This window comes from Rhinopithecus roxellana, chromosome 4, assembly GCF_007565055.1.
Source record: "Rhinopithecus roxellana isolate Shanxi Qingling chromosome 4, ASM756505v1, whole genome shotgun sequence".
NCBI classification, from domain to species: Eukaryota; Metazoa; Chordata; class Mammalia; order Primates; family Cercopithecidae; genus Rhinopithecus; species Rhinopithecus roxellana.
The window spans coordinates 91511145-91583233 of NC_044552.1; the positions used below are offsets into that span (position 1 = coordinate 91511145).

The window sequence follows — 72089 nt, forward strand, 5'->3', positions numbered from 1 at the left end:
GTTAAAAGGAGGATAGATCATGGCTAAGTAAGACCTATATCAGTAATTGAAGGAGGGTTTGCAATAAAAAAAAAAATCTGTTAATGCATTTTGGAAGAAAAATCCCTATTACATCCATTCCTCATTTGAAACCACAGCAGTAGCAACAAAACTAAAACATTATTACTAAGCTATGGCTAGAAAGACCATTCCTCAACTTAAGTATATGCATTGGAGACTACATATATATACACACACCATATTTAATACGAACCACTATGATCATTCTTGCTTAAATAAGAAGACTTGGATGCTCTCTATACATAAACACACACACACACACACACACACACACACACACACACACACACACACTGCTGTTGGTTCTGTTCCTTTGTAGAACCTTGATAAATACTGTATTAGTCCATTTTCATACTGCTGTAAAAAACTGCCCAAGACTGGATAATTTACAAAGGAAATAAGCTTAATTGACTCACAGTTCAGCATGGCTGGGGAGGCTTCAGGAAACTTAAAATCATGGCGGAAGGTGAAGGAGAAAGCAAGGCACCTCTTTCACAAGAAGGAGAAGTGCTGAGCGAAGTAGGAAGATTCCCTTACAAAACCACCACATCTCGTGAGAACTCACTCCCGATCACAAGAACAGCATGGGGAAAACCATCCCCAAGATTCAGTTACCTCCACCTGGTCTCTCCCTTGACAGGTGGGGATTATGAGGATTATGGGAATTATAATTCAACATGAGATTCAGGTGGGGACACAAAGCCTGACCATATTAAATACTTTGAAATTTAGTCAATATCTGTGGAACACAATATTTCTGAAGGGACTGGACTATTACCCAACCGAAGTCTAGACTCATTAGCACCAGGCTCAAAACAACTGAGTCCAACCAATATCAGAAAGTGTTTTGTTGTATCGCTACATTTTAGTAGATACATACACACAAAAACATTGCCCACAATCTTAAACGATTTTAAACAATCACCGTTAACATCTCAGTGTAATTTATTTATGCCTTTTTTCTATACACTTTTTTAACATGTTGAGGGCACATTATTCATACGATTTTGTAACTAGCTTTCGAATGACTTTTGTTACTTTTATATATTCTTTTTTATAAATGATTTGTTACTTTATTTTTTTTTGTAAATAACTTTAACTTTTAGATTCAGAGGGTACATGAATATATTGCATGATGCTGAGGTTTGGGGTACAAATGATCCCATCAGCCAGGTAATGAGCATGGTATTCAATAGGTAGTTTTTCAACTCTTTCCCTCCCAACTTCCTACCTCTATCAGTCCCCAGTGTCTGTTGTTGCCATCTGTATGTCCATGAGTAACCAGTGTTTAGCTCCCACGTATAAGTGAGAACATGTGGTATCTGGTTTTCTGTTCCTATGCTAATTCACTTAGGATAATAGCCTCCAGCTGCAGCCATGTTGCTGCAAAAGACATCCTTTCATTCTTTTTAGCAGCTGCATAGTATCCCATGGTATATATTACCACATTTTCTTTTTCCAATCTAACGTTCAAGCTGAGAGTCAAATCAAGAACTCAGTCCTCTTTATAATAACCAAGAAATATATAAAATACCTAGGAATACATCTAACTAAGGAGGTGAAAGATCTCTACAAAGAGAATTACAAAACACTGCTGAAAAAAGTAATAGATGACACAAATAGAAAAACATTTCCTGCTCGTGGACTGGAAGAATCAATACCACTAAAAATGGCCAGAATGCCCAAAGCTATCTATAGATTCAATACTCTTCCAATCAAATTACTAGCATCATTTTTTTTACAGAAATTAGAAAAAAACTGTAAAATTCATATGGAACTAAAAAAAAAAAAAAAAAAAAAAAAAAAAAAAAAAAAAAACCTGCAATAGCCAGGGCAATCCTAAACAAAAAGTTTTATATATTCTTTACTAAAAAATCAGAAAACAAAGAAAAGGAAAAGGAACTTTAAAACCCATCATAATTCCACTGTCTAGAAGAACCATTATTTACGCTTTCAGGTGTAAAGCTCCAGATTTTTTTTTTTCTTTTTTCAATTGAAACTTTAAAACATCTCTAGTTGTCATAAAATTTAAAAAAAAATACTTAAGCATATTTTACGCATTTTAAATCCCACATTCCTCCTCTCAGACAAACTGTGTGATAATGGTAAAAGAGGGTCTAGCTGGCTCTCCCAACCTTCTCTGGGTGTCTGCATGGTGTCCACACTGAGTTGAGAAGCACTGGGCCCCTCATGGAGACTGCTGGGGAGAAATGAGGTTTTAGCATGGACCTCTAGGCTGGAGGCCATGTGCAAGATGGAATAAAGACTTAGAGTGGTCTACAGAGCCACTGAGAATCCGGCGAGGAAGTAATTAGGTCATTATAATCCTACCCTGTTCTCTATAAACATAAGAGAAGTGAAAAGAAGTAGGAGGGAAACTGAGAGATTGAGTGGAAAAGACTGGGTTAAACCTGAGTTTATATTACTGAATAAGACTAAATTTTAATCTGGTTTGGGTAAATTAGATTGCTCACCACTCCATCCCTAACGAGTAGGTGGGATCTCTTGTAAAGGAGATCAGAGAAATTTTAACAAATAGTTAACTACATTTCTATGGACATCTGAGTTGAAGAAATTTTTCCAGTGACTATACATTTATAATAAAATTTTTACTGTTAAAGGAAAAACTTTAAAAGGGGTGTAATTATGAATGGGTGGCAAAATTTTATTTAACTCATTAATGAGGGAATCAATAAAATGTTACAAATCATTTCAAAGGAGTATTCAAAGAGAAAACAAATGCATAGACATGCTAAGACTTGAAAAATGAATACAAACTGGCAAATTAGGTCAATATCTATAGGGCAATAATAAATTGTATTCTCCTAGACAATATTTGCATTTCTATAAACAAAGTCATTTGCATTATTATCAGTTTTCTAGTTTTCTACAATTTACAGAATTGCAAAGTAGCTCAAAGCCCACAAAAGGCTGAAAAACCCTGAAAAGTGCACTGGACAGGACACCCAGTATATTTTTGTCTGCGTACGCTAAACTACAACGCTATGCCACCCACCAAACCCCACCTTCCAAGAGTACATTGGAATTGGAAAGTTTAAAGGTAGAAGTTTGGGGATGCCTGAAATGATCTACACTGTAAAGCTGGGAGGCATTTAAAGTTAGGAGCAGGGGTGAGATTAGTAGGCATAATATTGGTCCCCTAATGATGTCCATGTGCTAATTCCCAGAACCTATGAATGTGTTACCTTATGTGGCAAAGGGGAATTTAAGATAGTAGATGAAACTAAAGTTGCTAACCAGTTGACCTTAAAATAGGCAGATTGGTTTGGACTCTTGGGATGGACCCAAGAGTTCGTAAATGTAGAAGAAGGAGTCAAAAGAGAAAGTCAACAATGTGATGTGAGAACTCTACCCCCTGTTGCTAGCTTTGAAGATGGAGGCCAAGGGCCAAGGAATGGGGGCAGCCTCTAGAAGCTGGAAGGGGCAAGGAAATGGATCCTCCCCTAGAGAATCCTCCAGAAAGGAATGCAGCCCCGCCAACTTCTTGATTTTATCCCAGTGAAACCCATTTCAGATTTCTGAACTACAGAACTTTAAGATAATAAATCTGTGTTGTTTTAAGCCTCTGATCCTTCTTGCTCTTTCATGTATAAGGACCCTACATAAGGCACCCTACTTACGTAAGCCGTTACATTGGGCCTATGCAAGTAATCCAAGGATAATCTCCCCATATCAAGATCCCTAATTTACTCACAGGTGCAAAGTCACTTTTGCTATGTAAGGTAACATAAACAGGTTCTAGGGATTAGGATGCGGGATGTGGTACATCGTTGAGGAATCTTTATTCTGCCTATCACAGAACTTCTGATTCTATTTCAATATTTTTTCCATACTTTTATGCTGTTGTCTTCACATCATATCTTGAGAGAATTCCTTAGTCTTTCAATTCACTAACTTGATATTTTATGTTCATTCTGTTAGATAATCCGTTTTTAATTTCAGTAATCATATTTTAATCAAGAACTCCAATCTGTGTAGTATGTGTGAACACATCCCCTTGTATCTCTGAAAATAGGAATTAGACTTGTTAGGCTACTTTATTCTATTTTATATATTAACTCTGTTTTCTTGGGAGTTAAATCTCTTTGTTGGAATTTGTTTTCTTTGCTCTAGGTTTCTCTCAAATATTTTTTGACTCTGCATTTCCAGACTATACTTTTAGATGAATGTTTAAATAACATAGTGTTCATCTTTAGAGTATATTTCATTTCTTCAAAGTGAAGCTTTTCATTTCTGTGGTTAGAATAAAGGTTCTGCTTTTAGGAGCACTGGTGACTGTAAGAAGTGTGTGAGAAAAGCTTCAGTCTCAGGAGGTGATCGTTAAGGCTGTGCAATAGAACATAGCAATTAAGGGGGGCTCTAATACCACATCAACTGGGGTCAAGTTCTGGTTGGGCCATACATAGCATATACAGGAAAAGTTACCGAATCACTTTGTGCTCCAGTTTCCCTGTCTTTACGGTTGTGATGAGTAGTACTTACCCGCATTTATTATGAGAAGTAAATGAATCAGTACATATAAAGCTATGAGAACAGGACCTGGCAGATAGTAAGATTTCAATACATGTTAGCTATGTTTTTAAATGTTCAATTCGTGAACATGTGTGCTGATTTTATTTTTCAGCAAACACTAGAATCAGCAGGTCCTAGCCCTTTTTTTCTGCCAACCACCTGTTGGCTGCTGTTTCTCTTAGTTCACACTCTCTCTGCTCCTGAAATTATGTTCCCTCACCTCTGACTTTCTCCCATTTCTACTCTCCAAAAGAAATTAACAGTTTTTGATTTCCAGCCTACCGTAATGTTTCTATTTATATACAAGTATATATAATGCATAATATATAGTGACCTATAAAATTCTCTCCCCTTTTTTCAAACACAAACTAATTTATCTGCAACTTCTTTTTTTAGTCATTATATTTTAGACATGTTTTCATATAAACATGTATATATGAGTTTTCTTAAAGAGAAAAAGAGAGGAAATGATTAATAATTTTATAAATGTTACTAGGATAATAGGTTACATATTTGGAAAAAAATCAAGCTAATTAAAGAATTAGATACAAAATGCCAAATATTATCCAAAGAAAAATATAAGTAAATATCAAAGAAAAAACTTGTTTTGGGAGATAATTGATTTGATTATGTAACATAAAAGAGTTCTTCCACAAAGTAGACTATATCCCCATTTTAGAGCTCTCCCCTTCTTCCCAGATCCCATTGAAATGACAGTATAAATTTTAAAAATAAAACACATAGCAACTCTGGAAATCCAGGAGGACCCCACTTGCAGGCCAGGACAGTGAGGGTTTCTGGAACACAGAAAGCAGAGGCAAACAGATCAGTGATAACATGACAGAGCTGAGGGACTCATACAGAAGCAAAAGCAATTCCTCCAAAAGTGAATTTCCCCAGGAGAACTGCAAAAGAATTTTACACCAGAGACTTAAATCAAGGTGGTAGCTTTCACTTCAGGTTCCCTAGGTTCACAGAAGCATCAAAAAGGCTATGTTCAATATATTCACAACTAGAGATTTCCACTGTGTATTTGATAAAATCAAGTAATATTTTAGGAGTTCGAGGGGATGCTAGCAAGAGAGTCTCCTGTGGACACGTGACCAGAGCTGAGTCAGAGGCGGCCACTCAAGCTTTTATTCCTGAGTAAAAGCAAATATGCAATCCGGTAAACTGAGAATTCTGACAAGGGAGACTCAGATACCTTAGGTGACTAACCGCTGCTTCAGGGGATGGGGATGATATAAGAAGTCTTTATAATAACAATATCATTGAAAATAATAGCCAATATGTATTTAATTAATAATATGCTTTTGTTACTGTCACACTGATTTAACTTTTTTTTTTCAAGCCAAACTGCATCCAGCTTTATTAAAGATACTTTCCGTAAACTATCATGGTATTTCAGGCAGGACATGGGTAGGCAATCTCTAACAGTATACAACAACTTTCAAACTCCTTTCTTCGATGGACTACCAAAAATCAGAAAGCCACTATAAAATCCAAAGAAGCCTTCATCTGATGCTCTGAACAGGGAAAGTTTAGAGCGAGGGTTGACATTTCACATTCAGCATGTTGTTTAACAACTTTTCATGAGCCGACCCTGACTTTCAGGAAGTGAAATGAAAATGGCAGAATTTATCTGAAGCTCTACAATCTAGAAATAGAACCACTAATCTTTTGAGGGGTGCCATTTCAGTGGCATCACTGGAAAGTCCAGATTGCCTGACACACCGATAACCAACTACTGGGGGTCAGGTCCCAGCAGATGTCTGGGTTTAAGGGAGTTAAGTCTATGCTGAAAGGTGGAAAAGGAGGAGAGGACATAAAAACGAATTTGTTTTTCCATACCACAAGGTTTTTGTGCCAAGGTGGCCATGTGTGTCAAAGTCAGGGAATCCTTCCTCCTGGAAGCCAAGAGGAAGTCTCTCAAAACTAGAAGGCAAAAGTGTTTTCCCCACATCAATCCAGCTTCAAAGACACTCTATTAGTGACTTATGCCCCTTCCCTGCAAAACAACAATGAAGTGTTCTGTGTGCTAACAACATAGCTTTAAAAAACAAAATTCTGCATTTTTATAAAACTTGATGAAAATAGTATTTCAAACTGTACAGTCACCAGAAGTACCCAGTTATCAAAAATGCATACACTTCCCCTGGCATCTCCAGCACCTTCGGCTTTCTGTGCCTGGTCTGTTTGGTATCTCCATTTTCTGCAGGGTTATTCCCATCCTTGCCAGCATTAGCTTTTCCCTTTTTCCCATGGGGTACCTTCTCTACCTTCTTTTCAGGGGCTTTCTTAGGCTTGGGCTCTGGCTTTGGAGGAGCAGGTTTAGCAGACAACCTCGCAGATCTTCCCTGTCGTTCGTCCCTCACCTTGACTTTATCTCCTTTAGCATCCCCTTCAGCCTTTCTCTTGGGCATGGTGGGGGTGATGGCGGCAGGGCATAGTTGCCGGACGCAGGCTTTGGTCGATCCTGGTCGTCCTCGCCTCTTCACACTACTCCTGATTTAACGTTACAACATGTTTTAATAGTTCGTAGAGTTAGTCTCCCCCTCACTTCTCATTTTTAAAACATTCTTACAGATTTTTGCTGTCTTTTTGATATCCTATTTAAAAGTTTACTTATCCCCAAGTTTTAAAAATAATGTGTAAAACAAACTCCAACTTGGTTTTTTAAAGGTAGAAAAATAAAAGATAATATTGCTGCTGGATTCATTTTCTAAAAAGCAGAATATTGCAAAATTTTGCATTTTTTTCCAGAAAAAACAAAATAGTGGGAAAAAAAATCGTATTTCAGTGAAACATGAACTCTTACATCATTTAAGTTAATTGAATTAGAAGACAAGTTCATATGTGAGACATTTATCCTTCTGAAATAGTTAAATCCTGAATATGCCTCCTTAATTATTCACATTCCTTCAAAGTTTAAATCAAGGTGGTAGCTTTCAGTTTAGGTTCCATTAGGTTCACAGAAGCATTGAAAGGGCTATTTTCAGTATATTCACAACTAGAGATTTCCACTGTGTATTTGATAAAATCAAGCAATATTTTAGGAGTTCAAGGTGATCCTGTAAGTCCCAGAACCATAAAGCCTTGCCCTGGGTAGTGGATAACACTAGTTTGTATCAGGTACGTTTCTAAATAAATATTTTATTTATTTTGAGGGAAATATAATTAAGCAGAATTTTAATGGTACAAGGTGTGGTGTGAGAGAGAGAGAGAAAAAAAAACAAAGAGAATGAGATGAGGCTATTTAAAGTTTGCAAAATATATGTACATCTATCTAGAAAAATATATTATGGAAGCTGCCTTTTTTTGTTCTGGAAAAAAATTTAATGGCCCATTTCAATTATATGAATGAAATGGGCATCACTTTTTTTGTGAAGGAAAGGTGTTAAAGTATCATTTTCCCTCTTAGGCTTGTAAGACATGGAACTTTAGCTCTGAAGGCAGGTGGTGCCTGGCTTTCTGCCTTAAAAATATTCCACTTGGAGGTTTCTGGTGATGAATAAGTTGCTCAAATTTGCATAAAGGCCAAGGAGACTTTGGGGAGAAATGGGAAGGAGACCCTGAAGCTCTGAGTTTCAATGTCACTACAATGCCTGGTTGCTGAGGTGTCCTAGTTTGAGACCAGTTGGCAGTAAGAACGACAGAAGACTCTTAGGGGAACCCTTCTGGAAGAGAAAAAGCTGGAACTGGTGCCTAGCACTCATATCAGAGCCTGGGGTGATGTGGGAAACACTGCATCAGATCACAGCTCATGTGCAATAATTTAAGCATCTTAGGTGAGGACCATGCATACTTCCTGCATTTGTCCATGATTAAACTCCACTGCTGTCACTGAAGAGTTGTACCTGAGAATCCCAGGTCTACCATCTTATGGCACAACCATAAACTGGACAGAGAGGCAGGAGACTGCTTCTTCCTTCCCCAGGATGGAGGAGCTGCTCTCAGAGCAGCAGTGAGAGGGTGGGAAAGGGCCAATTCAGGTGTTGTTGGATCTGAATTTATAACATATTGGGTTCCTTCTTTAAAAATAAAAGAATACAAAATTCAGAATATGAAGTTGCTAGGGCCCATTCCAGGGACATGGCAGGGGCCCTTGAAGGTGAGGGGCCCTGAAGCTTCAACTTAGTTTGTTGCAGATAGGCAGGCCTCTGAAGGGCTTCTCTCTCCATGTGGAGGCCTGCCCAGGGTGCATAACTGTTAATGCCTTCCAGAGTAGTGTGGTGTGGCAAAGAAGGGGGCTTCAGGTAGATTAATGAAGTGCTTTTATTTTTCTCTCAGTGAAGGTTAGCAAGAAGGACAGATCCCTAGAACTCAGTAGTGAGGAGGGAAAATAGACCTTCTTGTCATAAGGAGGATGGGAAGGTGCTCAGTCATACTATTCTGAATGTTAGAAGTTTCCTGTGCTCTAAGCTGGTAAAGCAGGACATACCTATCCATTATATCTTAATGCCTCTCAAGTTAATTATGTACTTAATGAATAATGGAAATCAATTGAATTACTGTAACAGCAATCCGTCTATTAGTATAAATGTGTTTCCACAAATTTTTAAAAGTGTTACTTCTTCTAATATATTATGGACACTCTTTTTATTTCAACTGTTGCCTTCATGTGGATGATATGATTTGCAACTGAGTTCAGGTCAGCTCCATTGAGTATGCTCATCTTCTCAAGGCATTATCTCCTTCTCTTTTCTTCCATTTCCTGATTAATGTCGTCAACACCCCTCCCACCATCTATCCAAGGCACTGTAAAATAATGAGCTCTCTTCCTAGCTTCATGCTATTCCCTTTTACTTTCTTTAGCCCAGGAGTTACTGAGTTCAATTGAATTTATCTCCTAATGTCTTTTCTCTTCGTTATCTCCTTGTAATTCAATGTCACTTTTGGATTCTCGACTCTTCTCTCATTTCTAGAATACTGCAGTGTCTTACAACTCTTTATTCTGATTTTTCCCTTCCAATAATTTTTCTATAATGTGCCAGAAGGGGCCCTTCTAAATCACAAATAGACCATGTCACCATGTGCATAAAAACCTTCGTTCGTTCCTTATTCCCTAAAACAAGCTCTGGTCCATCAAAGGACTGTGGAAACGCAGCCATTATTGTTGGCAGAGTTTTACTTTTGTTTAATACATCCTGAATGCCTACAGGAGAAATGTCTGAATTGTAGGTGGAATTCCAAGACCATTTATTTTATTTCTTTCTCTTCTTGCATGTACTCTACATGCAAACACCATTAATCATTTCTTAATTCATTGCTTTCCTTTCTGTCTCTCAACTCTATTCTGTTTTTATTGTTTTTCCAGGAGTCTTACCTCTCATTCTAATAGTATTTAGCTTCTAAGTACTCTTCTCAGGTTTTGTTTTTCATTTTTAAAAAAACTCTAGTTCTTTATGTTAGCCACCTTCTCATTCCATTTATTTTTGAATGACCTTTCTGTTCCAGAGAGCCATTGGCAATCTGAGTCCCATGAAAATAAGAAATGGTTTTTGACAGGGGGTAGACACTGCTTGCAACTGTCTTCAAAATTGAAAGAAGCGGTGACCTATTTTCTGAGTTGTAAGTGATTTTTAAATTGCTCATGAAAATAGAAGAGTCTTGGCAGAAAAACCTGATTACTTCGAGTGCGTAATGGTGAGAAAGCTTTTGTCTCATGGGATAGTTATCATATGAGATTATAATTCAGCTGTAGTTACTAGTGATCTGTGTAGTGAAATGTAGGTTGATAACTTCAGTTCATTTTCCAATAGAGAAATGTCCGAATTTAAGCAGGCCCCAAAGGGCTACGAGAAGCTGTGTCTTCTAAAAGAAAGTGGGTTGAATGGGCATAACGGCTTGGTCCTGGTTACCAACAGAATCACTTTCTTGAAGCCTGGTGTGACTTTTCATTTCCTCAATGTACATGCTATATGTGTAGCTTATAGAATACTGACCAAGACTCAAGTGAACAAACAAAGGAGGCAGGAAAAAGAAGAGATGTTCTGACCTAGTAGATAAATAAATACATATTTTAAAACCTGCCCTATTTAGATGTTGCCATAATTAATTTTAACGGTCTAATGAATACTTTCTTAATTTTTGTTTTAGGGATATATTGGTTGTATACAAATGAAAAAGTGAAATTATTCAAAATCTTCTTTCCCTCTCTTAATTGCTTTACAGGACATAAAAATTCAGAGAATTGGCAGCATTTTAATTCAACCCACACAATCCAGTTTTAATTTTAATTAAGCCCCAAAATATTTTTGAAAGCCTACTATATGCAAAGTATTATATGCAGTGCTGAAAGAAAATGCAAAGCTATTACAAGGCTCATGTGAGGAAAAAAGAAAAAATGAGAAAATGTATGTAGGCATTGTTTGTAAACTTTATAATATTTAAATGTCAGTTGTAATAATTATTATCATTATTATTAAACAGACATCCCGTCTCCTGGAACTCGCAATCTTTTAGGGGATATAGATATCCAAATAATTAATACTGGGAAGGCTGAAATGAGCATACAACCAAATTTTATGAGAATCAGAAAGGAGAACAAAGTTAATTCTATTTGGAAAAATCTGGAAGGTCTTCTTAGATGAGGTAGTGTATAGAGTACAGTTGAGCCTGGAACAACGTGGGGTTAGGAGCGCCAACACCACACCCTGTGCAGTCAAAAATTCACATATAACTTTTGACTTCCCAAAAACTTTAATAGCCTGCTATTGACTACAAGCCTTACCAATAACATAAATAGTTGGATTAAGACATATTTTGTGTGCTATATGTATTATACACTGTATTCTTACAATAAAGTAAGCTAGAGAAAAGAGAATGTTATTAAGAAAATCATAAAAAGAAAGAAAATCGTAAGGAAAAAAAAAATATTTACATTTATTGAGTGGATATGGATCATCATAAAGGCCTTCATCCTTGTCATCATGTTGACTAGGCTGAAAAGGAGAAAGAGAAGGAGAGGTTGATCTCACTGTCTCAGTAGTGGTGGAGGCGGAAGACATGAAAGAGGTGAAAGAGGAGGCAAGACAGGCAGGTCACATTCAGTGTAACTTTACAGAAATCCTTTGTAATTTCTGTCTAACTTGTTTGCTTTTTCATTTCTCTAAAAATGTTTCCATCTGGTACCAATCCTTCTTCAACCATTTATTTTAGTCTCAGTGCCTCTATCATAAGAAGGGTCTAGGCTGTAAAAGAAGTCAAAAACAGTCTTGAATAATCGGAACCCTTCTGCCAGATTGTCTAATGTCAATTTATTTCCTGGCATTGCTCCTTCTCTATCTTCTTCCTCATAATCTGTCACAGGTTTGGAAGCACTCATCTCCATCAAATCATCTTTTAATTCCTCTAGTGTGATATCTATTAGCTCTTGATTTTCTTCAAGATCTATATCTTGAAACCCTTCCCCCCAACCTTTTTTTGTCGTGTCCACAATCGCTTTCATGATTTCCTTGATTGGCTCTGTGATAAATCCTGTGAAGTCATGTACAACATCTGGATGCAGTTTTCTTCACCAGGAATTTATTGTTTCAGGTTTGATGGCTTTTATGTTTTTTCTATAATAACAATGGCATCCTCAATGGTGTAATCTTTCCAAACTTTCACGATGTTCTCCATGTCAGGGTTCTCTTCCACAGTGTTGATAATCCTTTCCCCATAGAGTACTGTGTGTAATGAGCCTTAAAGGTCCTTATGACCCCCTGGATTTAGAGATGTTGTGTTTGGGGGGTGAGTAGACCACTTTGATGCCTTTGGCATTGAACTCATGGGGTTCTGGGTGACCAGGGGCATTGTTCAATTTGTCCCCTATCAAAGAACTTTAAAAGGTAATCTCCTACTGGCAAGGTGCTTCTTGACTTCAGGAAAAAACATCAATGGAACCAATCCAGAAAAAGGTTCTCAGTGTGAAGGCCTTATTGTTATACAAACAAAAGACTAGCAGTTGATGTTCATCTTTTCCCTTCAAATCTTGGGGGTTAGCAGCTTTATAGGTAAAGGCAGTCCTGATCATGAACCTGACTGTATTTGCATAAAACAGTAGAGTTAGCCTATCCATTCCTGCCTTCAATCCTGGTGCTCACTTGTCTTCCTTACTAATTAATGTCCTTCATGGCATTTTTTTCAAAATAGGGCACTTTAGTCTGCATTAAAAATGGGTTCAAGCAAATACCTTTTCTCCTTAATGATTTTCTTAATGTTTCTAGGAACTCATCTGCAGCCTCTTGGTCAGCAGAAGTTGCTTCTCCTGTTATCTTCATATTTTAAAACCTTTTTTTTTTTTTTAATTATCAAACCATCCCTTGCTGACATTAAACTCTCTAGATTTAGATCCTTCACTTTATTTTCCATTTTTCTCATATAATGACCTTACTTTGTCTTGAATCATATTTGAGCCGATAGGTATGCCTTTCTTATAACAACGCTGCACCCACATAAAAGCTGCATTTTCAAAACGAGATAAAAAATACTTCACAAAAAGTGCAAAGTTGTTATGCTGTTGGCATAGCTGCAGTGACAGTTTCACAAGTGTCTCCTCCTCCTCCTCCTCCTCCTCCTCCTCCTCCTCCTCCTCCTCCTCCTCCTCCTCCTCCTCCTCCTTCTTCTTCTTCTTCTTCTTCTTCTTCTTCTTCTTCTTCTTCTTCTTCTTCTTCTTCTTCTTCTTCTTCTCCTCCTCCTCCTCCTCCTCCTCCTCCTCCTCTTCTTCTTCTTTTTCTTACAGTGGTTCTTTTGCTGGATTTATCTTGAATTGGCTGGCAACCAAAAGGGCAGACCTTAATCTATGGTATCTATATCAAGCAATTCAACATTTTCTTATAATGCCACTTTTCTCTGCTTCCTGGGAGCACTACCAGCATCACTAGTGGCACTTTATATTAGTCCCACGGCATTATTCAAGGTTTATGGTATTACACTAACCACAATTTAAAAATATGCAAAAACTGTGAGGGATCACTTTTTATTGGGATATGCAGTTTACTGGAAAGATGAACCGCTCATGTGGAGATGATTAGCATCACATGGTGTTTTAAGCAGATACAACCCTTGAGCTCACCACAGTGGCAAGAGGAGATGGCTATGAAGTTATTACAGTAGTAGAGTATATACTACAGCTAATTTATGTAATTATGATTTAATGCTGCATCTTTACATTTGTTTACATTTCTCTCAACTGCAAAAGGCACCCTGTGAGGCTGTATGTGCATAAGTTTTGATAAATCTGACTTTTTAATATAAGATCTGTGTATGTTTTAGGGTAGTAAGTGACTAGTAGAATAATATTTACTAACATTTTATGCATTCACGACATATCTAACTTTTTCTTAATTTTTTCAATATTTGTGGCTGCAAGACTCCTCTGTTTTTTTCCAAATTGTCACAAATCTCCAAAAATTTTTGCAATAGATTTATTGAAAAAACTCTGCATATAAGTGGACCCAGGCACTTCAATACTGTGTTGCCTGAGTCAACCGTATCTATTTTATAGAAAATAGAAGTATGCTGATTGTCTCAAAATTTTACTCATTTACTTGTTTTCATATTTCATCAACATCAGTTTTAAAATGTACACAATTGAGACACAAAGAATTATTTTTCTGAGTACTTTTTATAAAACTGCCAAGTTGTTTACCTTCATAATGCTCCTTCTCACAAATTGAAGCCAGAAGAGTTTTAAGGATGTGTATTTGTGTTCATTCTGAAGATATTTTGAACCAGTGGGTATACCTCTACTTGTAGAAAGACTACAATCATGTTTCTTTCCATGGGCTTAAAAATGAAAAGAAAGGTTGACAAGAAACACTTTCTGGCCCTGCACTCATTTTCCTGTTCTGTACTTGTGTTCTGTTGCCTTCATTAAAGAGAAAAACTCACCAGTCACAACCTCCTCCTCATCATCATTGGAGGCAGATCAAATTTGCTCCCTACCTTGGTTCACAGGAAATGGCTGTAGAGGACTGTAGAGCACAGAGGTTAAGAGTGAGGGTCTGGACAAATCAGCTACTTCTTCTTTAAGGCCAACTAACAAAAAGCCAACCTGGCTTTCAATGGAGTTGAAACAGCCTTCTGTTGGAAGAATATACCATCTAGGACTGTCATTATCAGAAAGGAGAAGTCAGTGCTTGACTTAAAAGCTTCAAAGGATAGGCTACCTCTCTTGTTGGGAGTTAATGCAACTGGTGACTTTAAAGGGAAGCCAGTGCTCATTTGCCATTCCAAAAATGCTAAAGTCCTTAAGGATTATGTTAAATCAATTCTGCCTGGGTTCTATCAATGGAACAACAAAGCCTGGATGACAGCAAATCTGTTTACAGGATGGTTTATCAAATACTTTAAGCCCACTGTTGAGACCTACTGCTCAGAAAACAAGACTCCTTTCAAAATATTATTGCTTACCTGGTCACCAAAGAGCTCTGATGAAGATATACAAAGAGGTGAATGTTGTTTTCATGCCTGCTAACACAACATCCATTCTGCAGCCCACGAATCAAGTAGTAGTTTTGACTTTCAAGTCTTATTATTTAAGAAATACATTTCATAAGACTATAACTGCCATACCTGTTGGATTTGGACAAAGTACATTGAAAACCTCTTGGAAGAGGTTCACCATTCTAGATGCCATTAAGAACATTTGTGACTCATGGGAGGAGGTAAAAATATCAACATTTGCAGGAGTTTGGAAGAAGTTGATTCCAATCCTCATTGATGATTTTGAGGGGTTCAAGACTTCAGTGGAAGAAGTAACTGAAGATTTGATGGAAATAGCAAAGTCATTAGAATTAAAAGTGGAGCCTAAAGATGTGACTTAATTGCTGCATTCTCATAAGAAATCATGAATGGATAAGGAGTTGCTTCTTATGGATGGGCAAGTGGTTTCTTGAGATGGAATCTACTCCTAATGAAGATGCTGTGACCATTGTTGAAATGGCAACAGAATTTAGAATATCACATGAACTTATAATCAAACAGTGGTAGGGTTTGAGAGGATTGACTTCAGTTTTGAAAGTTCTGTTGTGAATAAATGCTATAAAACAGCATCACATGCTACAGATAAATTTTTTGTGAAACAAGTCAATCAATGCAGCCAACTTCACTGATGTCTTATTTTAAGAAATTGCCACAGCAACCTCCTCCATGAACAGTCAGCAGTTATGAGCATCAAGGCAAGAATCTCCACCAGCAAAAAAATTTACAATTTGTTGAAGGCTCAGATGACGGTTAGAATTTTTTAGAAATAAAGTATTTTTAAATTACTGTATGCAAATTATTTTTAGACATAATGCTATTGCACAGTTAATAGACTACAGTATATTATAAACATTTATTTTATGTGCACTAGGGAACCAAAAAAATTGTGTAACTCCCTTTATTGCAATTTATTGAGGTGGTCTAGAACCAAACCTGCAGTATCTCCAAGGTATGCTTGTATTTCTGACATAAGTTACATTCCTTAGCCCAGAGAGTACTTCCCTATGTGCATGATTTGGAATAAACTTTCAGTCAGTCTTTAATTTCTGAAGACATACAATTCGCAGAGTCATAGCTTCAGGTGTGAAAGAAAAAGATAAAGATATACCTTAAACTTTGAGGTCTGTTTCATAGCTTAAGAAATAAAGTGCTGTGTCTTCTTTATTACAAGACAGAAATTCATTAAATTTTGTTTTTCAATTCTCTTACAAGCAAGTTCTTTATGTGCTAAGTATACATTTAATTATATATTTTACAAGCTTTAGCTATAGCATTTGAGATCCCTTGTAGTTGTTTAGTGTTACTATTGATAGGAGTAAAGCTACAATATTTCATTTAAAATAAGACGTCATCAGTTTTAAGACAATCCTGAATTCTGCCATGTGAAATATTTTAAAAACTAAATCTTAGAATCAGTGACATGATAATTCATCAGCATTTTAATGATACTTACTAGTATAAAATATAATCTATAGTCTGTAAAGCCCAGAGATAGAGGAATTTGTAAAACTAGATGGATTAGCATCTGGAATTAAAGATATTAAAGACTTTCAGTTCTAAAAGCATAAAAAACATTTTATGTTTTATGCACATGGCTATGTGCATCAAATAATTATTACACAGACCCACAAATCTTTATCCTTATACTTGTCAGAGACTTTAAGATGTTAATAGCTGAAAGTAAAAATAAGCATTCTTAAAGGAATTGAGTTAATCAACAGCTAATTAATTGCCCTTACCAAGCCCCCAGAACCACCAAAGGGAAGGAAATCAAGTGTCTGTCTTCTTCTGTTCTTGAACTTCCCAGGTTCACCCTTTAATTTATCATAGAAGGGGCAAATTTACCAATGTCCAATACAGTGTTAGGTATAGGCAATGTGGGTCTCTATAACTTTTGAAGATTACTGTATTTTGATTTAATTTTAGTATCTCACCACAATTCATGCTGCTTTCAAAATTTAGTCACCTCCCCAAATCCTGTGGACTCTCTTTATCACTTATTCATTCACCAAGAATGATGGAACATTGATTCTGTGCCAGAGAGTCACCTAGGAAGTGGGGATAAAATAATAAGAAATTTTCTCTTACCCTCAAGTGAGCAGTTTTACAGAGGAGACAATTTCAGTCACACTATAATTGCACTTCTATAGTTTGTCTATTTCAGAGTAATATGAAATAATGGCCCAAAGGAGGAGATAATGATCTCTGCTTTCAGAGTCAATAGGAGGAGCTACAGCAGCTGAGTCTTGAGAATGAAAAGGAAGGAATTTAGCAGGGCTGTAAGGGGAAGGGATGATGGTAGCACTTCAGGCAAAGTCAACAGCATGGGCACATTTTGTTTTCATGTTTATCTCATCTACCAGACCTTCTAGAGTGAAGACTTCAAACTTTAGTAATGCCCACCACCCAAGCCAGTGAAAGACAATGTTTAGCAAGTATGTTTTTTTGTTTGTTTGTTTGTTTTGTTTTGTTTCCAGTAAAAATAAGATGAGAGATCGAGTATAGAGAATATTGAGAATAGTCAGAAAATAGGTCAGTGGTCTCAAACTTTGGTAAGCATGAGAATCACTCAGGGTGCTTGTTCCTAAGCACCACTCTCAGAGTTTTTGCTTCAGTAGGTCTGGAGTGGAGGCAAAAAAATTGCATTTTTAATATGCCCTACCCTTAGTCCTATGACCCTGACACAGGCAGTCCACAGAGCACAGAGGTATATAGGGGAAAAGGAATTTATGGATACTATGTCCTGGTTCTTACCAACCACCTGCAGCTCAGCAAATATACCTTGAGGTGCACTCCACATCAGCCATCAAAAGCTTTGTAATCAAAGTTAACCTGTGTGGCTCAGACCTATAAGTTAATTTTCTAGCTAATATGCTGAGAGAAAAATAAATCTGCCTCCTAAGACTTAACAGGTCTTCTAGATTTTAAAATATTAGCATGTTTTTCAAGTGTGGTGAAGCTGAAAGTACTTAAAAAGCTCCAGGATTAGTCACTTCTCTTTAAAAAAAAAAAAGTTTGCAATGGTACAATACTTACCTTGCAAGATGAAAATTTCCACCTGAGACTTTTTTTTCTATATTTTATAATCATTGATGAGAATTGATGCTAACTCTACCTTTTTTAGACATTGACTGAAACATTTTAAAGCTGAGTTGAAAATAATCCTGGGCATGCCTTTAACACCCACTTGCTCTAATTTAACTCCATTTGTCTTTCCCTTACTTACTCTTTATTTTCTTGAGCATTCCAGCTGTTAGCATTAAATCTAATTTTTGTATGTCAGCCCATGTCAAAGCAAGCCTTAATCCTTTTAATGTTAACCTATCACCAGCTCAAAGCTGCTTTATATAATCAGATATAACCACATTTCCAACCCTAAGGGCATGGAGTGTGATTATGTACACATGCGTGCTAGACCTTCCCCGTAATGCTACTTGGTGTAGACTGGAATTCTATATGGGGTGGGTCAGGATTTAATCCCAACCAATGTACTTGGTTTACAGAAATAGAAAAAGGCTTTGTTATAAGGTGGGAGCACTAGCAGAAGTATTGGAAAGAGGATTGACTATCATATTGTCCTGTATATGTTTTAGTCTAAGAGAGATTAAAATGTTATGGACCAAGGTATACAGTTAATGACAGAAGTGTTGAAATGGGAACCAAACAGGAAATCTTAAGACCTATAGCCTAACCCGTGCTTTCTCCCTGTGTCAATGGAGTTATACTATGTCATTTACTTTTTTTCTCCCTTGAGTGATTAACTCAAGCATTTCAAAGCAAAACAAAACAAAACAAAACAAAACCACCCTACTGTTTGTATTCCTTTCATTTAGACAATTATTTGGGGGGTAAGGGGAGGTTGTAAAAGAGTCAACTGTGTTGTGAAAGTTTGGAATAATTATATTTTTTCTCTCCACTGGTTTCTGACAAGATATACCTCAAATTTAGAAAACTACTCATTGAAACAGGGTATTGTCATTGGCAGTCCTTCATGGAAACAACTTGCAGTCAGGTACAGGTGACTTTTAAAAAATTCTGCTAAGGCATTTAACTTTGTTATAGTAATACACTGATAAAGAAATTCTGTCTGTTTATATGGAAGATAAACATCATCACCAAATGCAGATAGATGTTATTGCCATTTTATTTTATATAAAATATATATTTGGTGTAATAGAATTAGAATTTTAGAAAGAGCTAGTATCTTAATTAAGTAAAAGAAATGATAAATATCTTGTAAATAAGTGTGAAGAGACATTATCATAAACAAGTTTGAATGTCTAGTTAAATGTCCACCTTAAAAAGGCAATACATAGTGGAAAAGAACAAAAAAGAAAATTCTCTTTTATTCGTATTACGGATCTCAGCCCTGGGGTTAAAAGAATAAGTCATATTTTTTTTTCCTAGAGTAGCTCAAGTCCTAAGGGGGAGGAATAACACAGAAAAATGTTAACTGCAATGCTACAAGACAAGTAACTTCAAAGTCCTATGAGACCTTAAGGGGAGAGTAATTAATTGTGTTTTGGAAATTGGGAAAGGCTTCAAGGGGGATATAACGTTGAAACAAGAGCAGGTTCAATTTTTAAAAAGCCAAGCAGATGATTTTTTTAAGGTATAAATACAGCAGCATGACATTTCTTTTCTGAACATTAAAAAATATCTTTTTAAGGCTTGTTTAAAATAATATTTCTACACAATAAACTTCTCACTTCCCATTTTCTCCAATTGAGATAACAAAGTCTCCCTTCTATTTTTATTCACTGCTTTGTTAGTTTTTCTATTAAGCTTGTTACATATACTTCATGATGATTTTTCCTGTATCACTTATTTGGGCAGAAGCTTCTTGAAGAAATCTATGTCTACATTTCCCTCTAAAAGAATCACTTTATATTCTTGTATATAATTCTCATTCTTGTCTCTTTTTTCTTGTTTCTCCTTTCACTTTTATTTTATTCTCTTTTTCATAGCATTTCAGTACTAACCATAGAAAACTGGGAACAATAGTACACACTGATACCTTTATATATTTTTCTTTCTATACACGCTTCCCCTGCATAAAGACACTGATTACAAATACTATAATTTTTATTTACAAAGGGGAGAAAAGCTGGGCTTAAGGTATTTTCCAAGGATACAGGGGCACCTGTGATGAATATAGAAACAAAATCTCCTTGGTCAGTGGTCATTAGATCAATTGTTCAACATTTTAAATGTTGTCCTAGATTTGATGCCAGTCCCTCGACGATAGGTTTTGAAAAGAGGGTTCATGATCTGAGATCCCAAAAAGGAAAGAGTTAAAAGGAAGAGAACCTTAGAGGATTAGATTGATCTCTAGGGATTTGGAAACTAGGCAGAAGATCTGAAGATGAAAGGAAAGATTTGATTCTGTGCTAAATTACAAGTTTTGAAGGAAATTAGAGTGTAATTTTGTTCAGCTATAGATAAGAATCCACAGCCTAAATTAGTAAAGTTCTTACAACTATTATCTTTTAAATCATAATTAAAAAGTATTTCTAAAACTATGTCAGTTGTGAACAATCACCTTGAGGTACATGTGTAATATGAAAAACCTGAGAAAGCACAGCAGTAGCAACCAGTGCATATTAAACATCAGTTGCAAAAGGGGAAGTCCAAAAGGCATGTCATTACATTACTGTATATCTTTTCTTCTCAGTCATGAGAAGAGGGAAAGGCATAAATCACTGCTGTCATGCTTTGTTTATTTTGGCCTCACAAAACCATCAAAGTTCTGCTTAATGGGGGATCTGGTAGGGCGCCTTAGATTCTTCTCACCCTACTCCTGAGAGGAAGTCTACATTTAAACAGGCCCCAAAGAGCAACATTTTGGTATCCCCTCTGGAACCATTTGTTATACTTGACCCTGACTCAGTCACTGGTAATACCCTCAACCCAGGTTAAATAAAGGTGGCATATAGGCTAAGCCAATTAGTGTGTTGCTGTCCACCGGTTAGAATTTCTAGGAACAATCAACCCTGCTGGGAAAAAAAGAGCATGGTTTTTCTTCCATTACCAAATACATACTTGATTAACCTGATTTCCAAGTGAATACCTGATTTCTCTCAGAGATATGCTTGTAGAAAATTAGAGTGGGCTGGTGGTAAAAATGGAGAATTAAACACACATACTCAACTCCACATTCTCCCAGAAACTCTCAAAAAACTGTCAAGGGATTGAAGGGAAGAAAAAGTGGTTGGGGAAGTGGAAATGCTACAGGGCAAAGGGATGAGAGAGGAGAAGGTAGTCGAATCTGAATGGTGGATGGTTGTGTGGTAACTGATTTAGCAGATCCATGAAATCTGAATAAAGCCATTAGTGGGAAAAATTTAGAAGCACAGTAATTGCCATTGAAGAATCTGCAAAGCTTCAGGGTTCTTGACCCCTGTTATTCTGGAAGTAGGATACAGGTGGGACTTAAGAAAAAAGGATTGGATGCAAGTCTGTATTAAAAATATCCATTTTACCTCTACTCCCTTTAGAAACCCCACTAAAAGGACAGCCTAGGTTTCTGTTTGATTTGTCTTAAGAAACACACTCAAAATGACCCAAACAAAAACCAACCAACCAAACAAAAACATGTTTTTACATACTTTCTGTTAGAATCTTACTGGGTACTTTTTCTTTTCCTTTTTACTATTGTAAATAGTACGTTTTTAAATTTTTCTCTAGCTGTTTGTTGCTGCTATATAAAAATGCCACTGACTTCTAGTTATTAATCTTATAACTGGTAACTTTGCCAGAAACTTAACAAATTTATGGCATTATTTCCCCAAATGATGAATTATAATAATTCGGGCAGAATTCCTTCAGGTTTCCTATTTTGTAGAAAACCATGTTGTTTCTGAATAATAATAGTTAACTTTCCAATCCTTATAGCATTTCTTTTTTTTTTCTTATTGCACTGGCTATGATATTTAATCCAATGTTGAATAGCAATAGTTATATTGTGAATGATTATAATGATTCACCATTGATTATAATGTTTGCTATAAAATTTCCATGCATAACTTTTTCAGGTTAAAGAAATTCATTTTTATGACTTGTCCATTGGGTTTTTGTATCAAAAATGATTATTAAATGTTATCAACTATGTATTCTATACCTATTAAAATAATATTTTCTCCTTTAATATATTAACATGATATATTACTTAACAGATTTTATAATGTTAAATCTAATGTTTATAATGTTAAAATTGCATTGCTACATTATATCCAACTTGGTAACGTTATATCATCTTTTTTACATTGCTGAATTCAATTTATACTTTTCCTTTTTTAGAATTTTTTTGGCCGGACGCCGTGGCTCATGCTTATAATCCCAGCACTTCGGCAGGCCGAGGTGGGTGGATCACCTGAGGTCAGGAGTTCAAGACCAGCCCGGCCAACGTGGGGAAACCCCATCTCTACTAAAAATATAAAACTTAGCCAGGCGTGGTGGCAGGCACCTGTAATCCCAGCTACTCAAGAGGCTGAGCCAGGAGAATGACTTGAACCCAGGAGGCAGAGGTGGCAGTGAGCGGAGATCATGCCGTTGTACTCCAGCCTAGGAGCAAAGAGCAAAACTCCATCTCAAAAAAAAAAAAAAAGAATTCTTTTTTGTCCTTGCATTAATAAATAAGGTTGGCCTGTTTTTCTCCTTTCTTTTACTCTCTTTACTTTTGATAATAAAATACATTAAATATGTAAGCTGAATTGGAAAACCTTCCCTTTTATTCTGTTAACTGGAGGTTCAGGTTTGGAGTTACCTTTCTTTGAATGTTTCTTTGAATGCTCCTGTAAAACTGCATGGATCTGCTGTTTTTCTCAAGGGAAAATTATGTACTACAGATAACCTTAGGATTTTTATTTCTTGACTAATTTTGAGTCAATTTTGGTAACTTTTAAAAGTATTTTGTTCATTTCACTTAATTTTTCAAATGTGTTAACATTAAAATTACTTATATTTTCTTGTAATTTTGATCTCTGCCGCCTCTTTAGTTACACCTTCTTATTCATTCCTGTTCTTTTGTGCTGTCTCTTTTGTTTCCTTAATCGATCTTGCCTGAGGTTTGTCAATATCATTAGTTTTTCAAATAATCATTTTTGATTTTGTAGTATGAAGTTTTTTACTTTATGCTTTTCTGCTCTTGTCTCTATTATTTTATTTCTTCTTACTTCTACATTTTCTAGGTTTACAATTGTGCGATACATAATGACATTTCAGTCAACAACAGAGTGCATATATGATGCCCTCCATAATATTATAATAGAGCTGAAAAATTCCTTTCCCACAGTGACTTCTTAGCATTGTAACATAACACATTACTCACACGTTTGTGGTGATGCTAGTGTAAACAAACCCACTTTGCTGCCAGTCATGTACGAGTATAGCACATGCAATGATGTGCAGAACATGATACTTGGTGATAAAGGACTATGTTACTGGTTTATGTGTTTACTGTACTATATTTTTTATTACTATTTTAGAGCATATTCCTTCTACTTATGAAAAAAACATTAACTGTAAAACAGCCTCAGGTAGGTCCTTCAGGAGGTGTTCCAGAAAGCATTGTTATCACAGGAGATGACAATTCTTGCCCTGTCATGCATGTTATTGCCCTGAAGACCTTCCGATGGGACAAGATATGGAGGTGTAAGACAGTGATATTGATCATTCTGACCCTGCATAGGCTAGGCTAATGTGAATGTTTGTGTCTTAGTTAACAAAAAAGTTACAAAAGTAAACCAGAAAATTTTTGAACAGAAAAAAGCTTATAGAATAAAAATATGAAGAAAAGTATGTTTGTACAACTGTGCAATGTGTTTGTGTTTTAAGCTAATTGTTACTACAAAAGAGTAAAAAGGTTAAAAATAATTTAAAAATTGATAAAGTAAAAAAGTCACAGTAAGCTAAGATTCATTTATTATTGAAGAAAAATATTTAAAAATAAATTTAGTGTAGCCTAAGTGTACTGTGTTTATAAAGTGGTATACAGTAATGTCCTAGGCCTTCACATTCATTCACCACTCACTCATTGACTCATCCAGAGAAACTTCCAGTCCTGCAAGCTCTATTAGTGGTAAGTGCCCTAAACAAGTGTAGTATTTTAAAATCTTTTATACAGTAGCCTTGTAGTATAGTTTGAAGTCAGGTAGCCTGATGCCTCCAGCTTTGTTCCTTTGGCTTAGGATTGTCTTGGCAATGCGGGCTCTTTTTTGGTTCCATATGAACTTTAAAGTAGTTTTTTCCAGTTCTATGAAGACAGTCATTGGTAGCTTGATGGAGATGGCATTGAATCTATAAATTACCCAACCATCCCATTACTGGGTATATACCCAAAGGATTGTAAATCATGCTGCTCTAAAGACACATGCACACGTCTGTTTATTGCGGCACTATTCACAATAGCAAAGACTTGGAACCAACCCAAATGTCCATCAATGACAGACTGGATTAAGAAAATATGACACATGTTGTGGGGTGGGGGGAAGGGGGGAGGGATAGCATTAGGAGATATACCTAATGTACATGATGAGTTAATGGGTGCAGCACACCAACATGGCACATGTATACATATGTAACAAACCTGCACATTATGCATGTGTACCCTAAAATATAAAATATAATAAAAAAAAGAAAAAATAAATGAAATCTTTCATACAGTATTTTTACTGTGTCTTTTCTGTATTTAGATATGTATAGATATACAAATACCATTGCAGTATGATTGTCTACAACATTGAGTACAGTAACATGCTGTACAGGTTGTAGTCTCCAAGCACTAGGCTATCCCATATAGCCTAGGTGTGAGTGTGCTATATCATCCAGGCTTATGTAAGTACACCCTATGATGGTTGCACAATGACAAAATTGCCTAGCAATGCATTTCTCAGCATGTATCATCATCGAGTGAAGTGAAGAATGACTGACTTTTGCTCTTCTTTTTCTAACGTCTTAAGATAAATGTTTAGGTAATCATGTTTTGATTTTTTTCCTAATACAAGCATTTTAGGCTTTAAGTTTCCCTATGAAGATTACTGGCTATGTTCCAAAAGTTTTGAAGGGTTTTATTTTTATTAATGTACAGCTGCTTCTAGAATTGGTATTTATGCTAAATTTTTTATTCATGGTGGTTTCTTTGCATATGCTTTAATAATTTTTATTTTGAGTTCATAATATGTTATTTGAGGCCTGCAAATAAAATATATTTCTTCATAACAATAGTACCTGTGGCATTAACAACTTTCAAACTCAATATCTAGTTTAAAATTTTTAGGCAATATCAATTTCAGTGGCAAAATGATGGGAATATGGCTTGTGGTTAAGACCTCTCAGGGGGGACTTATTTTCTTTATTTCTGCTCCATGCAAAGAGAAGGAACATCTTCCCTGCTGTGGGTCACATTTGTCTCTTGTTTACCCACTGTGAGTGTCACGCTTTGCGTGGTCCTGGTTTCATGCAGGTATCTCTGATCCTACTTTCTCTACTCTACTCTAGCACCTGGTTTGGCTTCTGTTCTTGAAACATTTGCCAATTAAAACCCAGACTTCAGGCTATAATAATTGGCAGATATTCTCAAGGATAATGCAAGCTCTAGGGCTCAGCTAATCCTCATGGAATCATACTGTCTCATTGTTTGTTTCCTCTAGTTCCATTTCTTTACTTCCAGTTCAGCAATGTTCCAAAAAAATTTAAGTATTTACTTAATATTATTTTTCTTACTCCTGGAAGGATTTCTCTGCACATGTATTCTGCCATACTTTTGGAAACAAAAAACCCATTTTACGACACTTTTGGTTGAAATGTATAAAAAAAACACCCAGATCAGTTTGCTGTAACAAACTGTAAGCTGCAGAGACATAACTAGAAACTCAAGAAACATGATTTTTCTGTTTAGTTTAATTTGGCAGCTAAATCACATCCTCAAAGCCATAGATTCTTTCAGCCTCTTCATTCTGCCTGTCGTATAGGCCTCAACCCAAAGCAATCTATCTCCCTGACATGGTCACAAAATGGTACCAGTACCCACAGAACTGGATACTTTATGTCCACAATTATGAAGAGAGGGAACCCTTCTCTAACCATCGTATGAATTTTCTGACTCATATGGTTCCCAATGGGCAACCACTGAACCAAATCCTATAAGAGAAATGTCATGCTTTGATTAACTTACTCCTGAATTACTTAAAACATATTCCTTGTTTAATATCTAATTCCTTCCTGAAACCTCTGTTGCTAAGTGCAAAAAATATATTTTCATTTTAAAAGAAAAATTGTGATGCATTTAGTCCCAACTCAAGGTACTTGACAATTTTATATAACAGTTCAAATAAGTTTACACAATTTTTAAAAATCCAATAATTTGAAAACAAAAATTCAAGTTTGGCTTAAAATAGAATATTCTAAGGGTTTACTGATTTATTCTTTGTCTTATTTTTGTGCCGTTTTCTTCATCTCTTGTTAAACCTTTTGGGACTCTGGTGATCTTGCTCTTAAACTACACTGAAAAATCACAGCATGCAAAATTACTTTTGGGATAAAATCAAAGCTAAGAAAATGAAAGCTTTGAAACGTGGAAATAGTATAGGTTCATAACATACTAAGCATTGTGAAAGCTGCAAATCTTCTATCCCTTTTATTTGGCATGCATAAGCAAAGTCATTTTTTTGTGTTTTTCTAGACATTGCTCAAAATTCAGATTAGATTCATATGAAATTGTCTGACTAGAAAATGTTGTGTTGAGTAAATTGAACATGTCTGAGTACATTGAATGTGTCAATGTCAAAAATAATATTTATTATTTTAATTATATATTATTCCTACTACTTCTATTTTTCATTTAGTGTGTTTTGGGGTAAAAAGGAAAAGCCTTACATAGAAAAAAATGAATTGTCTGAAAATGATATGACTTTTCAAGAACCATTATAGCAAAAAGCAGAACATTTTATGGGATGTAGCTCTGTACTGTGGCAAAGGAGATGGGTTTACTTTGAGTAACTGATACTATTCAGGGCATGTCCTTGAAGATCAGTCTCCCCAAACTTCATGGTCACTACACAACGGGGAAGAAAGAGAATGAATATCAATGAGATAATCATTATGCCCACTTCAGGCAGTTTTCTTGCAGTATTTATCTGGATCAAATTTAATCCACACTGAGATCCCACTCTCATCAATAATGGAACATTTAATGTCCCTGATCATTAGGGATCCCTCCCTCTCTCTATGTGATCATATAAATCCAGAAAACCCAGGCAGGTACTGGTTAGTCACAGCTGGTTGCAGGTATTGACACTGTTCTTCTGCCCCCTAATGATGCTATCGAGCATTATCTTCTAATATTCATTAAGCACTCAGCTCTGGGTAGAGTCAGGAATGAACCTCTCAGTCATTCACCCCACCAACTCCAGACCTTCCCTCTGCTCACCAGACTCCAACATATAATGCTCAGCTTCCTTGTCTCACTCCTGACCCTCTTCCCATTGTGTTCTGTTTCTTCTTGTTAGCTATCCTAAAGCTTAGCTTCCCATTTTCTACTGGATTTTTCATTTTTGAATAAAAAAAGCTTTATTGAGATACGATTCATGTACCATAGTGTTGATCTATTTGCAATATACAGTTTAATGGCTTTCAGTATGTTCAGAGAGTTACGCAGCAATCTCCACAATCCATTTTAGAGCATATTTATCATCCCCAAAAGAAATTGCTTATGCATTAGCAGTTATTTCCCATTTTCCTTAAGTTTCCCCACCCTCTGAGGTAATAAGTAACTATTTGTCTAATTTTCTGTTTTAATAGGTTTGTCCATTCTGGACATTTCATATAAGTGGAGACATACAATATATACTCTTTTGAATTTGGCTCCTTTCAATGAGCATAATGACTCGCAGATCATTCATTCTATGGCATACATTAGAACGTAATTCTTTTTATGGCTGAGTAATGTTCCATTATATGAATATTCTACATTTTGTTTATTAATTCACCAATTGATAGGCACTTGAGTTTTTTTCAGTTTGGGGCTATTATGAATAATACTGTCATGAACTATTATCTAAATGTCTTTGTGCGGATGTATGTTTTCTTTCTCTTGGGTAAATTCCTAAGAGTAGAATTGTTGAATTGTATGTTAAGTTTCACTTTTTAAGAAACTGCCAAGTTGTTTTCCAAAGTGACTGTACTATTTTCTGTTCCTACAAGCAATGTTATCAGGGTTCTAGTTTCTCCACATCCTTACCAAAACTTATTTGTCTTTTGAATTATAACCATTATAGCAGGTGTATAGTGATATGTATTGTATTTTTAAAATTTTGAAGGAACCCAGCTTGGCCAGGATCAGCTGGATAGGAATGGGGTGAAAAGGGGCATCTTTGTCTTGTGCTAGTTGTTAGAGGAAAGGCTTTCGACTTTTCCCCATTCAGTAAGGTGTTAGCTGTGGGTTTATCATATATGACCTTTATTATGCTGAGGTATATTCCTTCTATGCCTAGTTTGTTGAGAGTTTTTTTTTTATGTCATGAAGAGACACTGAATTCTAACAAATGCTCTTTCTGTGTCTATTGAGATGATCATATTGTTTTTATCCTTTAGTCTGTCCCAGTGATGTTTCATGTTTACTGATTTGCATGTGTTAAATCATCCTTATATCCTTGGGATAAATTTCACTTGATTGTGGTGTATTATCTTTTTGATATGTTACTGAATTCAGTTTGCTAGTATTCTGTTGGTGATATTTGCATCTATGTTCATCAGGGATATTGGTTTATAGTTTTCTTTTGTCGTTGTGTCCTTGTCCGGTTTTGGTAGCAAGGTAATGCTAGCCTCACAGAATGAGTTAGGGAGAATTCCATCCTCTTGAAATTTTTGGAATACTTTGGGGGAAATTGGTGTTAATTTTTCTTCATACACTTGGTAGAATTCAGCAGTGAAGTCATTTGGTCCTGGGGCTTTTTTGTTGTCGTGGAAGACTTTTTACTACTGATTTAATCTCATTACTTATTAGTATGTTCAGGTTTTCTATTTCTTCCAGATCCCATCTTAGTAGGTTGCATATATCCAGGAATTTATTCATTTCCTCTAGATTTTCTAGTTTGTTAGCATATAGTTGTTCATATGATATGTTCATGTCAAAGATCTCTGATGATCTTTTGTATTTCTGTGGAATCAGTTTTAGTATCTCCTTTTCATTCTGATTTTTTAAATTTGGGTCTTCTCTTTTCTTATTAGTCTAGCTAGTGGTTTATCAGTTTTATTTCTGTTTTTGAACAACCAACTTTTTGTTTCATTGGACCTTTATATTGTTTATTGCATCTATATTTTGTTGAATTCTTCTCTGATCTTTATTATTTCTTTTATTCCACTAATTTTGGATTTGGTTTGTTCTTGCTTTCCTAGTTCCTAAAGTGCTTCATTAGATTGTTTGAAATCTTTCTACTTTTTTGATGTAGATGTCTATTTCTATAAACTTCCCTTTTAACATACAGGTTTGGGCTTGTTGTGTTTCCATTTTTATTCGTTTCAATTTTTTAAAATTTTCTTCTCTCGCAGCCCCGAAGTCAAAGCCGGTTGCCGACCCAGTCCCGTCCCGCAGCAGCCTGCCTCCTCTTTTCTTTCAACATGACAGATGTCTCTGTGTCCTTCGCCATGGACTTCCTGGCAGGTGGAGTGGCCGCAGCCATCTTCAAGACGGCGATAGCACCCATCGACCAGGTCAAGCTGTTGCTGCAGCATGCCAGCAAACAGATCACCGCAGGTAAGCAATACAAGGGCGTTATAGACTGCGTGGTCCATATTCCCAAGGAGCAGGGGAGTCCTGTCCTTCTGGCCCAGTAACCTGGCCAGTGTCATCAGATACTTCCACATCCAGGCTCTCAAGTTGGCCTTCAAAGATAAACACAAGCAGATCTTCCTGGGTGGGGTGGACAAGAGGACCCAGTTTTGACACTACTTTGCAGGGAATCTGGCATCAGGCGGTGCCGCTGGGGCCACATCCTTGTGTTTTGTGTACCCTCTTGATTTTGCCCCTACCCGTCTAGCAGCCGATGTGGGTAAAGCTGGAGCGAAAGGGAATTCCAAGGCCTCGGTGACTGCCTAGTTAAGATATGCAAATCTAATGGGATTAAGGGCCTGTACCAAGGCTTTAACGTGTCTGTGCAGGGTATTACCATCTACTGAGCTGCCTACTTCGGTATCTATGACACTAGAAACGGAATGCTTCCGGATCCCAAGAACACTCACATTGTCCTCAGCTGGATGATCGCACAAACTGTCACTGCCCTTGGTGGGTTGGCTTCCTATCCATTTGACACTGTTCGCCCCCACATGATGATGCAGTCAGGGCGCAAAGGAACTGACCTCACGTACACAGACATGCTTGACTACTGAAGAAGATTGCTGGTGATGAAGGAGGCAAAGCTTTTCTCAAGGGTGCATGGTCCAGTGTTCTCAGAGGCATGGGTGGTGCTTTTGTGCTTGTCTTGTATGATTAAATCAAGAACCACACATAAGTTATTTCCTAGGATTTTCCCCCCCGTGAACGGGTGTGTTGTGTTATATAACATATGTTGAGCATTCTTGACAGACTCCTGGCTATCAATTTATCAGTGGCAACTATTTACTCGTTGAAAATGAGAAGCAATAATATTCATCTGACCAGTTTTCCCTTAAAGCCATTTCCATGATGATGATGGTGATGATGACGGGGCTCAATTATATTTTTTATTTCAGTCACTCCTGATACATAACAAATTTGGAGAAATAAAAAAAAATCTAAAATTTAAAAAAATTCTTCTTAATTTTTTTTTCTTGGCCCAGTGGTGGTTCAGGAGAATGTTGTCTAATTTCTGTGTATTTGCAGTTTCCAAAGTTCCTTTTTTTATTAATTTCCAGTTTTAATTCACTGTAGTCTGAGAAGATAGTTGGTATAAATTTGATCTTTAAAAAATTGTTGGACTCATTTTGTGATCAAACATATGACCTGGAGAATGTTTCATGTGCCAAGAAGAAGAATGTATATTCTGTAGTTGTTGAATAAAATGTTCTGTAGGTGCCTGTTAGGTCTATTTGATCTAAAGTGAAATTTAAGTTCATTTTAGATTCAATGTTTCTTTGTTAACTTTCTGTCTAGAATATCTGTCTAGTGTTGATGGAGGTTGAAGTCCCGAACTATTATTGCATTGAAGTCTACCTCTCCCTTTGGATAATGTTTGCTTTATACATCCGGGTGCTTCAGTGTTGGGTGCATATGTATTTAGAATCATTATACTCTCTTGCTGAATCTACCCCTTTATCATTATCTCACTACTGTCCTTGTCTCTTTTTTACTGTTTTGACATAAAGTTTCTTTTATGTGATAGAAGCATAGCAACGCCTGCTCCCTTTTGGTTTCCATTTGTGTGGAAATTTTTTTTTAATTCCTTTGCTTTCAGTCTATATGTGTCTTTATGGGTGGGGTGTGTCTATATATGTGTGTCTTTATGGGTATCTATCTTGTAGATAGCATACAATTGGATCATATATTTTTGGACCCATTCAGCCAGTCTATATTTTATAAGTGGATAATTTAATCTGTTTACATTCAAGGTTATTATCGGTAAGTGAAGGCTTATTTCTGTAGTTTTGTTCATTGTTGTTTTGTATGTCCTTAGTTTCTTTCTTTCTCTTTTATTGCTTGTCATCATAGTTTGGTGGCTTTCTGTAGCGGTAACATGAGTCCTTTCTCTTCCTTGTTTGTGTGTTTCCTCTACCAGTGAGTTTTATATTTATATACTGGAAGTCCTCACCAGAGCAATCAGGCAAGAGAAGAAATAAAAGGTATCCAAATTGGAAAAGAGGAAGTCGAACTGTTTCTTTTTGCAGATGACATGATCTTTTATTTAGAAAAATCTGAAAACTCCACCAAAAAACTCTTAGACTTGATAATCAAATCAAATAAATTTGCAGGAAACAAAATAAATATACAAAAATCAGTAGCATTTTTATTTACCAATAATGAAATAGCTAAAAAGAGATCAAGAAGGCAATCTCATTTGCAATAGCTTAAAAATACCTAAAAATAAATTTAACCAAGGGGGTGAAAGATCTCTGCAAGGAAAACAACAAAACACTGATGAAAGAAATTGAAGATGGCTGAGTGTGATTGCTCATGCATGTAATCCCAACACTTTGGGAGGCTGAGGTGGGAGGATCTCTTGAGTCCAGGAGTTCAAGACCAGCCCAGAAAACATAGCAAAAGCCTCTCTCTCTCAAAAAAAAAAAAAAAAAAAAAAATTGCTGTGTATGGTGACACATGTCTATATAGACCTAGCTACTTGGGAGGTTAAGGCAGGAGAATTGCTTGAGCCTAGGTGTTTGAGGTTACAATGAGCTATGATCACACCACTGCACTGCAGCCTGAATGACACAGTGAGACCCTGTCTCTAAAGAAAAGAAGAGAAAAGAGATTGAAGACGACACAAACAAATGGAAAGACATCCCATGCTCTTGAATTGGAAGAATTATTATTAAAATGACCATACTACTGAAGGCAATCTACATATTCAACACAATTCTTATCAAAATACCAATGTCATTTTTCACAGAAAGAAAAAAGAAATCCTAAAATTTGTATGGAACCAAAAAAAAACCCTGAGTAGCCAATGCAATTATGAACAAAGAGAACAAACCTGGAGGTGTTACACTAACTGACTTCAAAGTATGTTACAAGGCTATAGTAACCAAATTAGCATGGTGCTGGTATTAGAAACAGACACATAGACCAATGGAACAACATACAGAACCCAGAAACAAATCCAAGTATTTACAGCCAACTATTTTCAACAAAGGCGCCAAGAATATACCCTGGAGAAAGGACATCCTCTTCAATAAATAGTGCTGGGAAAACTGGATACCCATAAGCAAAAGAATGAACTAGACCTCTATCTCTCACCATATAAAAAAAAAATCAACTCAAAATGTATTAAAGACCTAAACGTAACACCTGAAAATAAAATACTACTAGGAGAAAACAATACTTCAAGATATTGGTCTATGCAAAGATTTTACGACTAAAGAAATCATAACCAGAGTGACAAGACAACCTGTTGAATGGGAGCAAATATTTGCAAACTATTCATCTGACAAGGGACTAATATCCAAAAAAGACAACAAACTAAAACAACTCAACAGCAAGAAACCATGTAATCCCATTAAAAAGTGGACAAAGTACATGAAAAGATATTTCTCAAAAGAAGACATACATATACGTCTTCATAGATGTCAACAGGTATATAAAAAAGTTCAATATTACTAATCTAATCTTACCCTAGTTTGAATGGCTATTATTATTAAAAAGACAAAAAATAACAGATGCTGTTGAAGATGTAGAGGGAAAAAAGAACTTTTATACACTGTTGGTGGGAATGTAAATTAGTACAACCACTACGGAATATAGTATAGGAATTTCTTTAAAAACTAAAAATAGAGCTACCATACAATCCAGCAATCCCATTACTGGGTATTTATCTAAAGGAAAGAAAATCAGTGTATCAAAGAGGTATCTGTACCCTCATGTTTACTGCAGTATAATTCACAATAGCAAAGATATGGAATCAACCTAAGTGTCTAACATCAGATAAATGAATAAAGAAAATGTGGTATATACCCACAATGGAGTACTATTTGACTAGAAAAAGGATGAAATCCTATAATTTGCAGCAACGTGGACAGAACTAGGGATCACTATGTTAAGTGAAATAAGCCAGACACAGTAAGACAAAGATTGCATATTCTCATTCATATACTGAACCTAAAAAAGTTGATCTTATAGAGGTAAAGAGTAGAATGATAGCTACCAGAGGCTGAGAAGAATGTGTGGGAAGCGCATGAGGAGAGGCTGGTTAAGGGTAGAAACAGTTAGACAGAATGAATATTTATTATCAGAGTAGGATGACTATAGTTAATAATGTATCATATTTTTCAAAATAGCTAGAAGAGAGAATTTGAAATGTTCCCAACATATAGAAATGATAACTACTTGAAGTGATGGATTCTCTAAATGCCCTGACTTAATTGTTATACGTTCTGTGCATGTAAGAAAATGTCACATGTGCCCCATAAAAATACACAAATACTATGTATCAATAAAAAATATTTCAATTAGTTGGTTACATTTAAAACTTGGGAGAAATCTGGGTATTTGAACTCTCTGGAATCATCCAGATGTTCTCACAACACTGGGCCTCAGTCTTACAAGGTGGCAATTGGCTGGAACTGTGTAATTGCCATTCTCTTTAGAATGGCATGTTCTCTTCAATTTACTAGAGGCACATCTTATGAGTGTGACAATGATCATATCAGTTTCCTCTTTTGTCATAGTTGTGCTGTTATTTTTCTGTATTCTGTGACTCCATGTCTGTAGCAAAAGTGGAAAATGACAAAGAGACTGCAAAGACAGTATAATTCAAGAAAAGTAGGAGAGAGCAAAGTTGTTTTCAAAGAAACTAAATAAGTATACAAAAATCAGTAGTGTTTCTGTTTGTCAATAATGTAATAGCTGACAGAGAAATCAAGAAGGCACTCTTCATTTACAGTAACTTATAAAATATCTAAGAATAAATTTAACCAAGCAGGTGAAAGATTTCTACAAGGAAAACAATTGGAGACAACTCTTACATCTTTAATACACAAAGTATGTCTTTGTCAAAAGGATGCAACTGAAGTCATCATGATGAACAAACTACAGAAAGATAATGCATGATGAGAACTTAATGAGCTGAGAGAAACAACAGAAATTTCAATAGTGTTCTGTTTTAGAAGCAAATCAAATAAGTAATGCTACCATGAAAAGTAATTATTAGTTTTTTTAATGCAAGGGAGATTTTTTTTTAATTTATGTTTTGATTATTTTATTTTTAGAAAGAATTGTTTCTTTGGCAAGAAACAATCTACCACACTTTTTAAACCAGACTCAGTTTTCAGAATTGGAAAGTACAGGAATTCCCCAGTTGCAGAGTTGAAGACCTAATTCCAAAGTAAGTTCTCTAACTTCAAACTCTTTAAAAATAAACAAATGTTTTTCACTTTGTTTTTCACAATTAATACTGATAGAATGAAGGAATGAAGTTATCAAATAAACCAAGTAGCATTATAATATGATACTAATAGCAAAATATGATTAGATTTCTTCAATGTCTTGAAAGTGGTTACTGTAAACATAAAAGCAAACTATGTTTGGAAGTACGTATATTGAAAACGTGTTCACCATTATGAGCTAAAATAAAACAAAATATTTTCTCATTTAAGGGATTCAAGGCCAAATTCTGTATGTCTATTTTAAAGAGAAATACAAAGTCCAATACATGTTATATAGAAAAAAAGATGTTAGTTTTCTAATTAAGAATCAGAGGAATTGGAGTTTGAAAATTTTCAGTTAATCTTTTTATTTTGAATTTAATATATAATCCTAAATATCATATCTGCTTACATTATGCCATGCACTTCTAATTTAGTTCTAATTCAGTAAAAATAAAGACTGTTTGATTCTATTTCTGAAAGTTAAATGTTCTCATACTTGGGCTTCTGCACACATTTACATTACCTACTTTGACCCTCAAAGCTGTTGAATTGTGAACACTGCACCAAGAAAAGTGTTCAAGGATCTTCATGTTTCTTCATGATCTAGTCCAGATTATCAAGATGGGAGAATGCATGGGAACTATGAGCAGACACTCAGAAATAGAGTGTCTATTTTGCTGAAGAAAGGAGGGCAGAATGGGGCCACCAGGATACTCAGCTGATGAAGAAGGTGGTGGCCCAACGTTGATATTAGTCAGGAGGATGCAAGCTCAGCATGAAAATGTTTGAGGTGGTGGAGGAGGTAACTGAGGGTGGCAGGAGAACAGTCTCAACTTTTTTTGTTTGCTTGCTTATTGGTAGCTCATGGCTGTGCAAGCTCAGCACAGGCCCCTTACTGAGGATCCTTCCACACTTAACTCCCACAGCAGCCCCTCTCCTGGACCCCTACTTCTGCAGGGGGCAGTATCTAGTTCTGGCAGAGAGGTAGAAATGTTTCTTGTGTTCTGAATGGCTAATTATATATCAGTGTTTACAAGGGAAAGGTCCCTACTTTTAACCCCTGCAGCACTTGGCCTGTGCTCTGAAACATGTACTTTGATTACCCCTTTTATCTTAGCATGAAGAACTGGCACTGGCATTTATTAGTCATAAAGTTATTCATTCAATTTTAAATCCATCTATGGTGTTCAACTCCATAACCTCCTGTGGCAGTGGGTTTCACAAGTTGGCTATACGTGGCACAAAGTAATAGTGTCTTCAATAGTTTCTTGCTCTAATTTTATCAGCCATCAATTCCACCATGTGACATTTTGTTCTTCAGTGACATTTTGGAACATTCAGTTCTTTGGTTGAGAGTACAAACAAAACCCTCCCTCAGGCTCTTAGGCACTAAATAATCACCACTTGCCATTTTCCCTTTAAATATGTTAGCCTGGTTTGATTGACTTGGAGAAAAATCTTAAATTCTTTTTTCTAATTTGCCATCATTGTATTTGAATTTTAGTCTTCTCTACTAGTCTTTCTTGGAGTCATTTCAAATGCCTATTTATTACTAGGTATATTCATAAAGTGGCCTATTTGGTAGGATTAGGATTAATTTGTGTGAACAGTGTGCTCCTCAAAAAGTATCAAGTGTCTTCTAATGACAATGACTCACAATAAATTGTCTGTGGCCATCACTTCATTCAGGGAGTAGGTGACAGGATGAATAACATGATTTTAGAACAATTGAATTGGTTCTGTGCCTGCCACCTCCCTCACTATCAATTCTCCCACTCACTCTGATTTATGAAAATTTTCTACTGAGGTTCAGTTACTTTGATCCCTATTTCAACTAAAACTCCCTCAAAGAGAGGTGTTATTTAAGCTACTGTCAGCCATTTTCTCCAAGACACAAATTATGATGATGTATGACATCTCTTATTTTTTAAACCAGTGGTTTTCAAATCTTGTCCTGTAGAACCCTAGAGTTCCCAGAGTATCATGGGAATCATAGCAGATTAAGAAGAATCAGATGGGCTAGGTTACAATCAGAGCAACTCTGCTGGTACTGTCACAGGATCCTTAAGTGTAGCTTTTCCAGCCAGAAACCTCTGTGGCCAGTGGCACCTTTGTCTGAGTTTGGACCCACTGGGCTCGTTCCACCCACCTGGCCTGGCAGGCTGAGCTCGGTTTGTGCTACTGGCCTGGATCCTACACCTTCCAAGGCTGAGCCAGGCATGGAGCAGCAAAGGGGGTGTGAGTGAGTAAGCATGGGCCACTGCTCACAGCCAGGCATGCCAACTGCTGTGACAGGGCAGGCAGCTCCAGGTGTCAGCACAGGCACCAGCTCAGGGGGCCAGCTCTGTGAAAGACTGTGGCTGGATCAGATGTAATGCAAGCAGCTTCTGATGTGGGTACATGTCTGGGCAAGGGAAATGAGTTTGTGTCCGGAAGCTTGGAGACACCAGGAACTGCAGACCCCTAAAAAGGGTGTCACAGCACTGGCTTGGGGAGCCCCTAGGTGTGGGCTCCTCAAAGGACTGTAGCTCTTCTCTTCTTCTCATTGCCTGCAACATGGTGAATGAGGGGTGTGTTTCAGCCCTGTTTGTGTTAGCTCTTTCAGTGCCATTCAGCAGGTCCAGAGTTCTTGTCCTGCCTCCAGGAAGAATGTGGTACCTGGACAGCTGGAGGGTGAGCACAGCAGAGAGGAGCTGCACTGAGTGATGGAATAGCTCTCAGGAGACTCAAAGTTGGTAGTTCCTTTCTGCAAGCTGATCATCCTGATGAGTGTCCAACTCTCAGTGGAGAGGAGGCCTGTAGAGGGTAGCTCTTTTCCGTAGGCAGATCATCCCGGTGAGTATTCAGCTCTTGGTGGAGAGCTATCCACCTGGAGTGGATAGCTGTTTTCTGCAGGAAGATCATCCTGATGAGTGTCCAACTTTCAGCGGAGAGTAGACTCATAGTGGGTAGTTCCTTTCTGCAGTCAGGTCATCCCAATGAGTGTGAGTCTGGCTGAGTCTGGAGTTTTTATGTGCTCAGAATGGAGGCAGTGTGTGCTGATTGGTCCATGGGCAGCCACAGGCAGGCCTGGAAAAAGCACTGTCCAATTGACTGAGTGGTCATCAGAGAAGATCTCACTCCTGGCCATGGACTTTGCCCAGAACTGGCAGACCAGCCCCCATGCTGGGGCTTCAACATGCCATCTCCAGCATGTAAGATGTCCTTTAACATGCCATCTCCAGCATGCAGGATGTCCATGCCAAGAGGTGCCCTCAGCCGCCCTCCCCACTCCTTACTCCCCTCCTGCACTCCTCAGCACCCAAAGTCAAGAGGGGCCAAGATGGCAAGGGGTTGGTGTGTCAGCACCACCCTGAGTGTGGGCACAGCTGGTCAAGTTGTGACAGTGCCCGGGGTTGGCCACAACCTTGCTCCATCCCCAGCAGGCACCAGGAGTTGGGAGAGACCAGGGAGCAGGGCACTTTCAAACTTGCAGGGGCATGGAACTTCCCGGACCCTGAGAGCCCCAGGAATGCGGGGGCCTGGAGCCATGGCTAGGCAGCTAAAGCTGCACCCAGGAGTATGGGGCTCCTGCCCTGCCAACTGAGTACAGGGCAGGCCTCCCTCCTGATCCTGCCCCTGCCAGCTCCACAAAGCATGCAGCCGTTGCTATGCCCTCTCTGCTGCAGCAGGTGTCTCTGCAGCAGCTGCTCCAGATGGACCACCACCACCATCAGTACCTACTGTAGATATTTAGCTTCTGTGTTAAGATTTTTATGTAATAAGAGTCTTAAATTCTTGTTATTATTTTTGCATCTCTGTTTTAAGTGCTCAGGTTAGTCCCTTTTGCATGAGGCCAAGAGTGAGCCTCCAATACTTTTATATCATTTTCACTTAGTTAACTCTCCCATGCTCTACATTTCCCCATTTCACCCTGGCTTCTGATGGGCATTCTTCCCAGCACATGCCTTTGCTTCCCCACTGGATTACAATCCAGAGCCTCTCCTGCCGCCTATAGAATTGTCATCCTTGCTCCACTGATAAGAAAAAAAAAAGAAGAACTGAGACTAGGAAGAGCAACAAAGAATAGCTCTGCATATGCTTCCACCACTTCCTTCTTTCCTAAAATATAGTATATATAGAACATCATTACCCTTAGGAGCTTTGTAATGGATTCCTCAACAAGTGAGAAGTATCTGTTATAGCATAAAATCAAACAGGTTAAGAGACCTAGAGAGCTGGAGCTACATAAAAATATATTAATCAATCTAAAGTCATTTGCCACCAGTAAGCATTAAAAATATATATATTTAGGAATAACGAAAAATTGGGTACAAATTGGAATAATTCAGACGTAGTCAAAATAAAAAGTGAAGATATTAATTATTAGACTGGTGGAGGGAAGCTAATTTTTAGCTTTGAAGGAATTGAGTAAAAAAGTCACATAAAAACTTAGAGATTTAATTCTACAAATTAAACATTTCTAAAAAGTGAAAAAACAAAATTAAAAAGAAGTCAACAAACTGGGGAAAAATATTATATAAATTTGACTAAGGATTGATTATATGATATAGGTAACTATTCTATCAAATCTAATTATAAACAATAGAAATCAACTCTAGATAATTTATTTTTTAAAAAGAAGAATTTTTTGAATTAAATTATGTGATGCACCTTGTAAAACTAAAGACAAAAATATCAGTTCTTGGTATGAATGAGAACCAAGGGAAATTTCATGTAAATATGAGAAACTCTAATGGCTGGGCAGACTTTCAGAAAGCTATGGGCATCTTGATGTGGCTTTCATCCTTTTCTATTTTTGTTTCATTATTTTCAGGATTCAAGCACCAGGGAGTGTTTAATTGGCCAGGGAGTGGGCACATGTCTGATGCTGTGTAGTCTGCAGCAGAAGAGGGATAATTCCCAAAGGAAAATCCATGTATAAAAGAGAAAGGACTCTGAGTAGGCAAAAGAAGGAGATGTCCATGATGGGCCTCATTCAAATTTTTAGAAAAACATTCAGAAAAAAAGGTAATCAATAAATGGACAGAGGACATGAACTGATAATTATAGAAGATGCAATATAAATTAATATAGATAAGGAAAATGTTGAGATTTAAAAAAGTAAAAGCTATGCCAAAACAAAGCAAACATGAAAAGTAGAAAACAAATAAGCAAAAAATCAAAGAACTTTTTATTGACCATGAAAGAATAACACTCTTCAAAAGTTAAACAGAATTGCCATATGATCCAATGATTCCACTTCTCCACATATACCCCAAAGATTGAAAAGTAGGGACTCAAATACTCATATACCAATGTTCATAGCTGCATTATTCATGATAACCAAAAGGTGGAAAAGAACCCAAATAATCATGGATCAATCAATGGATAAACAGAATGTAAATACATACAATGGAGTTTTACTCAGCCTTAAAAAGGAATGAAATTCTGATATATGCTACAACGTGGATGAATCTTAAAACCATATTGCTAGGTGAAATAAACCAGTCACAGAAAGACAAATATGGTATGATGCCACTTATATGAAGTACCTACAATAGGTTTCAGAGAGACAGAATAGAAGTTACCAGGGGTTGAGAAGGGGAAAAATGGGGAGATATTATTTAATAGATACAGTGTTTCTGTTTGGGATGATGAAAAAGCTTTGGAAGTGGATAGTAGGGATGGTTGCACAATATTATGAATATACTCAATGCCAACAATTTAAAAATTGTTAAAAGGGTAAATTTTTTGTTGTATATGTTGTACCACAATGTTTTAAAAAGTGAATGACACTTGCTATACTTGCTGCTTAGGATAAAGCTGTGTTTCACTAATGCATTTATACTGAGAGTGGCAATGAAAAGTGAAATAATACATTTTAGAAAGCAATATGATAATAATTTACCTCAGAACCCACAAAATGTTTCTATCTTTTAACTTAGTTATCCTATTTAACTTAGTTATCCTTAGTTATCCTATAGGATAACTATCCTATCCTTATAACTTAGTTATCCTATCCTTAGTTAACTTAGTTAACCTATTAGAAATAATCTGAAAGTAGAAAAAGACTATTTGCATGAATCATAGCAGTACCAAAAAATAATAAAGAAATAGAAAACAAGCCTAAACATGCAAAATGATGGGAAATTTGTCACACTAACTCAATGAAACATTATGCAACCATTAAAAATTATAATGATTACATGATAATTTTTATGATATATCAGAAAGCAAAAAGAATTACAAAATGGCATTATGCTATGATTAATTCAACATTCATGAATGAAGTTTTACAGTAAATTAAGAGAATTATCACTAATATTTTCCTTTTAATTTTTTCTTAACTTTTGTCATTTTACCTAAATAATAAAAAGTGATAATGTTTAGCATTAAACAAAATTTAAATTAACTAAATATTTGAAATGTATTATGCTACAAAAGATAGAAAAGTGATATAATTTTAAATACTTCTAGTAGAAATTTTATAGGATATTTGAAAAAATCTACTTACCTATTATCATTTCTATTGTAAAACTAAAGGTACTTAAATAACACCTATATATCAGCTATAAATAATAGAAATCAACTTATAAAAACCTTACTTATAAAACCACACATATTCTTTTAGGTCTAGAAGAAGCCTGGGATTTGTATAATGTAGTTGTACTGTGAAATGCACATTTTACAGAGTAATGGAAAGGAAAAATAAATTGTGAGATGAAGTGGAAAAAGATTTTACAGATGATATAAAGGAAAACAGGATAATAAAATAGAATATCTCAGGGAAGTTCTCAGATGCAAAAATCTTCCAAGAAGACATTTCCCATAGAAGTAGCAGAAATGAATAGCAGTGTGCTAAAAAGCCTCAGTATAATTACATATAGAATCAGAATAATTACATATAATATCAAATAGCATTGCCTCTAATAAGGGATGTAAAACAGTGGAGAAAATATGTGTAAAGATTTTTTAAAGGAGAAAATAATTTGAAATTTAAAAAAGAAAACTGAGAACAAAGACAGTGACAACTTCACAACCAGAAAATTCTTCATTTGTATAACACCAATGTTTCTGATACAGTTGGTATCTTCCCCAGATACAAAAAAATTTCTAAACTCTGTAGCATCAGAAGGGATCTTCGACAACACATAATACCATTTTATTTTCTAGCTGGGTATGCTAAAGTTTAGAAAAAAGACACACCCAAGAAACACAGCAAGGAAAGACAGAGCCTGTCCATGGGTCTCCCTGGCTTTGTGGTGCCCCACGTTGTGTGTGGATTGCCTCATGTTTTTATGTCTATAGTGGCACCAAGGGATTATTAGGCTGCAACACTGTCCATGTCCCAATACATCCTTTATCTAATGCCTCTGCTTTCTCCCAGGTCCTCTTTGTCCATTTATCTCCAAGGATATAAATTACTCCATTCTTTCACTATTTTTTTTTTTTTTTTTTTGAGATGGAGTCTCACTCTGTCGCCCAGGCTGGAGTGCAGTGGCAAGATCTCTGCTCACTGCAAGCTCCGCCTCCCAGGTTCACGCCATTCTCCTGCCTCAGCCTCCCGAGTAGCTGGGACTACAGGCGCCTGCCACCACACCCCGCTAATTTTTTGTATTTTTAGTAGAGACGGGGTTTCACCTTATTAGCCAGGATGGTCCCGATCTCCTGATCTCGTGATCCGCCCACCTCGGCCTCCCAAAGTGCTGGGATTACAGGTGTAGCCACCGCGCCCGGCCCATTCTTTCACTATTAAAGGCTCTCTGTTCCATGGATACTCCATGCCAGTATTACTTAAAGCTTATTATATATTACTGTACAATCACTTAAGACATGGGATTCTTCCCGGTAGTGTTCAGTATATTTCAGAATTGAGATATAACACATGAAATCAGCAACAATGCAAGAAGATAAACTATCCAGGGCTGAATCAGAGATCAATATCCCACTTTAGATAGACAGAGGAAGAAATCCGTATTTTGCACAGGATTTGGAAAAACTTCATTAAAGAGACAGGACAGGGAAAAATAAAATTGTTTGTCAAAGCAGGATCTGAGAATCATCTGCAATTGAACCATTGGGAAAATTGATTTCAACATGTAAAATCAGGAGTCAGCATTTTTAACAAGATCCAGGTGATTTTTGTGCATGGAAAGGTTTGGGAGCCACTTTCAAGCAGTTGGGAGTTTGTGCATGAACTGCTGCAGGAAGCAGCACAATGTGTTCTGGAACTGTCCATGGAGGCAGAGCCTTCAAATCACACAATATGGGAACTAATGTAAAAAGATATCTCAGCAGGAAGCTACGAGACAGAATAAACTTTAACTCTATGAACTGAAGAAAATAATCATGCCATTTAACCTTGGGTCACTACTGATAGGAAATCAAGTGTGCACGAGCGAAAAGAATCCAGGTTGGGTTCTGTGAAATGATGAGTTCAGATGACACATTTAGGGGTGTTTCTTAGACTTAAACAGGGAATTTTAAAAACTTCTTCAGGCACAACTCTTAGTTCAAATGATTTACTGTTAGAGAAAAAAGACCAGATGATTTAGTAACTAGACTTAGGATTTCCCGTTGTTTTTGCTTTACAAGGGAGCTTTAAAAAAATTACTTTCTCTTTCATTTTACAGCTTTGCTTAATAAATTGTATTAATATATCTGGGCTTCTAGTGGAAATGATTCTGTTGTACTATCATTGTAGCAGTTCATCTGAAAAATAATAAATATATAAGTTTGAAATAGTCGCTTCGATAGTGAGGGTCTATGTGGGATCTCTTTTGGGTAAAACCCCTAGCCCACTGCTCCATCCCAAGTAGGCTTTCCTATGCCCTCCGGGTTTCAGGGATGTGGCGGATTCCCTCCCTTCCCTCCAGCTGCTCTCACTCTAAAGACTGTATATGTGATTAGGGTACAATCTCCTTAGCTTTCTCATTTTTCTTTGACCCAGAATTGAAGAATCATATACCCTGTTTATTTTAGAATTTTGCACTAAATACTATATGAAGTAGGGGGTGGGGGATAAAAACAATGAATGATGAGATGCTGATGAAATGGGAGGAATTCCCTTATCCCCCTCACAGGGCACGTGACACGGGTGTGGCTCGCTTCTTCCGTACCCCACTGCTCAAACCCCTAGGGGGAACATGAAGACAGGCTGGTCATAGAGAGTGTTTTTGGGCTACGAACCCACGGCAGCATCTAGGGTCGAGTGTTTACAGCTCCCAAAGCCCCGGTGGGCGTGTGTTACAGTATGCTCTTTCAGCTTTGCCATCTGCAGGTGGCTTGTGTTAATCAGCTCAATTAGATGCTTTGCCTTATCCTGAGGACAGAGGAATTTCCGTATCCCAGGTTCTTGCCCTAGTGTACCAGAAAAATTGGATCACACATGGGCTTGGAGGATGGGTTGGGTGCAAGGTTTTATTGAGTGGTGGAGGTAGCTCTCAGTGAGGTGGATGGGGAGCCAGAAGGGGAATGGAATGGGAAGCGGCCAGACTCTCCTCTGATAACCCCTGACTGAATTTCAGGTCATCCTGCTGTCAGTGGCCTGCCAGTGTCTGCTGGTGTCTGTTGGTGTGTTCTTCTGCTTCTCTGCTCCTCTCAACATCCAGCTGCTTGTGTGTGTGCCCGCTACGGTCCGGGGTTTTTATGGGCACGGGATGGGGGGCGTGGCAGACCAAAAGGCAACTTTTTCAGTGTGAAAACAGAAATGCCTGTCCTCATTTGGGTCTGTGGGCACTGGCCTGAGGGTGGAGCCCTCGCCAGCGACCCCACTTTTCTCTACCCAGCACTTCCCTACCCCTCTCCTATATCACTGAAAGCTTTAAGACCTCTCCAAAAGCTCTCACAACGATTACCTTGTCATATCCTATGCTGTATGTGGGGAAGCTCTCCTTTTCCTGACTTCTTCATGAACTGCATCTTTGCATTATTCTGATGAAGTCTCTGTATGATTATTTTCTGCATTTTTAACACTTTTGGACACAAGGCTAAAATGAAGGGTCCTTCTCTCCTTCTTCACAGGCACAATTCTCATCCCCATGGGGCTCTCTTTCCAGGTAGATATTCTGAAGATTCAGGGGTGGTACAATAGGTGGGAACACATAGGACATCCTGTTTCCCTATTTCTCTCCTGCAGCCTCCTCACCAACCTTAAGTCTCTTGTCCTCCAGGCCTATGTAACCAAGTGTGAATTTGGTCACATCTCAACATTGATCACTCATACTTTTTGGTACTATGGAAATTTCTAGTACCTCAGGGCTCATGAGAGACATTTTCATTCTGATCATGAAGAGATGACATTTTTCTCTTCAGGGATAATTTCAGTTCCTGTAAATTATGCCTTTCTGTTGTTTTAGTCGCATTTGCTTTACCAACTCTGCCTCCAAGTCTCATCTTGCTCCTGAAATGTTGACCCTGTAACAGTTTCACAGGCTTCCCTCCTTAATAATACAGATAGTTACTAAAACTCTATTCTGGGACTTGAAGAAAGACAAATGGCAAGTACACCTGCAATTCTCTTCACCTAGAGTTCCTCTAACTCCCTCTTCAATTATCATCTGTGTGCATTTACCACTCTACTCGTACACAATGAATACAGTTTTATTTCATACAGCATAGATTTGACTGTGTGGAAGAATATTAATGTTTCTGTTGTCATTCATTAATTGAAAACCCTATATTTATTTCCTTGGAGCACCTGCCCAGTGCTACATAAAAGGGGAGCAGGCAGCAAACACTCTTGGTATGAGAGGAGTTTTTGCTGCTGTATGTATTGTGTTTTTCTAATACTGCTACACCTGATTATTAAGTACTGTGTGGGGTTTGTATTTACTTTCCACATGCCCTTAAATTCTTGAGGGCAATTATAACTTTACTAAATACCACCCAAAAAAAAGAAGCCAAATGGTTCTCGAGAACAGAGCTAGAGAAAAAAGGAGTATAGAAACGTATTTTCCTCATTGTAGAGTACGTCGTTTTCCTAAATAATGGCAAATGTTTCCAGAAATCTAGCCAAAAATCACTTAGATAGGAAATCATATTAGTAATTGTAATAGCAGTTTGGAGCACCAAAAGTTAAAATTTAGGGATAAATATCTAAATGCACGGTAACAGAAGTTAATTTAGAAATATACAATTAATATGGATACAAATATGATTAATAAGAATCTCTATATATATATTTGAGGAAACAACTTGAAATTTTAAAGTATCTTTTATTTTAAAATCCATAAAATTTTGAAGTTTTACCAGAATACCAAATATTTGCATTGTTAGTTGCTGCCTTAATTGAGGAGACTGTTTCAAAAGTTGTAGATTTCCGTTCTAGTCAAAAATCTCTGGTAGAGATTTTGTTTTTCTCTACCAGTCCAGTTTTCTTTTTTCATAAAGAGATAAATAGGCCGGGCACGGTGGCTCAAGCCTGTAATCCCAGCACTTTGGGAGGCCGAGGCGGGCAGATCACAAGGTCAGGAGATCGAGACCATCCTGGCTGACACGGTGAAACCCCGTCTCTACTAAAAAATACAAAAAAAAAACTAGCCGGGCGAGGTGGCGGGCGCCTATATTCCCAGCTACTCGGGAGGCTGAGGCAGGAGAATGGCGTGAACCCAGGAGGCGGAGCTTGCAGTGAGCTGAGATCTGGCCAGTGCACTCCAGCTTGGGTGACAGAGCGAGACTCCGTCTCAAAAAAAAAAAAAAAAAAAAAAAAGAGATAAATAATTTCAAATATTCAAATAATTCAATTTTTGTCTTTACATTTAATGAGGTTTAATAAAGTACTATATTGAAAATCACAGAGGGGCGGAGCAAGATGGCCGAATAGGAACAGCTCCAGTCTCCAACTCCCAGCGCGAGCGACACAGAAGACCGGTGATTTCTGCATTTTCAACTGAGGTACTGGGGTCATCTCACTAGGGAGTGCCGGACAATCGGTGCTGGTCAGCTGCTGCAGCCTGACCAGCGAGAGCTGAAGCAGGGCGAGGCATCGCCTCACCTGGAAGCGCAAGGGTGAAGGGGATCCGTTTTCCTAGCCAGGGGAACAGAGACACACAACACCTGGAAAATCGGGTAACTCCCACCCCAATACTGCGCTGTAAGCATACAGGCACACCAGAATATATCCCACACCTGGCCGGGAGGGTCCCACGCCCACGAAGCCACCCTCACTGCTAACACAGCAGTCTGCCGCGATCTATCCGCAAGGCAGCAGCGAGGCTGGGGGAGGGGCGCCCGCCATTGCTGAGGCTTAAGTAGGTAAACAAAGCCGCTGGGAAGCTCGAACTGGGTGGAGCTCACAGCAGCTCAAGGAAGCCTGCCTGTCTCTGTAGTCTCCACCTCTGGGGACAGCGCACAGCTGAAGACCAACAGGGGAAGTAGCAGGAGCCGGTGCAGACGCGAACGACTCTGTCTGACAGCTTTGGGGAGAGCCGTGGATCTCCCAACGCGGAGGTTGAGATCTGAGAATGGACAGACTGCCTGCTCAGGTGTGTCCCTGACCCCTGAGTAGCCTAGCTGGGAGAAATCCCCCACTAGGGGCAGTCTGACACCCCACACCTCACAGGGTGGAGTACACCCCTGAGAGGAAACTTCCAAAGGAAGAATCAGACAGGTACACTCGCTGTTCAGCAATATTCTATCTTCGGCAACCTCTGCTGCTGATACCCAGGCAAACAGGGTCTGGAGTGGACCTCAAGCAATCTCCAACAGACCAACAGACAGTCCTTCTGACTGTCAGAAGGAAAACTATCAAACAGGAAGGACACCTATACCAAAACCGCATCAGTACGTCACCACCATCAAAGACCAGAGACAGATAAAACCACAAAGATGGGGAAGAAGCAGGGCAGAAAAGCTGGAAATTCAAAAAATAAGAGCGCATCTCCCCCTGCAAAGGAGCGCAGCCCATCGCCAGCAACGGATCAAAGCTGGTCAGAGAATGACTTGGACGAGAGGAGAGAAGAAGGCTTCAGTCCATCAAACTTATCAGAGCTAAAGGAGGAATTACGTACATAGCGCAAAGAAACTAAAAATCTTGAAAAAAGAGTGGAAGAATTGACAGCTAGACTAATTAATGCAGAGAAGATCATAAACGAAATGACAGAGATGAAAACCATGACACGAGAAATACGTGACAAATGCACAAGCTTCAGTAACCGACTCGATCAACTGGAAGAAAGAGTATCAGCGATTGAAGATCAAATGAATGAAATGAAGCGAGAAGAGAAACCAAAAGAAAAAAGAAGAAAAAGAAATGAGCAAAGCCTGCAAGAAGTATGGGATTACGTAAAAAGACCAAATCTACGCCTGATTGGGGTGCCTGAAAGTGAGGGGGAAAATGGAACCAAGTTGGAAAACACTCTTCAGGAAATCATCCAGGAGAACTTCCCCAACCTAGTAGGGCAGGCCAACATTCAAATTCAGGAAATACAGAGAACGCCACAAAGATACTCCTCCAGAAGAGCAACTCCAAGACACATAATTGCCAGATTCACCAAAGTTGAAATGAAGGAAAAAATCTTAAGGGCAGCCAGAGAGAAAGGTCGGGTTACCCACAAAGGGAAGCCCATCAGACTAACAGCAGATCTCTCGGCAGAAACTCTACAAGCCAGAAGAGAGTGGGGGCCAATATTCAACATTCTTAAAGAAAAGAATTTTCAACCCAGAATTTCATATCCAGCCAAACTAAGTTTCATAAGTGAAGGAGAAATAAAATCCTTTACAGATAAGCAAATGCTTAGAGATTTTGTCACCACCAGGCCTGCCTTACAAGAGATCCTGAAGGAAGCCCTAAACATGGAAAGGAACAACCGGTACCAGCCATCGCAAAAACATGCCAAAATGTAAAGACCATCGAGGCTAGGAAGAAACTGCATCAACTAACGAGCAAAATAACCAGTTAATATCTAATGGCAGGATCAAGTTCACACATAACAATATTAACCTTAAATGTTAATGGACTAAATGCTCCAATTAAAAGACACAGACTGGCAAACTGGATAAAGAGTCAAGACCCATCAGTCTGCTGTATTCAGGAGACCCATCTCACATGCAGAGACATACATAGGCTCAAAATAAAGGGATGGAGGAAGATTTACCAAGCAAATGGAGAACACAAAAAAGCAGGGGTTGCAATCCTTGTCTCTGATAAAACAGACTTTAAACCATCAAAGATCAAAAGAGACAAAGAAGGCCATTACATAATGGTAAAGGGATCAATTCAACAGGAAGAGCTAACTATCCTAAATATATATGCACCCAATACAGGAGCACCCAGATTCATAAAGCAAGTCCTTAGGGACTTACAAAGAGACTTAGACTCCCATACAATAATAATGGGAGACTTCAACACTCCGCTGTCAACATTAGACAGATCAACGAGACAGAAAGTTAACAAGGATATCCAGGAATTGAACTCATCTCTGCACCAAGCGGACCTAATAGACATCTATAGAACCCTCCACCCCAAATCAAAAGAATATACATTCTTCTCAGCACCACATCGCACTTATTCCAAAATTGACCACATAATTGGAAGTAAAGCACTCCTCAGCAAATGTAAAAGAACAGAAATTATAACAAACTGTCTCTCAGACCACAGTGCAATCAAACTAGAACTCAGGACTAAGAAACTCAATCAAAACCGCTCAACTACATGGAAACTGAACAACCTGCTCCTGAATGACTACTGGGTACATAACGAAATGAAAGCGGAAATAAAGATGTTCTTTGAAACCAATGAGAACAAAGATACAACATACCAGAATCTCTGGGACACATTTAAAGCAGTGTGTAGAGGGAAATTTATAGCACTAAATGCCCACAAGAGAAAGCAGGAAAGATCTAAAATTGACACTCTAACATCACAATTAAAAGAACTAGAGAGGCAAGAGCAAACACATTCAAAAGCTAGCAGAAGGCAAGAAATAACTAAGATCAGAGCCAAACTGAAGGAGATAGAGACACAAAAAACCCTCCAAAAAATCAATGAATCCAGGAGTTGGTTTTTTGAAAAGATCAACAAAATTGACAGACCGCTAGCAAGGCTAATAAAGAAGAAAAGAGAGAGGAATCAAATAGATGCAATAAAAAATGATAAAGGGGATATCACCACTGACCCCACAGAAATACAAACTACCATCAGAGAATACTATAAACGCCTCTACGCAAATCAACTAGAAAATCTAGAAGAAATGGATAATTTCCTGGACACTTACACTCTCCCAAGGCTAAACCAGGAAGAAGTTGAATCCCTGAATAGACCAATAGCAGGCTCTGAAATTGAGGCAACAATTAATAGCCTACCCACCAAAAAAAGTCCAGGACCAGATGGATTCACAGCTGAATTCTACCAGAGGTACAAGGAGGAGCTGGTACCATTCCTTCTGAAACTATTCCAATCAATAGAAAAAGAGGGAATCCTCCCTAACTCATTTTATGAGGCCAACATCATCCTGATACCAAAGCCTGGCAGAGACACAACAAAAAAAGAGAATTTTAGACCAATATCCCTGATGAACATTGATGCAAAAATTCTCAATAAAATACTGGCAAACCGGATTCAGCAGCACATCAAAAAGCTTATCCACCATGATCAAGTGGGCTTCATCCCTGGGATGCAAGGCTGGTTCAACATTCGCAAATCAATAAACGTAATCCAGCATATAAACAGAACCAAAGACAAGAACCACATGATTGTCTCAATAGATGCAGAAAAGGCTTTTGACAAAATTCAACAGCCCTTCATGCTAAAAACGCTCAATAAATTCGGTATTGATGGAACGTATCTCAAAATAATAAGAGCCATTTATGACAAACCCACAGCTAATGTCATACTGAATGGGCAAAAACTGGAAAAATTCCCTTTGAAAACTGGCACAAGACAGGGATGCCCTCTCTCACCACTCCTATTCAACATAGTGTTGGAAGTTCTGGCTAGGGCAATCAGGCAAGAGAAAGAAATCAAGGGTATCCAGTTAGGAAAAGAAGAAGTCAAATTGTCCCTGTTTGCAGATGACATGATTGTATATTTAGAAAACCCCATCGTCTCAGCCCAAAATCTCCTTAAGCTGATAAGCAACTTCAGCAAAGTCTCAGGATACAAAATTAATGTGCAAAAATCACAAGCATTCTTATACACCAGTAACAGAGAAGCAGAGAGCCAAATCAGGAATGAACTTCCATTCACAATTGCTTCAAAGAGAATAAAATACCTAGGAATCCAGCTTACAAGGGATGTAAAGGACCTCTTCAAGGAGAACTACAAACCACTGCTCAGTGAAATAAAAGAGGACACAAGCAAATGGAAGAACATACCATGCTCATGGATAGGAAGAATCAATATCGTGAAAATGGCCATACTCCCCAAGGTTATTTATAGATTCAATGCCATCCCCATCAAGCTACCAATGACTTTCTTCACGGAATTGGAAAAAACTGCTTTAAAGTTCATATGGAACCAAAAAAGAGCCCGCATTGCCAAGACAATCCTAAGTCAAAAGGACAAAGCTGGAGGCGTCACGCTACCTGACTTCAAACTATACTACAAGGCTACAGTAACCAAAACAGCATGGTACTGGTACCAAAACAGAGCTATAGACCAATGGAACAGAACAGAGTCCTCAGAAATAATACCGCACATCTACAGCCATCTGATCTTTGACAAACCTGAGAGAAACAAGAAATGGGGAAAGGATTCCCTATTTAATAAATGGTGCTGGGAAAATTGGCTAGCCATAAGTAGAAAGCTGAAACTGGATCCTTTCCTTACCCCTTATACGAAGATTAATTCAAGATGGATTAGAGACTTAAATGTTAGACCTAATACCATAAAAACCCTAGAAGAAAATCTAGGTAGTACCATTCAGGACATAGGCATGGGCAAGGACTTCATGTCTAAAACACCAAAAGCAACGGCAGCAAAAGCCATAATTGACAAATGGGATCTAATTAAACTAAAGAGCTTTTGCACAGCAAAAGAAACTACCATCAGAGTGAACAGGCAACCTACAGAATGGGAGAAAATTTTTGCAACCTACTCATCTGACAAAGGGCTAATATCCAGAATCTACAAAGAACTCAAACAAATATACGAGAAAAAAACAAACAACCCCATCAAAAAGTGGGGAAAGGATATGAACAGACATTTCTCAAAAGAAGATATTCATACAGCCAACAGACACATGAAAAAATGCTCATCATCACTGGCCATCAGAGAAATGCAAATCAAAACCACAATGAGATACCATCTCACACCAGTTAGAATGGCAATCATTAAGAAGTCAGGAAACAACAGGTGTTGGAGAGGATGTGGAGAAATAGGAACACTTTTACACTGTTGGTGGGATTGTAAACTAGTTCAACCATTATGGAAAACAGTATGGCAATTCCTCAAGGATCTAGAACTAGATGTACCATATGACCCAGCCATCCCACTACTGGGTATATACCCAAAGGATTATAAATTAGTCTACTACAAAGACACATGTACACGTATGTTTATTGCGGCACTATTCACAATAGCAAAGACTTGGAATCAACCCAAATGTCCGTCTGTGACAGACTGGATTAAGAAAATGTGGCACATATACACCATGGAATACTATGCAGCCATAAAAAAGGATGAGTTTGCGTCCTTTGTAGGGACATGGATGCAGCTGGAAACCATCATTCTTAGCAAACTATCACAAGAAGAGAAAACCAAACACCGCATGTTCTCACTCATAGGTGGGAACTGAACAATGAGATCACTTGGACTCGGGAAGGGGAACATCACACACTGGGGTCTATCATGGGGAGGGGGGAGGGGGGAGGAGGGAGGGATTGCATTGGGGAGTTATACATGATATAAATGATGAATTGATGGGTGCTGACGAGTTGATGGGTGCAGCACACCAACATGGCATAAGTATACATATGTAACAAACCTGCACGTTATGCACATGTACCCTAGAACTTAAAGTATAATAAAAAAAAAAAAAAAAAAAAAAAAAAAAAAAAAAAAAAAGGATACAAAATTAATGTGCAAAAATCACAAGCATTCTTATACACCAGTAACAGAGAAGCAGAGAGCCAAATCAGGAATGAACTTCCATTCACAATTGCTTCAAAGAGAATAAAATACCTAGGAATCCAGCTTACAAGGGATGTAAAGGACCTCTTCAAGGAGAACTACAAACCACTGCTTAGTGAAATCAAAAAGGACACAAACAAATGGAAGAACATACCATGCTCATGGATAGGAAGAATCAATATCGTGAAAATGGCCATACTGCCCAAGGTTATTTATAGATTCAATGCCATCCCCATCAAGCTACCAATGAGTTTCTTCACAGAATTGGAAAAAACTGCTTTAAAGTTCATATGGAACCAAAAAAGGGCCTGCATTGCCAAGACAATCCTAAGTCAAAAGGACAAAGCTGGAGGCGTCACGCTACCTGACTTCAAACTATACTACAAGGCTACAGTAACCAAAACAGCATGGTACTGGTACCAAAACAGAGCTATAGACCAATGGAACAGAACAGAGTCCTCAGAAATAATACCGCACATCTACAGCCATCTGATCTTTGACAAACCTGAGAGAAACAAGAAATGGGGAAAGGATTCCCTATTTAATAAATGGTGCTGGGAAAATTGGCTAGCCATAAGTAGAAAGCTGAAACTGGATCCTTTCCTTACCCCTTATACGAAGATTAATTCAAGATGGATTAGAGACTTAAATGTTAGACCTAATACCATAAAAACCCTAGAAGAAAATCTAGGTAGTACCATTCAGGACATAGGCATGGGCAAGGACTTCATGTCTAAAACACCAAAAGCAACGGCAGCAAAAGCCATAATTGACAAATGGGATCTAATTAAACTAAAGAGCTTTTGCACAGCAAAAGAAACTACCATCAGAGTGAACAGGCAACCTACAGAATGGGAGAAAATTTTTGCAACCTACTCATCTGACAAAGGGCTAATATCCACAATCTACAAAGAACTCAAACAAATATACGAGAAAAAAACAAACAACCCCATCAAAAAGTGGGGAAAGGATATGAACAGACATTTCTCAAAAGAAGATATTCATACAGCCAACAGACACATGAAAAAATGCTCATCGTCACTCGCCATCAGAGAAATGCAAATCAAAACCACAATGAGATACCATCTCACACCAGTTAGAATGGCAATCATTAAGAAGTCAGGAAACAACAGGTGTTGGAGAGGATGTGGAGAAATAGGAACACTTTTACACTGTTGGTGGGATTGTAAACTAGTTCAACCATTATGGAAAACAGTATGGCAATTCCTCAAGGATCTAGAACTAGATGTACCATATGACCCAGCCATCCCACTACTGGGTATATACCCAAAGGATTATAAATTATTCTACTACAAAGACACATGCACACGTATGTTTATTGCGGCACTATTCACAATAGCAAAGACTTGGAATCAACCCAAATGTCCATCTGTGACAGACTGGATTAAGAAAATGTGGCACATATACACCATGGAATACTATGCAGCCATAAAAAAGGATGAGTTTGCGTCCTTTGTAGGGACATGGATGCAGCTGGAAACCATCATTCTTAGCAAACTATCACAAGAAGAGAAAACCAAACACCGCATGTTCTCACTCATAGGTGGGAACTGAACAATGAGATCACTTGGACTCGGGAAGGGGAACATCACACACTGGGGTCTATCATGGGGAGGGGGGAGGGGGGAGGAGGGAGGGATTGCATTGGGGAGTTATACATGATATAAATGATGAATTGATGGGTGCTGACGAGTTGATGGGTGCAACACACCAACATGGCATAAGTATACATATGTAACAAACCTGCACGTTATGCACATGTACCCTAGAACTTAAAGTATAATAAAAAAAAATTAAAAAAAAAAAAAAAAAAAAAAAGAAAATCACAGAATTTTTAAATTTTGGTACTATACACATAACATAAAATTTACCATCTCAACCATTTTTAAGTATATGACTCGTTAGTGTTAAGCATAGTTACATTGTTGAGCAACTAATAGTCTCCAGAAATTTCTCATCTTGCGAAACTGGAACTCTATAGTCGTTAAACAACCCCTCCCCATTCCTCATGCCCCCTCAGTCCCTGGCAACTGCCATTCTACTTTCTGTCTCTGAGTTTTATGAGTACTCTAGGTACTTCATGTAAGTGAAATCATTAGTTCAAATAATTGCACTTTCATGAACTATAAACAATGTATTGCATGATAAATCAAGTCTCATAACCACAGTATAACCAAAATCGTATAAACCTATTTAACAGATCTATGTTGGTATAGCAAAACTCTATAAAATAGGTATTTACTTGAATTTTACCTGTTAACTTCTGAAATAGAAGCTTTTAAAAATAAAGTTTTGAAGAAACTTCAAAAAACTCTAATGAGGTAGAGAAGAAAACTAAAGAAAAATAGACTCCATCGTGAAAATGACAAGGTAAAACAACCCCCAGGGAAGAAGCAAAATTCTTTGGCACTAAAACACCTTCCGTGGAACATTTGTCTCAAAAGCTGTTTCCTGTAAAAAAAAAAAAAAAGAAAGAAAGTTTCTGTGATCATAAAAGTTCTGGAAAGTGCACAATATATCTCTTTTAAGGAAATTAAATTATGCATTAGCCGACTAAATATTCTCAGAAGTTCTTAATAGTTTTTTCCTATGTTTGACGGAGGTGTTTCCCAAACTTATTTGACCTCTTGATCCTTTTTTCCCCCTCATAAAACCTGAAAACTGTGGAGGAAAAAGGATGGCCTCTAAATCATGATATGGCTTCAGCTATGTCTCAGCCCTTGAAAGACTGTTTTTAGACTTGGAGTCTTAATTAGACACTCAAACCTCCCTTCTTCATTCCATATTTTCATATTTACTTTTGGATAGAGATTGCTGTATGCTGCATAAATGCTGTCACCAAGATACTCCTTACTGTAAATGTCAAGTTGATTAAACTTTCATTTGAGAGAATAGTAAAGCAAGTCTGACAATACACATTTCACTTAACTTGAGCTTTGAAACTACTGCATAAATCTCAGGGGGCAGATCTATGATCCTCCAGGCTAAAATAATAACTGTTTAGCTATTATGCCTCCACTATATGTGAGTTATAAGCCCATCTCACACGATAAGAGGAACAAATGTCTCAGCTGCAAACTGCTTTTAAAGTACTAGAATAAGAGCAGCAAAGACAGGTAAATGAGAACATTTCTATGCACATGCCACATTAATATTGCATTGAAAAGCCGAGTCTGTGTGGACTGTATTTAGAGATACAAACAATGGTTACTGAAAAGACTACATAAAGTACAAGATGAATTACTGTTACTACACAAAAGCCTCTGAGATTATGCATGCAATCAGAATAGTAAAGGCTTGGGTAATAACTAGGAAATGACTGATTTTTCCACTGGAGACACTTTGTTAATTATTTCAAGGCTCTATAGGCAATTTTAACACCTTGTGAGGCTGTCATTATGATCCATTTACAATAACGGCAATTTCTCTCTGAATATTTGACAGTGCATAAATTAACTCCTTCCTTATGATATATGTTTTCCACAATTATATCTGGATATTTGAATGCATGTCTTACCTCTTTTACTAAAGTTAAGCTCCTTGAAGGCAGCAGTGATATGTAAATCAGTTTGGTACGGCCTTCAGAAATGGACCCAGTATTTAGTACAATTTTAACACATTTTGGGGAATTAAATTGTGTAAGTAGCCCTTTTCAGTATTTTTTAGTGTCAATATTTTTAATAGAAAGAACTATTTGCCCACTGTTTATCACTGAAGAAGTTTCAAAAGGCTAAATTCTTCTCTTGTTTGAAAAAAGTGATGATATGCACAAATTAAGGGCCCAATACGTATTTGGTATGTATTTTGATTTGATCTGATTCCTTAAAGAAAATAAAATATTAAAATGTGAACTTATCCACTGCAAAGTTAAAAAAAAAAAATACAGGAAAAGGAGAGCAACATATTTGGGTAAAATGCTCTTTATTAATTAAATATTAGATTTAGAATGTTGTTTGCATTACTAATCATCAGTGCTTTCATAAAGTCAAAGTGTTATTCTTTCTTAGGACTATTCAGATGTTTTACTCTCCAGTCATGTTTCACTATCCAGTTACAGTAGCTCTTCTGTGAGTACTCAGTAATAAACTCTGCCATGTTAAGAATTGCTGCTATGGACAAGAGACTTCTCCTGTCTGACGAGCACAGTGCCTGACACAGGGCAAGCACTCCAGAATTGTTAGTTGAATGAATGGCTGAAAAAATAACAGCTCACATTTATATAGCATGTTTAATGTTGGAACATTGTTGTCACACATATTATTTACTTTTATTTAATTTCTTCATTTTCTCATTCAGCAAATATTATTGGAATATAAAGCAATTGCCAGATAGGAGGTATTAACCATTCAAAGAAAATTAGTCATAGTTCTTGCAACTCAAAGAACACAAAAATCCACTGGGGGAAATATCAAAGCCAAGGGAAATTAGAATTTTTGAGAAAAGTGTCAACAATTTGTTATGCATTAACAAATATTAGAAATAGTGATTCTAAAATTATTATAAGTTTATTACAATAATTATAACATTATAAAAGTTATAAATTGTAAATTGTAAACGTTTTTGTAAAATTAGTGTTGACTGACCAAATTCCCCAGAGGTTGAGTGACTTGCCTAGAGTCACATAACTAAAAGAGAGACAGCTGGGACTGTACCTTTACTTTGTTGCTCCACATTGACCAGGTGTGAGGGCTGTTCTCTTTGTGATTCAGGAAACTTAAGATTGGAGGTGAGCTCAGATTTGAGAGAGTTTTAAGACACAAAGTGCCAAACAATTCATAGAGGGAATACCAACAATGAAAAGAAAAGAAAAAAAGAAAAAAAAAAAAGGACTTGGAATTAAAGAATTAAGCAAAAACTCTGAGGAAGTGGTTTCCTTGATTGCAGTGGAGGAAGAGTGAGAACATTAGGGTAAGAGGTCAAGGGTGGCCTGGAGGCTGACACAGTCTCCTGCATACTAGAGTAAATGATTTGTGTGTGTGTGTTTTGGGGGAGCAGAAAGGGTTAGGGAATAAAATTGTAAATTGTAGCAATAGCAGAGAAATACAATTTTGTCCCATCTTCCCTTGGATAGTATTTACGGTTGTGAAGAGAGACCGTTCTGTAAGATATCTTTCCTACTTCCTGACCTCTAGTCAAACCCAATTCAAATCAGAGTACAAGGAAACTATTGAAGATATGAATCTGAAATTCCTGACAGAGGCTGTAAAAACGGATCTTGAGTATGCTCAACTGCCCATCAGTTATTTGTGGGTTCCTATATCAGAAAACTCTCCTTGTAAAGCAGAAAGCATTTATCCTCCACTCCTACAGCTGGTTTAATAAAATTTAAAATACTTTGTGACATAAAATATATGTGAACAATAAACATCAATCGAAATATTCAGCATTTTCAGCTTACTTTTCTTTCTCTCTACCCATTCCACAATGGAGAATGTAATAAACACGACAGCTTAAAAACTTCCTAATTTATATTATTTCTCAGGCCTCACCAATGTACAGAGTTGAACTGACATTTATGTTGTATAACTAAGTTTATGCTGAGTAAATTTGTTTTTGCTTGGTTTTGAAAGTGACCATAGTACACAACACCATAGTGTAGGGTATTTTGTTTTGCATTAAATGAATATAAATTATTTTCCTCTTTACATATGTATTAAAATAAAAATTAAAAATGCTCAAAATTCTTCATGTGAATAGAATATATATAGGGCATTAGAAGTGTGGGTTCTTGTGCTGAATGTATTCAACATGTATGTGTCACGCTTTGCATAATTTAAAAGCAAAGCAAACAGAAAACAAAACCAAAATGAAACAAGGTAGTATAATATAATTTGAAGCTTAGAATGTATAGAAGTCACAGTGAAAATCACTGAACTTCTGGGAAATCCTAATATCCTAAACATATTTTAATGCTTATTTTGAAAGTGATTTTTTTTTGGTCTGTAGATCTAGATTGAGAGTGGATTCTAATGTGGCCCATTTATGAAAATAAGCCATATGCTGCTGCATGGATAGAATCTACTTAACTCAAAGAAAATTAAAGTTAAAAGTAATGTTGATTAAATATTAAAGTAAAAATGATTTTGCTTGCTCAACACAAAATGAATTGGAAACCTGAAAAATTTCAGTGTATCATAAATATGATGAAAATATTTAATTAACACATTTACTCTTTTTTATTTTTTTGAGACAGAGTCTCACTCTGTCGCTCAGGCTGGAGTGCAGTGGTGCAATCTCGACTCACTGCAACTGCCGCCTCCCGGGTTCAAGTGATTCTCCTGCCTCAGCCTCCTGATTAGCTGGAACTACAGGCCACCACGCCCAGCTGATTTTTTGTATTTTTAGTAGAGATGGGGTATCACCATGTGATCTGCCCGCCTTGGCCTCTCAAAGTGCTGGGATTACAGGTGTGCACCACCGTGCCTGGCCAATACACTTACTGTTATTAAATGAGTTTGGTTATGAAAATTTTTCTTTGCCTTAGGCCACTAGGTCCTATCTACCAATTCAAGGGTGAATCCACCCATTGATTGGACTGATTTTTTCAAGATTAAAAAAGCCACTTTCTCCTGATGAACAAATGCTTACTGTGAAAGCCTTTGCAAAATTATGACAATAAGAGAAATGTGACATGGTTGACTCTATCTTGCCTCCAGGCTCACAGGTTGACTGTCTGCTTATTCCTGGGCATGGGCCAAGCTAACTTTGGGAGAAATTTAGTTTACAGTTTAAATAATAATAACCCTTCCCAAAAACTAAGCTGTTCTTGCAAAACTAATGAAAGGCCACCAAGTTAGGAGGATGAGAGGGGCTTGAATTCTAAATAATTGCCAGCCATTATTCTGGAGGTCATAAGATTTGCAACTTTCCCAGTTACTTTTGGAGATAACATTACTATTGTAGAACCTAAGACTGGTCTTTGAGATGCCTTTTCAAGGGTTTTTGCATTTCTGAAAACCGATAGCTCCACCAGGACCTGCCACCCGGTCCTGTGGCCCCTACCTAAGAACTGACTCAGCACAAGAGGACAACTTTGATTCCCTATAATTTCACCTCTGACCCAACCAATCAGCATGACTCCTACCCTATCCCCCCGCCCACCAAATTATCTTTGAAAAACCCCTAACCTGGCCGGGCGCGGTGGCTCAAGCCTGTAATCCCAGCACTTTGGGAGGCCGAGACGGGCGGATCACGAGGTCAGGAGATCGAGACCATCCTGGCTAACACGGTGAAACCCCGTCTCTACTAAAAAATACAAAAAACTAGCCGGGCGAGGTGGCAGGCGCCTGTAGTCCCAGCTACTAGGGAGGCTGAGGCAGGAGAATGGCGTGAACCCGGGAGGCGGAGCTTGCAGTGAGCTGAGATCCGGCCACTGCACTCCAGCCTGGGCGACAGAGCGAGACTCCGTCTCAAAAAAAAAAAAAAAAAAAAAAAAAAAAAAAAAACAAAGAAAAACCCCTAACCTCCAAGCCTTTGGGGAAATTGATTTGAGTAATAACTCAGTCTCCCACCTCACATCAATTAAACTCTTTCTTTACTTAATGCCATGGTCTCAGTGAGTTGATTTTATGTACAGCGGACAGGAAGAACCCATCAGGCAGTTACAACTGCATTGCCATAGTCAAATTAATATGATCAATTTCTTGCCAAGTCAAGAACCAGAAACATATGAGATGAAGCCCTGAGATAATATTTAAAAAACCACCCTGGCCTTGGAGTCTAGGCCTGCTCTACTCTTCTTTCAGCAAAGAAATATGCTTAAAACTTGTCCATAAAATTTGACAAAAATGCCCTGACTCCTGTATTCTGTTCCAGCTCCCGCCGTATTATTCTCCTTTTCACTCTGTGCTGGTTGCCAGGGCTGCTGTAACAAAATACTGCAGACTGCGTGGCTAAAAAGCCAGTAATTTATTTTCTCATAATTCTGGAGGCTAGAAGTCCAAGGTCAAGCTGTTGGCAGGTTTGGTTTCCTCTGAAGCCTCCCTCCTAGTATGTTTACATATGTATTAGCAAATAAATATGTAGATGTCTGCTTTACAGAAGTCTGCGTTCTTGCTGTGTCTTCACACGATCGTTCCTCTGTCTAAGTCTGTGTCCTAACCCTCTCTTCTTATAAGGACACAAGTCATACTGAATTAGGGTCCACCTCAATGGCCTCATTTAAAGCTAATTACATCTTTAATGACCCTATCTACAAATAACAGTCACATTCTGAGGTACTAAGGGTTAGGATTTCAACATATGCATGGGGGATTGGAGCACAACTCAGCCCGTAACACACTCAGTTATAAGCATTTTTCAAGATCCCTCTTGTAGGCATAGGTGTGGGCTGCTGCAGAGGTGTCAGGACCACCGTGGTGAATGGCATAGTCTCCGTGTGTGCAGCTTACTAATGTCCTGTGGCCCGCTAATGCCCAATTACAGATGTACCACTTTCATCCAACAGTGATGTTACTGAGCCTACCCGACCTATGAACAGGGATTACTGTCAACTTCATCTGGCATCTTTTCCCACTGCAGATACTTAGAGTACCTAAAGGTCTGCCAAATTACATGGCTGAAGCAGCAGGGCTGTGTCTTGGGTTGGCTTGCTTTGGGCCCCATTTGGAGCCAGTAGCCTTTCATGTCACTTGGTAATTAGGTCAAGACAGTATTCTTAAGTTCTAAATATGTTGACCCCAGAACTGACGAAGCCTGCCAAGAGCTGTGCATCACTCTTGGTCATAGGAAGGAAAAGATCCAATAACTTTTTCTTTACTTTGGAGGAGATATTCTGGCATGGCCCATATCACTACACTCCCAAAACTTCCCTGACAGGCCCCTGAAACTTTGTAAGGTTTATTGCCCAAGGCATGAGAAGGAGTATCACTATCTTCCAAAAAGGAACCACTCTGAAGCCCAGTGGGTTCAGGGTAGTCTGGCATTTCAAGATCTCAAGTGCATTTACCCAGATAGCCCCCGATCTCAGGGTGGCAGCCCTGCCTCATTAAGTCCTTGGCTTTGGCATGGGAGATTTGCTGAGGCTAAGATTTCAGCTTGCTCTGAAGCTTTGCTAATGTAATTCATTCCTGGGTTTGGTCTTCCTCTAGATTTGCCCTCTAGATATAGAAGATTAGGGTTTGCTAAGGAGGCCCTCTGGCTTTCATAATTTGCCTTGAATTGATGATTAATCACACTGATCCTGTCATGAACTATTTTTGACAAATCAATAGCAGTTAGTAACAGCCACCCAATGCCAGTCTTTTAGTTAAAATTTCCTCCTTATCTCTCAAGCACCAGCAATGTTGCTTCATCCAGTACACATTTTCTGTGAACACCCATCTCGGTTCACCATTGTTGAAAATTCTAACAACTGCACCTTTATAGCATGTCAGAGATCTGTCCACCACAAGTGATGAGGTCCTGCTTGCCAGCTGGTGGGTGAATAATCCATCTTTAAATTCCTATTTTACAGTCTGCTTTCTAGGGCCACTGCTAGGACCAATTACCTTAGGTTTGGAAACAGACAATAAGAGAGTTGTGTGCTGGCTCACTGGGAAATGTTCTTGGGAGAAACACGTGTAGGGAAGAGAGGAAGGTACATCGGGCATAGAGAAAAGCTAGCCTGCAATGCAGTTGTCCCTGAGGCCTCAGCCAATCCTTCAGAAACCTTGGGAACTATGAGGGGTATCAAGTTCAAATATATAAGACAGGGCCAAAGGCCAAAAGCTGATGATGCTGTTGGTAAAGATTCAATGAGCCACTTAGATCTAGACACTTTATTACCTACATAGATAACAAAAAGAAAAATAAGCCCAAGGTTCCAGTCCCTACAACCCTTGTCCCATGCATCACAAAGGATGGCACTGAAATGAAAGGGGCTGGATGACTGACATGCGTTGTGGGATACCCAGTTGCTGAGAAACCAATTCTAGATTGCAGCAAAGTGGCTTTATCACCTGCAGCCCTGCTTTGGGGGGAATGGGGTAGAAAGCCCCACACTCCATCAGAACCTAGGAGGCAATAAGCAACCAACTCAAAACAGTTTCCCAAGGGAGCTAGGGAGGCAAGTGGGAGATGGCCTCATAGTAGATCCTTACAGGCCTCCCATCCTCTCTTGTTCTGGGAGGACCACAAGGCATTTCTCCAAGACTCAGATAAGCTATGGTTCAAGCCTTCACTATACGGATACATAAAAAGTCATCAGGATGCCATGGCACAGCCATTCTCCTATAGATAGCCCTTCAGAGTTGTCTCAAATTGAGGGGAGAGGGTTAGAGCTTTATCTCTGCACATCAGCCACCCCCTGCTTGGGGCTATATCCTTGCAAGAAGCAATTCCATATCACAACTTGAGCTGTCAACAGCCCATATTCCCAGCAGCTGGGGGATGGGTGCCTAGGACATAAAGAGCAGGGCTAGACAGAGATCCACAGTATCCTATCAATGTTATATTATTTTGAGTCAAACTGCATTTGTGATTGTATTAAGATGTATTCAGAGACAATAAAGAGAAAACCTAATCTATAGGCTTAAATGATGAGGACATTTATGAAAGTGAAAAAAAAAAGAGTCCAGGAGGGTAGCCCCAGGATTAGTGTGGTGGTTCAATGAAGTCATTAAAGGCCCAGGCTCTTTCCATTTTTTCATTATATTGTTATGAGATGTTAGCTTTCATTGTCAGATTTGTAATTTCATGGTCACTAGGAAGCTGCTTCACCTCCATAAATCAAGTCCTTGCCTGATTTTGTTTAAAACAGAAAAGGAGGGAGGGAAGTAAAAGAGCTTTCTCTTCTTATGCATCTTGAGGGAAAGGAAAGCCTTTCCTAGAAGCCTCCAGCAGACTTTCCTTATGATATATTCACCAAAACTGGGTCACATGATGATCCCTGAACAACCACTGGAGAAGGGAAGTACCTTGGACCAATCATGATTACCTTCCTAGAGCTTAGTGTGTTGCCATTTACCTCAAATCAAATTCTATTAGCAAAGGAGGAGGAAGAAAGTGTTTGGCTATAGGGTGTACTAACCACCAGTATCTGCCATGTTTATTGCCAAAAAGAGTCATCAAAAGTGCTTAGTGCTCTGAAGGTAATGCAAATAATGATCTCTGTTTTCCTGCCTCCTGCTCAAAAACTTTCAGGGCCTCTTGAAAGGGCTCATATTTGCATCTGAAGGCATAGTAGAACCAATAAGATGTAGAAAAGAAAGACACGTCTGTAGGTTAAAGAAAAGGAATAAAGCAAAAATAACCAGCTAAAACAACATGAAGAGTTCCCCTCTCTTCATGTACTCATGTACCCATAGGTATATGTGCACACAACTACACACACATATATACTTCATTTCTAGAAGAAGCACATAACTACATTGTAGATGTCTCTATTGTTAAAAATAAAGATGCAGAGACTCACAAATGAAATTTCATTTAAAATGAGGGAAAATAACTCTGAAAGGAGCTTTAATGATAAACTCAGCAACTGAAGTGCCATTGAATAGTGCTCCAACTGGATATTGGAGAACTCAACACCTGGACAAACACAATTTTGATAGTAATTATTGAGATGCATGAACTTCAGTTGTCATCTTCTGAATATAAGAAACACAGGAGATGACACTACAAAAAGCACACAGCAAACTTTAACTACACTCATAATAAATAATACTAAAGAAAACACAAAAGCAATGAAAGCTTTACATACATACTAAACTCCAAGAGTTAGTGAAGTCTGGATAAACTTCATTTTCTTTCCTCTGTTTCGAAATTCACCCTGATACTCTTTGCCTTCAGAAAGTCCCACTGAACGAGCTTCTGAAAATAGCACTTATTTGAGGGACTTGAAAATAATTATAGGGTACAGTAAAGATGGAGAAGTGAATCCCCAAAGACCACCTCCAGGTGTGGTGATTGACTGGAAGAATTCAGGGGACTCAGCATACAGTTGTATTCATAGCTATAACTTATTACCAAAAAGATTATGAAGCAAAATCAGCAAAGGGAAAAAGGCATATGAGTGAAATCTGGAGGAAGCCAGGCACATGCTTCCAAGAGTCATTTCCCAATGGAGATGCACAGGACATGCTTAATTCTTCCAGCAACAAGATATAACAACACATGAGAAATGTTGTCTATCCGAGAAGCTCATTAGAGACTTAATATCCAATGTTTATATTGGACACTGGTCATTTAGGCACCCTCTGTCTCACACATACCAAAATTCCAGACTCCTAGAAAGAAAGCAGGTGTTCTGCATAAATGACATTGTTTGTACAAGCAATTGAGCCTCATTAAAACACCCTTATCAGTTAGGGAGTAATGGGAACACTCTCAAAATATAAGTTTCCAGATGCCAGCAAAGGACCAATCTTGCAAGTAGGCCTTTCTAAGGAGAGCAGTCTTGGGCCTGCTATGTTAAATGCACAGATACAAAGCAGACGGTCTGCTTCCTAGAGGCTGACTCACTGCTGTTCCTCCTCTGAATTTACCACACTACAGACAAATCACATATAAGGGACCTCAGCTGGGTCCTTTAGAACATGTCATTTGCTTGCCATATTGTCCCAATATTTAGCATTTTATCTAGCATCTATTTTGTTGAATCAACAACTAAATGCTGCTCTCCTTTTTTCCCCTGCCCCTTTGCCCTACAGAAACAGTACCAGAGCTTTCCCAAGAAAACCATAGTGACCCTCACAAAAATTAATAGTGTATCAACCAAAGAAAACATATAGTGAGATTGTAAAGCTACAGGGCTGCTTCCTGGCATGTCTGGTAAGTTGACTCTTGAGTCATTTCCTACAGAGAACCTTCCATCCCAATCTGAGCAATGGCCCCATTCCTGGAATTAGGCCAGGAGAAGTGGACTGAGTGGCCCAAAGGAGGAGCCCTCATCTGGCTAGTCCATTACATTCTGGCTGCTTAGATTCTAATGCTTGTCTGAAAAGTTTATCCTATTACTTGATAATTATACTTATCCCATTTTCCACTTTGAACTAAGTAGGACATGACCAATGTGCCTTTTTAGGTGATAAAAAGAAAATATTTTCCTGTTTTAATACCTGGATTCTTTGAGGAAAAAAATGAGTATGAATTCAGTTAACCCTAAAGTCACTTGCATTAAATTTGTTTTTAATTTTTTTTCTTAAAGTTCATTTCCTTGTTTTAAAGGGAATGTTTTCTGTTGGTCTGTCAAAGGCCTTTGACTGAAGCAGGCCCACCAAGTATCTCTTCCTTCCCTTTATTCCCTTGGGTATTCCAGGATTTCTCTTTGGGTGACCCCGTAGTATGCCACCAGAGCTTCATGCATGATTTTGCCAAATGCTACCACTGGAACTTGACAGCAGGAAGTGGTCCCTGGAATGTATTAGTATAAAGAACTTCCAATTATTCATGTCCTCTTTAGTCAAACAATAAATATTTCACTTGGCACAAATTTTATTTTATTTCCTTTCTGAAATATGTAGTGAAGACAGCAGCAACAGCAGGAAAGGGCTCATTTGGTGCAAGAGACCTCAGGAACTTTCTGTGCTTCAGTAGCTCAGGCTTGCATTTATGTTTCTAATTCTCCACTCTTCTTTCCATCGACAACATTGTTTGTTAAAATAACAAAGACTCCCCCTAAGTCTTACTTTCTTATATTATCTTAAAATAAATGAGCAAGAGTCTTTCCTTATTTCAGAGTTTTCTTAAACCAGTATCCTTGAGAAGAAGCAAATGTGAGCAGGCAGTCATAGAGATCAGCAATAGTTTGTACAGATCTGAAAGAAAGAAGCTGCCCTGGGAGGTAGAAAACTGGGTGATCTTTGTCATTGAGCACACCATTACCTGTTTATTGTCCCTTCGTACCTTTTGATGGCTCTCTCTTCCTTTTCTCTCCCACCCTTTCCTAAAGAAAAATGCTGAACCATTCCCCCATCTGGATGCTGACCAAAACATGTTGTGTCCTGCTATTTGTTCTCACTTTGATGCTTTTTTCTGCCAACTGAATCAACTCTGACCTGATTTGAGTAATTTCATGTTTACTCCATCTCTTGACTATTTGAAGAGCTCCTTAACTGTTCTTTCTTTCTATCCTCCAAGCCAATTCTAGTAATATTGTTACCTACACAATAATATTATTTACTGACTTCTCACTGCCCTCAGAATGGGCCCAAGCACCTTAGTCTGGTATTCCCAGCTGTGAACAGTTGAGTTCCATGCCCTGTTTCACTTACTTATATTTGTATTAGTTCATTTTCACACTGCTGATAAAGACATATCCAAAAATAGGAACAAAAGAGATTTAACTGGACTTACAGTTCCACGTGGCTGGGGAGGCCTCAGAATCATGGAGGGAGGTGAAACGCACATCTTACATGATGGCAGTAAGAGAAAAATGAGGAAGAAGTGAAAGTGGAAACCCCGATAAACCTATCAGATCTCGTGAGACGTATTCAATATCATGAGACTAGCACAGGAAAGATCAGCCCCCATGATGCAATTACCTCCTCCTGGGTCCCTCCCACAACACGTGGGAATTCTGGAAGATACAATTCAAGTTGAGATTTGGACGGGGACATAGCCAAACGATATCAATGTTTTATTTGTTTGTTTATTTAATTCTCATCTCAACCTTGATTGGTTCATTTATTGGCGTATTCATTTATTCAACATTTCTTGAATCATCTATTTTGTTTACTAAACCTAGTAGATTTAAAAATAAAAGGAAAGAAAGAAAGAAAGAAAGAAAGAAAGAAAGAAAGAAAGAAAGAAAGAAAGAAAGAAAGAAAGAAAGAAAGAAAGAAAGAAAGAAAGAAAGAAAGGAAGGAAGGAAGGAAGGAAGGAAGGAAGGAAGGAGGGAGGGAGGGAGGGAGGGAGGGAGGGAGGGAGGGAGGGAGGGAGGGAGGGAGGGAGGGAGGGAAGGAAGGAAGGAAGGGAGGAAGGAAGGGAGAAAGACATCTTTCTTGTCACCAAAAGATTTATAGTCAAGTTAGGGAGACAATTAGAGTGGAGTTTAGTAAGTTTAGCAGATGCTATGATGAGATGTGCACACAATACTATGCATTGACAAATTAGCAGATAATTCAATTCTCTTGGTCTTTTAGGTTATAAAAAGACAAAACTTTTCTGTTTTATACGTGGACTTCTTGAGGCAATTGGACATAAATTCAGCTACCACTAAAGTCAATTGCACTTAAAAAATTGTTTTAAGGTTTATTTTCTTGTTTTAAGCAGAACTCCATGTTTGCTGTTGTTCTATCACAAACTTATCAGGCACCTACAGTAATGCAAGCAATGGGCAAACACATAAAAGATCAAATCAAAAAGGAGAATCACAGCAAGTTTCTCAGAGATGCTATTGCTTTAACAATTGTCCGGGTCATTAAGGACTCCCTGAGCATCCAAGCCCTCTGCTAACTACCATCAAAATGCCCTTGGCAGAATGCATGGCATACCTTCTGTTCACTCCATTTCCTCACCTGGAATACTTTCTCACATAAACCCCTTCTCCCCATTTTTTTGTGGCCTAACCAAATGTATGTCTTCACCTGCTGTGAGATTTTTCCAGGATTTCTGCTCTCACCTTTCCAAAGCCCTAGAGCACATTGTGCTTTTCTCATGGGGCAACTTTTTGGTTATTTAAATGAATATTTAAGGTAATGAAAAATAATTTAAATTACATAGATGTATGTATAATGAAGAGTGAAAGACCATCTTTACTCCAACTCTACTCCTATTTCTGTCTCCAGAAGCAAGTCCTGTCAACAATTTTGTGTGTGTTCACCCAGAGCTTTCTTTGGGCATTTGCACACATGCACGCATGTGTACACACACATATAATAAAAGTTAATTTCTTAAATAAGTGAAATCACACTCTACATTGTTTTGGAATTATCTATGAAGATTATACTTGGACAAACATTCATGTCAGTACATAAATATGTAATTTGTTGTTTTCAATGTAATATTTAGATGCACATTTGTTTTCTGACATTCTATTGTTAAAAAAAACCTACTATGCACATTTAAATATATCCTCATATATGTATGTGACCATTTCTATGGATAAATTTATAGATGTAAAATTTCTAAATCAATGAATATACATATTTTAAATGTCGGTAGATACTGCCAAATTGTCCTCCAAACAGGCGATTCCTGTTTAGACTACCACAGAGTCCTCAGACTCTCAACTCGTGGCACTTTGCACATGTTTAACCTTCCCTAGTAGATGCTAGGAAACATAATCTTGAGGCAGGAACTACATCTTCTACATGTTAGCATCCCTGGTGATTTCTAGCATAGAGCAGTGCTTGGCACGTAACAAACATGTTCGATAAATATTTGTGGAAACACAATGAACTGTGTAGACGTAAAACACCAGGTTCCTTCTGGAGGCAAAGAAAGGGTCATTTGGTTTTGTGGAAGATCTCTGATCTGGCCCCTGTAGATTGGAATCCTATTTCTAGTACCTGACTAAGTATATAGTTATATTAATGGCACAATCTAGTTAGATGCCATCTTACAATGAAGATTTTAAATAAGATACTCTGAGGAGTTAGTAGGAAATTCTAAGAGTAAAGGCCCTGGACTGTGGCTAGGGAATAAATCATATTAAAAGGCCTGGAGCTCCAGGGTCTCCTCTTGGCACCGTAAGAATGTGGCCAGTAATCACCAATGCATACAAGGAATGTGGAGGCACAGGAACCTACCAGTGGAGGCCAAAAGCCCAAACAGGAAATAGCACTGGCACCCAATTGCTTCAAAGTACAACTTTTGCACACTTTAAGTTGAAAGGTCTGGGTTAAAACCCCAGTTCCATGACCTTTAGCACTCTACATACTTTTTATGAAAGTTGCTTTGCTCTTTTGTAAAATGGAAAGAACAATCCTACTGGGCTATTGTGAGAATTAAGAATGAGCAGGTGAAAGGAGCCAGCACAATGTCTGGTACAAAGTAAGGGCCTTTTAGCACTGAGCATGGCATAAAAAAGGACTGCCTCAGCTGATTTAGCACAGACTCACTTAGGAACATCATCTTTAAAGCCTACTTTGGGCTGGTTGGCTTGTCCATTTTATGTGTGAGTTTCAAAGGCAGCTTCTCAGAAAAACATACCAAGAAATCCAGATGTAACTATTTTTTTACTTCTGTTTTTATAGCTATTAATTTCCCTTTTCAACAGTTAAGATAAACTTCAGTTCTTAACACATAAATCTCATATGGATGTTGTCTTAGTCTATTCTGGCTACTGTAACAAAATACCATAAACTGGGTAGCTTATTAAAAACATAAACTTATTTCTCATAGTTCTGAAACTGGAAGTGTAAGAGCAAGGTGTTGGTAGGTTTAGTGTCCGTTGAAGGCCCACTTTCTGATCCATAGATGATGCCTTCTATCTGTGTCCTCACATGACGGAAGGGGCAAGGCAGCTCTGTGGGGCCTCTTTTAAATGGGCACTAATCCCTTTCATGAGGGCTCTACCCTCATGACCTAATCACCTTGTTATGGCCCTTCTCTTAATACCATCACACTAGGGATTAGGATTTCACCGTAAGAATTTTGGTGGGACACAAACATTCAGACCATAGCAGATGGCGTGACCACAACAATGTGAAGGGACAGATGCAGGAATTAGGCTGAATGTAATATGCCTCCATGTTCTAGAATGGGGAGGGTGGTAACAAATCAGGAGATCTGTGACCATGAATCATTTCTGTGCCTTCAGGAGGAACAGCAGGAAGCACTGTGAGCCACTTGGGTTCCTGAGCTAAGGAATGAGCTAAGGATTCATTCCCACAGAATCTAAACTAGCAGAGTGGAGACTACCAAAGAAAAGAATATTTGAAAGTCACCAAAACATTAAGAAATCTCCCATGATATCTTCTTTTTCTCTGTCTCATCTTTCTTTGTTTTATTCCTTTAACCCTTCCTTTTCTCCTTTTCTTTTTTTTTTCTTTTTCTTTCCTTTTTTTTTTTTTTTTTTTTTTTTTTGAGACGGAGTTTCGCTCTTTTTGCCCAGGCTGGAGTGCAATGGCGCTGATCTCAGCTCACCGCAACCTCCTCCTCCCGGGTTCAAGTGATTCTACTGCCTCAGCTTCTCGAGTAGCTGGGATTACAGGCATGCGCCACCATGCCTGGCTAATTTTGTATTTTTAGTAGAGACGGGGTTCTTCCATGTTGGTCAGGCTGGTCTTGAACTCCCGACCTCAGGTGATCCACCCGCCTCGGCCTCCCAAAGTGCTGGGATTACAGGTATGAGTCACCATGCCCGGCTATCCTTCCTTTTCATTTCCACTTCCCACAGTCCCTGTCATCTTTCAGGGCCTAGTGCCAAGCCTTCTTATATACTTCCTAACATTTTTCCTGGATGGCATTTTTCATATTATGGTTTCCTTTCAAATTATCTGTTTCCCTCCATAGCCCATTAGTATCTCAATGGTATTGTTTTCACATTTCAATTTCTCTCTCCCATGCCCTGAGCTTTACACAATGCCTTGCACTAAATAGTTTTCCAGTAACACTTTTTAAAGAATAGATAAATGCAAAGAAAGAGAAATGCAGGCATGGAAATGGGTGGATTTGTGGCCAGGAAAATGACTGTCTCAAAGACTGCTGAAGATGTTCAAGGCACAGTTCTTTCACTGCTCACTCTTTCACTGAGCAATTCTCAGAAGTCAAAACATAAATTCTCTTATAAATAGAGAATAAACATGTGTGAAGGGTTTTATTCAACTCAGTCACTAATGATGGAACCAGCAAAATGCTAAAGCTGATTCTAAGAAGATTTAAGGCACTGGGGTTTATGTAGTCCTTTTAGTAAAAGAAAGTTAGCTTAAGATTGCAATTTGGGTACAAAACTGGTTAATGTTCTCATTAGCTTTAACCTTTGGGATTTTCTTTTCTACAGGATAGAAATCATTTGCGTCTCTACCAAGCACAAATG

The 72089-nt window shown here is 38.0% G+C and overlaps 1 pseudogene; it reads left to right on the forward strand.

Moving 5' to 3' along the window:
* Window positions 1-29617: 29617 nt before the first annotated feature.
* LOC104667575 lies at window positions 29618-30569 on the forward strand (annotated as a pseudogene).
* Window positions 30570-72089: the final 41520 nt, after the last annotated feature.